Genomic DNA, 72,089 nt, shown 5'->3' on the forward strand with positions numbered 1-72,089 from the left:
TTATACGTTGTTATGTATGCCTGATATCTTGAATTCATTAGAATAAGTGAATTCGTTTTAAGCATGTAATATGTGAAAAAGCATGAGAAATTTCAAGTATGTGTTCTATTAAGAAGCATGAGATTATATGTACGATATACTGACATTGTATGTTATAATATCTGCTATATATATTGCTTCTGTTATTGCATAAGACAGATTGTACAGATAGAATGAGAACCTCATACAGAACAGAATCGCAGACAGAACAGAACAGAGTTGAGGTAAGTTTTTGAGCCGATCGATAGGATGATTGCCCTGAGGAGTATGTTAGTTGAACAACTCCAAAGCTAGTACTCGCCAACTCAGAAAGATACAGAATATGCTATGTCTAGAAAGGGGTTAAATTGAAAAGCTGAATCAGTTGTTCAAGTGAAGAATATTCAGATGAACATAGAATCAGCTTGATTTTATATCAACTCCAGGACTTAGCTAGAAGTTGGTGAAGCCAGAAAAAAAAAAAACAAAACAAAATCATGAACCGGTAGTATGAGGCAGAGTTGAATTCTTATTCACGCCTCACAATTATGATAATCACCAGATATTCCATAGCAGTATAGCTATGCAGCAAGAACAACAAGAAATAGTGGCAACATCAGCAAAGATTAATTCAATCTCAACGTCAGCAAATGAATAACTATAAGCATAAGTCCCCTAGCTGAAACAGATCAAGAGAACAGTTGAATGACAGATAATTGTTTAGGCAATAAGCAAGTACAGAAAATGCGGCTCAAGTTGTATCAGATAAGAATCTTACAGGTAAGTGAGTTAATTCTAGTTAACCACTTATATATTGCTTATATAGCATACATTCATAGATCAGTGATTTGTTATGCTATAATCTGTATCTGATGAGACTTTATTTATTGTATTTGCTGAGATTTTGTCTTTAAGTAGATGGAATGCATGTGAAAGATTAGTTATAGACGATGCAATATAGAATTGAGGAAATAAGATTGAATGTACTAATATCAGATATGAGATATTAAGTTAGAAATTTGTGCAATGATAAAGCAATAGAAATGTATAGAAATGTATGATATGAGTTTCAGACATAAGATTTTGTTATTTCGGTACTAATTAGATCATGTTAACTGTAGAAGAATGTCAGTAGAAGTCTAGTCAATATACTGAACTAGTACAGCATTAACCTAGAATTGACAGCTATGTCAGTGGTTAGACTGTACAGAAATAGTTCAATGACATATTGTGACCTTTCTACGACATGAATTCAGTTCTATATAGAGTGGTGTCTAGTACAAAATTATTATGGCAACTCGTATAGAAGAGCATTACGTGAACTGAAGAACTTCAGAAACAGCTAGCAGATTGCGTAGAAAAGAATTATGTAGTACCGAAATGATTCTATGACGATAAGTTATGTCAAAAATATTATATTCGACTATTGTCAGCTCAGAATTAATAAATGAACTCATATCATTAGAGAATCAGAAAAATTAGTTACAGTTGAGCTTTATCTTCAATTTTGCTGAAGCTATTACATCATAGAAATCATGATTCTTGAATTTCTTGATATCGATTCAGAGGTTGTGTTATTTGACCTCGATTGATATTGATCGACTCTTATTTTGCTAGAGTCTGCTTTGATTCACTCGCTGTCATTCAGAATATTTGATTTTGACTGACATTTCCTTGAGCGAGTTCCTTTGATTTGAAATTTGAGAATTATTGATTATTTGATGTGTTTATTCAGTGTATCTTGATGTGTTTGGCTCGTAACTGATAGAAATTTAGATTCAGACTAGAAGCAAGATTTATGGGTTTTAGATAATTGATGAATTTATTGGGTACGGATTTGTACTTGTTGAATATTTATGCTTGACAGATACTTAAATGATCAGAATTGTTGCGATCCAAGCTAAACTCGATTGGTTTGGAACGATAAAAGTAACATTGATCTAAAATCAAGCAATAGAATATTGATTGAGAACGCTAGATTAAGATAAGAGATAAGACAGCAGAGCATAACAGATGAATTTTTGCGGTAAATAATCATTTGATTATGCCAGATATTCTAGATACGGAATATCAGATTCGAAAAGAAACATATGACAACAGATTGAATATATATTCAGTTGTCTAAACATGTATGATTTACATGTAATCATGACTTAAAATTCGTATTGGTGAAAGAAATGAAAGCAGATACGACAGAATTGACGTTAACAATATGAGAATTCCAGTAAAAGAAGCAGAAAAGAAGAACGCAAGTGGTTTATGTAACAGATTAGTTACATAAGAGTTGAAAACAGATCAACTTTGTGAACGACTTTAGTTTGAATCTACTCGAATCGTCATGATTTTGCGGTTTAGAGTGTAGCATATTTTTACAGATTTATGAATATGTTGTATTAGATATGATACAAACATAAAAGATACTTGTCATGCATTTAGCAAGATGATCAGATTACAGGAATTATGGAAATATATTGTCAAGATAGAAACTTTATATCTGTTTTCTAGATTGTGGCATTGACTGTCAGATGTTTTGAGTGTTTGGTTGTATGAGATTTCATTATACCATCCTCTGATTAGTGGACTATCAGATGTGATTATCCAGATTTCCGAGGATATGCTCAGAACTATAGTACTAGATTCGGTACTAGTTGCTTGATTATTTGCCACGTGATTACTATGATTCATGTGACAGCTATTTGATTGATATAAAGACAATATTTTGATGATTGATTGATCAGAAACACAGAAATGTCTTTATATAGAAATGATCTTTCAGAACTATCAGCTATTTGACCAGCTATGAGTCAAGAAATGATAGAGAATGTGAAGATTGTTTTGAACAGAAATAGAACAGCAGTGACTAAGCTATAAAATGGGCAACAGATATAGAGATTTGAAGCCTGAGCAGAATGATCAATTCAGAAATTGTTTATCGAACATCAGTAGATTTATAAAGAAATTTCAGAATTGATTTCTATGAGTATTTGATCTAGCTTATTGATTAATACTCAAGCATGAAGTATCAGATAGATGAATTGTTATCCATATGCATTGGCTGAATAATATCAGCTAGAACATGTATGTGTATTCAATTCAGATGCAACAGAAGTTGATAAGATTGTAAGCAAGACAAAGTAATTGATGCAAAGTTAGATCACAAGAAAGAGCAACTTAGATATAAGTTGACTCAACGATTATATGTGAATGCGAATAGATATGATTGCAGAAACAATCAGAAAGAAGATTAAGCTATGATAGAAGAGAAGATATCAGAATAGATATCGATAGCTCAGAGAATTGAAGTCAGTATTACTTCAGTCAGCTATACAACTTATGAGAATCAGCAGTAAGATCGAATGCGATTTCGAGGACGAAATCATTCCTTAGAAGGGAGGAATTGTAAGGCCCGAAAATATTAAGTTCTTAATGACGGGATTTAAGATTTAAATTCCGGATATGAGAAAATATTTATTTGAAGAAGTTAAGAAATGTGGAATTGCAATTTCGGGTCAGAAATATTTAATTTGAGGATTTTCGGATTTTAAGAAGTTTATTATCCGGAATTCTTAAATTAAAAGATTAAAAATATTTGCAATTGATATTTATGGAAGTTAAGATGTGAATTCCAAGATGATAAATATCAAGAATGAATTTTGAGGATAAAATCCGAGAAAGGGCCAATTTGCAAATATTGAGCAATTCAGGGACTAAAGTGCAATAATGTCCGAAATGATTTAATTTTAATCCAAGAATATTGAATTTGAGAATATTTAGAGTTTAGACTTGAATTCTAATATTTTTAAATTATTTAGGATTGAAATTGAATTAAATCGCTTGTTCAGGGACTGAATTGCAATTAGGCCAAAGTGCAGGGACCAAACTGCAAATTCCTTGCAACTTGGCTGAATAAAAACGTGTAATCAGCAGGAATTCTTCAGAATGTTCAGCAAGTGACCGAGAGAAGGGAGAAGAAAGGGTTTCAAGCAAATTTTGATTTTCAACTCCGATATCTTTTGATCCGCCCGGTAGAATTTCTGATTGAGCATATATTTGCGATCACAGCTCCGAGTGCTACGTTTTGACGTAAGTTTTGTGAAGTTCTACCATGTTTGAATTTTAAGTTGTTGTTAGAATTAAGATTTGATTGTATAAACGTGTTCTAGCATATACGACGATAGCATATCTAAGACGGATCGAGAAAAGATCGTCGTTTGGACATGTTTTGGAATATTGAAAGAATTATCGAAATTCTGAATTTTGAGGGCTGCAATTCACGTGATTAGGCTGCTGAATTATGGATGTTATGATACTTATAAGATTGTCTAATTGATGTTTAAGCTTTTAGAATTTCCGGTTTTAATCCGTTACGCCGCCGGTTCAAGATTTTGAATTGCTATTCATTCTATATGTCTAGAGCTCATATTCAAGTGTTTAGTGGATGAATTGAATATGTGGTTATATTTAGAATGAAGGTATAATGATATTTGAATCGAAAGATTTATCGAATTCAAATAGTTATGACGTCGGTTTGAATTCCGATTGTTTTAGTCAGATTTGAAATGTATCAGCTTTAAAGAAACATCGATTCAGATTGGAAATTGATGTTTAGATATGTTATACATTATTTCAGATTTGACTTGAAAATTATCGAAGTTGAATTGACGAGTTCAAGTTCGAATGACTTGAAGTGTTTGAAGTTGAATCAAGAATACCTTCAAGTAGCACTGATTGAAATAAGCAGAATTTGATGTCAGATTTGGACAGCTTGTAGTTGATCAAGAATTGACAGAGGGTCAGCTATTTGAATCAGAAATGCAGGTATGAATAGACATTAATAAGATGGGCAGAATAACTCGAGATTGTTGTTGATTATCGAGTTGCCTAAAATCACATACATACATGTTTAATATATGTTATTGTTTACGTTTACATAAATGGGATAGATTATTCAAGACAGATATCTTCTTGAATTTCCAGAATATTTATGTCAATGTTTACTTGTCTTCTTTGATTTATATTATGTTCTGTATTGAACATGTCTTACATATTCCATGTGATGCTTACAGATTTGTCGGTATCTTTGAGTGATTATATGATCATATGATTATATGATTAATGTGTTCAAGATGTTGTTTTAGCTTATGTATGATTTGATGCATTCAGATTATGTTGCATTCATCTTGAACTCCAGCCTGAAAAGCACAGAGGGTTGAAAGGCCTAGAATGCAGATGACGTTTGTAGAACTGTAGTTGAGTGGCACGGAATATAGATTTACTTCCAGAGTCAGATGACTCATGGCACGGAATATAGATTTATTTCTAGAGCTAGATAACTCACTATAGTTGAACCAATGTCAGGGGATTAAGAGATTTGACGCCACCTCGATTGGGAGAGTCGGTGGTTAGTTAAAGATTGTATTTCCCCGGGATCCCAGAATTACGATTTATTGATATCAGATTCGATAGCCTATTCCTTGGCACATGCATTGCATTTATGCATTAACCTAGAGATTTCTAGGGATTAGAATATGTGTTTATAAATGCTAGCATGTTATGTTATGACATTCAAGATTTGAATGAGTTTATATACTTGGTATTAAAGATGAACATACTATCATGTTTTATCTCCTATTACATGATTGAAGATTTATGATTCATTTAGCATATAGATATCATATGTTTAACTGATGTATATGCATGTTGTTCATACTGAGATTTATTCTCACCGGAGTTATCCGGCTATTGCTTTGTTTGTATGTGTGCATTGCACCAGGTTTGGGGCATGAGCGAGTCAGATGTGGCTTGGATAGCTCAAGATTGAGAAAGATTAGCATGTGGAGACTTCGGGCTAAGAATAGATTGCTGTCAAATGCATGTTAGAAGGTGTTGATTTAGTTTGAGCTTAGAAAACTTAGAATTGAGTTTATTGTATTGCACCTTAGAAAAATGTATGCGATTATTGTTATGTCTAGATATGCATGTGTTTATGCTTCGGACATATTGAGATTATGTATGCAATTTTTCAGATTTGAAATAGCCCTAGCAACTTTGATCTTTGTTGTAGCTTTTGATAATTTTTGTAAATTTCTGCACCGACCCTTCTTGGTAGAATGAGCATAACTTTTTACTGAAAACCCGATTAGGGTGCGGTTTGTGGCATTGGAAAGCTAAGACAAAGATCTACGACTTTTATGTTTATCATTTTACCAGATTCTGTCCGAAACCTATGCGCGGGCGCGCCTGAATGGGGCGCGGGCGCTCATGGGGTTCTGAAAAAAAAAAAATTTTTGGTTTGAATATTCTTTTATTATATGATTAATTGTTGATTAATCGTTTATTGCCCTAAGATGAGATTAGCAACCCGAGGTCCCCACATCTCTTCTGGACAAATGGTCGTTATTTGCCCATGTTTCTTGGACTGCTTCCTGAATCCATTTGTGTAACTGTGATATCTCCGGGAAGCTTGGCGACGTTGTATAAACTGAGGCCAAGGCTCCAAATTCATACCAAAGCTTTACATCCTTAGGATTGACATTGTTTTTTAGCTATACCCTTGGATATATCCCTGCAACATCAACCCTGCTAGTGTTAGGGTTAATTTCACTTTTTGTACTTAATTTCTCCCACCTCTGTTGATAAACCTGAAATGGAGAAATAATAGCTGGATTAGTATCGATCTTAGATTTTCCCTTGTCAGTGTTGGGCCTAAGATTGATCTCTTCCTCTTTTACCCCAGAGACGGAGGGTTGACTTGATGAGGAATCCTCATCAATTGTTGCTTCATCTAGATCTTCAAAAGCTGATGATAGATTAGCACTTGTTTCTTGAGTTTTAGCTTCCTCAACATCTTGTTTTTCAACCGATGGTTGTATTTCTTGTTTTTGTAAAACCAATGGTTTTAGCATATCTTGTTTATGAAAAACCAATGGTTTCTCTATGGCCTTCACAATTGGCCCTTGAATAGCAGCCCATAGTTGTGTTTGAGCTTGCATACATCCTGTAATTCGATTAGATACTTTGATCTGATCAGCTTGTTGTAACCTGCCGGTCATTTCAGCATTAATGGCTAACTGGTTGAACTCGGTTTGAAGCAACCCAAGGTTTTCCCTGAGATGCCTCTGCATTTTCATGATGGAATCCATGTCATTGCCTTCCATCTCTTGTTAAGAAATATGCAAGAATATTTTCATGAGATTTAATAATAACAATATCAAAAATATAATTTTGACATAATGCTTGCCATCTTAATAACCTAGCTTTCTCAGGTTTAGATTCAATCTTATTTTTTAAGAAAGCTTTTACCTGGGTGTTATCAACCTTTAGCGTGAATTTTTTAGCAAGTAAAAATAATGGACATTTTTCGAAAGCCCTTTTAACTGCATAAAATTCCTTTTCGTTGATATGCCATCTGATGGCCTCTGATTCTGAAAAAATACCGCTACAGTATCTGCATGGTATTTCTCCATCCGTAGTGATCTTGGTAAGGACTGCTGCCCACCAATCATCACTAGCATCCGTAAATAAAACCAGATCATCTTCATCTTCGGGTATAGCCATTTTTGGGAGATTCTTACATATCTCCTTTAATTGGTTTACCCCTTGAGTATGGTTTTCGGTCCATATAAACCTAACATCCTTTTTTAACAAAGGATTGAACACCTTTCTGTACATTGCTAGGTTTTTAATGAACATCCCTGCGAAATTAACTACTCCAAGAAAACTCTGGAGTTGTTTTATGTCTTTGAGTTTATCTGGAAAATTCTTCACCTTTTCCACAATATGAGGTTGTAGAATTATTCCAGTTTCATCAATCTCAATACCAAGGAATTCAATTTTCCTTGTTGTTATGACTGCTTTCCTTTCAAATAAGATCAGTCCTTCTTGTTTACAAATTTTAGAGAAAATCTCTAAGTGTTTAATGTGTTCGTCTATATTTTTTGATGCTATAAGAATATCATCAATATAAACAAACGTAAAGTTGAAATAATCTTTAAAAAGGTTATCCATCTTTTTTTGAAATATCTGGGGTGCATTAGCCAATCCCATAGACATAACTTCCCAAATATAGTGTCCTTGTGGAGTAGAGAAGACTGTGAATTTCTTACCGCCTTCTTCCATTCGAATCTGGTAAAATCCAGACTTACAATCAAATTTTGAGAATACTCTAGCATTTCATACACAACTAATTAGGTGTTCTCTACTCGGTATAAATTACCCATCAAACTCCAGGATTTTATTAATACCTTGGTAGTTAATAACTAATCTGGGTTTCCCTCTTTTTATTTCACCATGATTTCTGACCAGAAATCCTAGGCTGCTATATGGTGAAACTCCTTCTTTGATTTGACCAAGGTCCAAATGTTCCTTGATAATTATTCTCATATCCCTTTGATCTGTTATGTTCATCGGGATAGACTTATATCTGACGAATTCATATTCTTTGCCTTCCTTTAGAGTAAGACTAGCTTTGAGTTGATTTTTATCCCACCATGCCAAAGGATGCTCGTTGTAACTTTCTTTGAGCCTCTTTTTGACATCTTCAAGGGATACCTTATTTTTTAACTCCATATCTCTGTGATTTAGAGTCACCTTGAGAAGCTCCATATCCTCTGTTTGGAGTTCTTGTTCTATTGTTATTTTCAACATGGTTTCTCCAAACCTTCTTGGATCTTTCATCTTTGGGTGAAAAAGTTGTCCTTTAACACCACGCTGGATGCAAAATATTATCGGCAATTGTCGATAAAAAACAACTTTGAGTCTTTGAACGATAATTTTATGATCACAAATTGTAGTGAACATAAGTCTTCTTGACTCATTGTCTTGTGTGTACTTCTTAAACATTTGTAAAAAGTTATTTCCTAATAGGATACCAGCTCCTGTATCATGGAAATAGATTGGTGGTGTCTTTACCTTGTACCAAGGTGTTTGACCTGCTCCTCCCATGAAGATTTCTGCTTGTTTTATTCCTTTGCAAAGAATTAAAATTCTTCTAGAGAAATCCCGTCCAGCAATTTTTGGCAATTCTTTTTCACATTCTTCAGGAAAGACTCCTCTTTTTGCTGTACAAATTCCTGCTCCCGAGTCAATATAAGCTGCTAAGTATTCAGCCTTATATTGTTCATACAACATTCCTATTGGAATGTATATGGAGAAATGACTTGTTGTCATTTTTTAAAGGGATTACTAAATGGCCCTGCCATTTTTAACAGACTGTATTGCAACTCAGTAATCCGATTAAGACTTTTCTTCTTTAGTTTTCCTAAGGCTTCAGAAGGTAGAGTATGGTTACTTCTTTCTATTTCTTCGATGCGTCCTAGTAAATCATGTTCATGACTTACTAATTTCAATAGTTGCTTCTTCCTCTGTTTGTAAACAGAGTTTTCGAATCTGTTTAAGGGATTGTCCTTTATCCAATTCTCTTGGTTTTCCATCTCGTAGAATTTTTATTGAATCCTCCAAGTCTTCTCTTTTGCCATAAACTCTATTCCTTTTTCAAGGCGTTTCCATGGTTTATGGTCCTCCAGAAATTCTAGGCCAAGAATGAGCTGATCCATTTCTTTTCCTGGAATTCCACAAATTTGAACTTCCAATTCTCCAATATTTATCACTCCTTGGTAAGTTCCTTTTTCTTATTGTTCCAAATAGTAAATCGAGTTACAAGGGAACTGATTCCGATGACTTGTAATTTCGAATACTATTTTCACTTCTTTCCGTCATTCTGAAGATCTAATTTTTTCTATTATAGAAAACTCTTTTTCTTCTGGTGGAATTTCTTGAATAGGAGATTTGTCCCATCTCTTACTTGTCATTCGGTCTTCTTGGAAAGATAACCTTTGGGGTTCTATTTTAAGGTCTCTGTATAAAACAGATCTGTCTTGAATTTGAATGTCTGTTTCCTGAATTAAAGAAAACTTGATTATTTTCGGATATATTGCATGAGAAACTTTCCCAAATATCTCTGGAATTTCAATGAACTCATTTATAATAAATAATTCAGAATGGTGAGTATTAGAAAGAGCATATGAAATTTGATATGTAATAGAATATGGCTTATTACCTTCCTTCATTAGTCTTTTTTCTTTGAAGTTTCGATGCAACGTCAAGGCTCGACTAAAATCTCTATCAACTAAATTGTAGGCTATTCTTGGATAAATAACTCCCACAATTTTTCCTACGCACAAATTTCCTGAGATAGTTCCTAGAACCGCATCTTGTATATTTCCCATTCTTTTATCGCATACTACGATATCTATGGGTGAATCTATTCCTTTTTTAAAAGTAGCTTTGATCATAATCTGGATTGCTCCAATATGAATCCAAGACATTGTCTTTGCTACTTCTGCTTTTAATTTCTGTAATTCCTCTCGAATTTCTTCAAAGAAAATCAACTGCATCTCAATTTGATTACTGGTTAATTCCATAGGAATCGCCATTTCCCTTCTGGATACCTTATAAATCAAATTATGTCTTCTTTGTCTTAGCCCTAGGTTTCCTAAAACTCTTTCAACTTGTCCTGCCGAAAATCCTTGATACTTCTATAGTGTTGGATTTTCTCTCATAATCCTTTGAACCATATTATGAGATATCGTGGTTTGACTAAAGAACCCAGCCAAACTTTCATGTGTTTCATGTCGAAACACCTCCTCTTTACTCTGATTCTGATTCGGATTCATCCTCAGAAACTTCTTGACTAAATAATATCTCTTCTTCGTATATTCTTTCATATGAGGGGATATCCTCAAATTGATATACTTGGACTAGATCTTGAAAAAAAACCGCATCATCCATATCTGGTGTTGCTTCAAAGAGTTTGACTCCTTTTTTCTCGTTTTTTGGACAATTTGTAGATATATGTCCGTTTGCTCCACATGTCCAGCAGTTGCAATCCTTGAAACTTTCACTTGCCCTGTATGAGTTCTTCTGAAAGTTCTTCTTGATGGTGTTCTTTCCCTGCTTTGTGATGAGCCTGTTGCTGGGGACGTTCTTGTAGGTCTACTTCTTCTACCTGATCTATAGGATCTGGCTTTTTGTTTGGACCAAAATGTTCTTGGTTTCCAAGAACTCTTCATTCTTTTATTATAGGGATTATTTTTGAATTTCTTTCTTTTAAATCCCTGTGTTCTGTTTCCAATGATTGTTGAAAGATCGTTTTCTCTACAACACAAAGGTGTATGCTTATCTATACCCCTTATTTTCTTATAGTTCTTTTGTAATGCTGTCATATGGCACCATTCTGCCAATTTTCCTTTCAAAAAGGACGCTCGTCTTGCCAATGTATCAAGATTACCTGGAACGTATTCTTTAATCAGCATTTCTCTCCAGGGACTTGGCATTTTTGCGAAAAATAGCTGAATAGCTACATTTTCCTCGACTCCCGAATTCCATCTGTGTTTAGTGAATAACATAATGTATTCATCAACTAAACAAATATCATGTAACTCGAGGCTATACAGAGCTTGAGTATATCTTCTCTTTTTCTCTGTATCTTGATTATTGAAATAGTCTACCCCTATGAATTGTGCTTTAAATAGGGTGGTCATTCTTTCTCCAATCTCGCTGAGGGATTCTCCTGCTAAGATTGATTTCTTCGTATCTAGCATAGTCATCTCCCATGCGATCTTGACAGATCCCATTAGAATCATTTCTAGAAGTTTAATGAATCCTTCTTTATTGAGATCTAATGTCACTGCTGCAATTCTCATAGCTGACGTCCAATCATATATAAGATCTTCTCTGTTTTTGAAGTCCAAAACATCAAGGTTTAACATAACCCCATAAGGATGTATCGGGTCTAAAACAGTTTTTCCATAAGAAGTTTGATGTAGTGGTATTTTACTCCTTCTTGATCTGGTTCCTGCTGGATGTGAATTTTCTCCCACATGGAACTCACTATGTGGTTCTTCTGTTTTTACCACATATCTTGGGGGATTTCCTATGGGTTGTTCACCCTCAGGGAAATTCATTTTTAGATATACAACTTTGAGATTCGCAAAAGAATCCGCAAGATTTTGTAGATCCTCGAGATTTAATCTTTCTAAAGTAGTCATCAGATAGTGTTTTTCTCTGATACTGCTTTTATAAGATTAATCATCATTTCATCATTAGTTAAAGGTTTTTGAACCATTTTGGTTTTACCTTTCTGATGTAACAAAGGTTCGGTACCAAAAGAGAGTGGTAACCTTCCTCCTGTATTTTCTTTTTCTAGAACCAAAAGTATGTTCTAGGTTTAGGATTTTATTTTGAAGATCCTTTAGAGTTCCAAGAATTTCTTCTTGTTTCTTAAGGATTTCTTCAATTTACCGAAGTATTTTATACAACTGATTGCTGTAATATTGTACCGTCTTTTGAATTTCTCTAAGATTTTCGGAGAGTTTAGAGGAATCTGGGGTAATCTCTAAAAATTTAGAGTTAGAAATCATTTTTCTTTATCTATTCAAATTTGAGAGCATTAGTCGCAACCTGTTGTAAGTAATCTATTGTGAATAAATTAACTTGTTTATAGGATTTCGTATGAATAAAATCCTCTTGATTCAAACCTTCGTTTGAAATCATCTTTTTGTAAAATCTTCTCCTCAACAAAGAAAAACATGAATTAACGAATACTATTATGTCTGAATAATTAACCTAAAGCTCTGATACCCTTTTTTCGCATAATTCTTTATACTGCAATTAAGCACAAAATCTCCAGATTCAAGCATAAAACCTTTACAAGTTAAGCATAGAACCTATAGATTTCAAGTATAGATTAGCATAAATCCAGCACAAGAATTAAATATTAAAATATTCAAGTTTGATGGTCCTAGAGAGTTATAGTAAAGAATATTTTTCCTAGAAAGTTATAATAAAGTTAGGAAGAGTATTAGGGATTTTAGGACAATTCACTCTTATATTAATATACAAAATAATAAATTATATATACATTTACACACACCTACACATACGTACATATATATTTATATATATATTGCATTATTTATATCTTGAACAATCTTAAAAAATATTTGGAAAAATTATATTTTGGTTATTTTAACTTGTACGTTTAGAGGCGGACTCATGTAGGGTCCGGGACTCCGGGGGCATTCCCCCCAAGCCCCTCAAATTTTTAAATTAATTATTAGTATATACTTATGTTATTTTTTTAAATAAAATAAAATATGATACATGCCAATTTTAATTAATATTGATGTATTATATTCTAAAAAAAATATGTTTAGCAACTTATCAAATAATTGTATAATGAATTATTAATGATAATATTTTAACTTTTTTGGTCGTCTTTTAGTTGATATAAAATGCACATTCATGATTGTTTTATGAATTGTATCCAATAACGGAGTAAGATTTTTATTTCTATCCAAACTAAATTTTTCTAAGCTCTCTATTTTTTATGTGTTGAACTTTTATCTTTTATTTTTAAAATTGTTCACGGGAATATTGATAAAATGGACTAAATTTAATGTATAAAAAAATAGAAAACAAAATTATAAGGTCACCCAAGCGACCACCCGGACGGAACAACACATATATAGCTATATCTTTAATTGCGCCACCCCTCCTCGAAAATAATTTCTGAGTCCACCCCTGTGTACGCCTATCACTTTAATTTGGTCATGTTATTTTAGGGTACTTTTAGCCTATAAATTTACATTTTATTATTCAATTTAATCCCTTTTAATTAGTTGGAGTGCTGATATGCATGACATCCTATATATGTCATCAATACTTGGTGGCACATCATCATTTTCGATGTCAGGTTTGGTAATTCAAAGAAAAATGATTAATTAAAATTGAAAAGGTGAAAATCTGTGGAGAAAAACTAAATAAGACAGTGCAAGTTATAATGTAGAAAAATTCAATGCAAATGTTTTCTAGTATATATAGATTTATAATCAACTTCTAGCATATGTATTTTTCAATTATATGCTTATGAGATTATATATGAACTGTATATTTATGGCGAAACTATATATATATTGGTTGATAATTTAATTTTTTTTTTTAAAAATGAAACTTCGTATTTTTTTTCACATGCGATATGCATGTACCTGTATGTGGGGAAGACAACAATTGTTTGAGGATTTCTCTTACAGCAACTTATAAAACGAGTATTTATGTTTTATTAATGCAATGATGTGGAATATTAGAAACAAAAATAATTAATGTTTTTTTCCAAAAATACTATGAATTAATATATATATATATATATATATATATATATATATATATATAAAATAGTTTTGCTATGCTGCCCACCTCCAATGCCCACCTATGAGGTGACAATCATCCTCTGGATGAGATGAATCATATACAAATGGTTCATGCAATGGATGAGTGTCACCTCATAGGTGGACATGGGAGGTGAGTAGCATAGCAAAACTTTATAAATATATTTACATATATATATATATACATATCATATTATTAATTTCTATGTCATTCAAAATAATCTTGAATCAAACTGCCATTAATTTTCATATGTACATTCACATAAATTTACTCATATTTAATATGGGTCCACATATTAATTTTTATTTTATTGCAATGATGTGTGGAATATTAGAAACAAAGTTAATTAATGTTTTTTTTTGAAAATTATTTTTTTGGTCATATATGTTTGTCACTTTGCGATTTCAGTCCTTTTATATTTTCAGATTTCAGTTTTAGTCCGCTATCTTTATTTTTTTGGCAATTTTAGTCCTTTTTCCGACGTGGCGCTGACGTGACATCAATTCAGTGCTGATGTGGAGCTGACGTGTACAGTGACACGTAAGCATTTTCGAATAAAAAAGACCGAATTTGCCAAAAATCAGAACATGCAGGACTAAAACTGAAAGGGAAAATAAGTTTTTTGGTCCAGTAACTTCACCCCATTTGGATTTTCGTCCATTAATTTTTCCGATATGGATTTTGATACACTAACTTTGTATTTTCAGTGTTTTTTGGTCCAACTGCATACGTGTCAATTTCTGATTGATCCACGTCATCATTTAGACCCAATTAGAAGTTGACACGTATGCATTTGGACCAAAAAACATTGAAAATGAAAAATTAGTGTACCAAAACCCACGTCAGAAAATTTAATGGACCAAAACCAAAACATGGACAAGTTAATGGACCAAAACAATTATTTTCCCAAACTGAAATATGAAAACATAAAGAACCAAAATCGCAAAGTGACAAACATACAGGACAAAATTTGCAGTTCCATGTTTTTTTCCCCCAAAAATCATGTGAATTAATATATATATATATATATCATATCAGTAGCTTCTTTGTCTTTCAAAATAATCTTGAATACTAAATAATTTCCTGAATGATATAATTAACGTATTTATATAATATATTTCAGTTTAAGAATTTAATCGTTAATCATATTCATAAATTTAATTTGCTATTTTCTCGGGGGTAATGGATCCAATTTCAATTTTGTATTTGTCTTAAAGTAATCCTAAGTACGAAGTTATTAGAAGATTGAAGACATTTTCTCATCCCTTCAAAAAAGTGCAATAAAAAGAATGACTAGCTACCTGAAATAATCAACTTGCTTTATTATTACATTTAAATTCACTAAACACATAAATACAATTAAACACAATAAAACATGCAACCAGTGACGATAGATATGCACATTCCATGACATTATTCAATATGTTGTTGCCTAAACACAAGATTTATACATGCAAGCACACATATTACACATTTAATTAGTCTTCACTGATCTTGAGGATTTATTTTGCCCTTGTTCTTGTGAGATTTGACAGCCTCAACAGCGGACTTGGCAGCGTTTCCTCCATACTCGGCTATTTTCTTCCCCATCTTTGTTGAAATATGCTCCTTTTCTTTAGGAATAACGCTTCCCTTCTTCCCAGATCGATGCTTGCTACTCTCTCCATTGTTAGGATCCATTTCGGCACCTCTCGATTTGATCCCACAAATTTTTTGATTCTAATTCTTTTGGTTTTGGTGGCAGTGCTTTGGGTTACTTTTTCTCAATGTGCATGGTGTGATTGTGAATGGGTATTTATAGAGAACCTAGCTAACTAGAGCTTTTGTTTAATGAACAAAAAATATTTTAAAAACGAAATTATAAATTTTATTTCCGTGAGATTTCTCGGAAGTAGAGAGCTCGTTTGTTCATAATTTACAAATATGGTTCATCAAATTTTTTTAATTCATATATATTATGTGGAAGTGATTAGTTCCTTCCTAGCTATATATATTTTGTGTTAATTTGCTCCTTATGCGAATCTAAATGAGAATGTATATGCCAACATTTCGCGTGTGTGGGCTTGTATTTGTTGATTTGTATACAATTCATGCATGAAAGACTGGTAAATTCAGCTATATATATCATACTTAAAATTATTTTAAGAGGACCGACCAAACATATATTAACAGCTGGCGTGTGGCCGTGTGGGGAAACCCTACATCACCCCACACTTTATTTCTTTTATATATATAATAAAATATAAAGAATAAAATAACGTTTGAAATATCCTATATACGTTTTTTAGGGAACTCTTCCACAAACTAGTAAACAAATTCCTTTACCGTTTAGTAAGTTATATTATTACATGCATGTATTGTAGAAGAGCTAACATAGTTTTCGAGTAAAACTACACAAGGGTTCGTAAGATCGAAAAATTAGGATTTTTTCCCCCTCGATTTGATTAATATTGGACAGTAGTTAGGGCCAGCTAATTGTAAATGGCTGAGGCTAAATGTTCTCCGAAGACCGATTTTTCCGTCTCTGAAACCTTGGTTAATTTCTTGTAACTCTTGTTTGTCAAAGTAAATTGACCACGAGTTTGTAACTAGCTAGGAGGAAATTTCTCTGAGAATTTCTTTAATATTGAATCGAAACAATAAACTTTCAAAGTTGTGAGATACAACAAATTACATATATATGTTGTCAAAACTTAATTAAGCTCGGGAGCGCATTTTCTTCTTAATATCATAATGAGAACAAAAGAATTTATAAAAATAAGTATTGAAAAGCTCCAACGAATTTTACGTTTTTGACTAGAAGATTTATTTATACAAGTGTTGTGATATTTTTGAACCTGAAAACATGTCCCCCCTCCATATCACTGAGTGACAAAAAATTTGAATATCGATCCCCTTATCACTTTCAAGAATATTATTACTCCGCCCAATTAATTATTACTATTGCTGTACGTTCTTGTTCAATTAACACTAATATTTAACAAATTATAAGTTAATATATTAATGCTTCCAGAACTTCATGCATGAAAATGATTAATTTCAAGCCTGAAGACATAGATGAAAAGCATAATTAATTGTGTTAGATATTATTTAATTAATTATTTTTATTAAACAATAACTAATGTATCCGTTACGGCGCCGGCCGTTATGGTCTTTAGTCCAAATCGATCCTATAAATTATTTTTACTTTACACTTACGCTGTGTGCACTGCATGCATGACACTAAAAATATTTGAGTATTTCCAGCCGTCGTGCATGTATTATAAAACTACAAATTCCTAGTAATTAGGGGAGCCCTTCCATAAACCTAGTAAACAAATTCCTATACAGTTTAGAAAGTTATATTACATATAAGAGAAAGCTGCAATTTTGGTCTTGTATGTTTGTCACTTTGCGATTTCGGTCATCTATGTTTTCGTAATTCAGTTTTAGTCATGTATGTTCCGATTTTTGGCAATTTCAGTCCTTTTTATTCGAAAATGCTTACGTGACACTATACACGTCCATATCAGCACTGCATTTGTGCCACATCAACGTCACATCAGAAAAAAAACTAAAATTGTCAAAAAAAATAAAGATAGCGGACTAAAACTGAAATCTGATAATATAGAAGATCGAAATCGCAAAATGAAAAACTTAAAGAACCAAAAAAACAAATTTTCTCTACATATAATATAATATCGAAGAGCTAACATAGTTTTCGAGGTAATCAAAACTACGTACATGTGACGTAAGTTCAAATTGTTGAATCGAAACAATATGTTATGACTACAACAATCACATGTGAGTCAAGACTTAATGAGCTAGGTATCATCGATACGATCTAACTCGAAATTAAGCCAATACATTTTCTTGTTGATATGATAATGAGAATAAAAGCTAAAAAAAAAATATTCGAAGCTGCAAGGAATTTAACCCTCGAATAATTAAGGACGAGATTTTGTTCTTCACAACATATATGTATAATTAATTATTATTGTTAAAAGTTTGAAAAGTAATTTCATTCTATTACTACAATACATTATTATCGTTGTTTAACAAATTACTATAATAAAAATATTAACTCTTTCAGAAACTTCGTGAAAATCAGCAACTATTTGACGACATAGATTGAGAGCCTTAAAAGTCAAAGAGTATTTTATTTTTATTTAAAAATTTTAGTCCTAACGTTTAATTTGGTTCTTTGGTCGCCCAACTCTCGGACATTGCAAATTTACTTGTACGCTGTTTGACGATCAAATATTTTGATTGTTTTCTTTTAAAATAATTTCGGTAGTTTGAAACGTAATTTCCGCCCTTCATGCATTAATATACAAAATAATAAATTATATATACATTTACACACACATACGAACAACTCCTCTTTAATTTGAAGATTTATCTTGCAGAAACCTACTATTTAGTATTTATATTTTAGTGTAATGATGTGGAATGTTAAAAACAATTTAATGGTTTTTCAAAATTATATGTACATTAATATATATCATATTAGTAGCTTCTCTGGCATTCAAACTAATCTTGAATTCAATTGCCATTGATTTCGTGAACATTCACATCAATTTCACTTATATGTATAATATAATACCCCACCCGGGCCCCGAATATGAAACTATTTGGTGATTTTTGAATATTCACAAAATTAACTTTTATTATATAGATATATTTCAATTCAAGAATATAATAATTAATCTCATTAACCTTGTTCACAAGTTTAAGGAAATTTTTATTTTTGATTATGTATGTTTGTTTTTGGTGATTTAGTTTGATCTTATATATATGCTATTATTTCAATATTAGTTTTGTATCTTTTGATTTTTGGCACATTTTTCTTCAGTAATGCTGATATGCAAAAAAACATGCTAGTTCTGCATTGATAATGTGAGAACGAAATTTTAGTTGGCTAAAATGGGATAAACTGAAATTTAGTAAGCTGAACCGAGGTAGACTGAATTGAGGTATACTAGATGAGGCAAGCAGATTTGAGGTAAACTGAACTGAGGAGGACTGAGTTGACCAGTTGACTAAGATCAATCCAGTAGTCAGACTGAAGTCCAGCTGCTCCAGATTTGTAATTGACACATTAACTCGGATTAATGACAATTATGTCAATTAAGGGCAATAAATAAGAAGCTTGACAGCTAGAATTCTGCTTATGAATAGCAGTCAGATTCTGATACAAGTTACACAAACTCTAAGAAAAAACACAACATAAATTGAGAAAGTAGGCAATCAAGAAATCATTTGAGAGAGTCCAGTTCAGCGATCAGTTGGGAAAGTGAAAAAAAACTCCAAGGCAACCGAAATAATTTAGCAATACTGTAAGTGGGCATTTTAAAGTATCAAATTTATGTTTATATGATTTAAAACTGATTCCAGCGTGTTATTGTATTCAAAATCCTGATTTTACGAAAACTGAACTACTGATATCTGATGTACTGAATCTTGTGAATTAGTGGTAGGAGTATATTTTGAACACTACCGAACATTGATTACTGATGACTGGCCTCAACCTTTAGAGATTAACATATAAGGAACCGATATCAGTTAGCCACTAATTCATATATAATATAGTTTAGTGCATCAACCTGATTTCTGTTATTAATGAATTACTGAACTATAGAATTACTGATATCTCTGTTTTGTTTTATTCTGTTGGATATATTTCAATATATAAGCCTACTATTAAAATGATTTTAAAAGCTGAGATGATTTTCCCCATTTACTGAGTGACATCCATATCACCCACCCACCCAAAACCATCTCAGATAAGAACGAGGAAAAATTAGAAGATAATGAGCAAATTCAGTTCCGAGGTTGTGAAGAAGAAGAAGAAGAAGAAAAAGAAGAAGAAGAAGAAGAAGAAGAAAAAGAGTACTGGTTATAAGTTTTATAATTATTATTATGTCCGCTTGCGTTAAGACTCTGTTATTGATCAGTTATGGATCGAATTATGTTATTCGTTTAATATGCATTGTAAAGAAATTATAAATTCGGTTTATGAATGACAATGTCTTTAAGTTTTTATGAATGAATAGACTGATATTTGAATTTCTGAAAATCGTATGCTTTTTGTTTAATGTGAAAACGTTAAATAACACCGATATCAACTAGTCTCAGTTTCGAGACGTGATAGATATTACATAAACACCACGTTGGAAAAATGATTAAAACTGCCAAAAAATAATAATAGCGAATTAATTAATTAATCAAGTATAAAATTTAACAACGAAGAAAACCAAAATGGCACCAAACCCCATAAACGTGAAAATACCAGTCCAAATAGCACTCAATATTTATGTTGTTGGAGAAAATCAGGGTACCTATCTTTACCAAGTTGGAGCAGCCGGTGCATTTATTCACACCACGTTGGAGCTCTGCGTATTGTTAGAAAATTTAATATCAAATATTATTATCTCATAAAGTGACTTATATTAAAATTATAAATATTTATTTATACACAACTCTAGGAAAGACAATGGGACGGGGCGAGGACTGGGATGACTTCCTTATCCCTGCCCTTTCTATATTATTTTTAATTGAGATTCCCCATCCCAGTCCCCGCAAGGACTCAATCTCCATGTAAAGAATCGATGTTGATATCTGAAATTAATTAATTAATTAATTTGAGAGTAGTTTTGCATAAGTAGGATTGAGTAGGAGATTCATGCCATAAAATTAAATCGTGTGAGAAAATCTAATAGAAGTTTTTGTGTTAATTTAATTTCTATCGATAATTAATTATTGATACAATAATAATATATACATATATAATTGAAGTTTTAAATTTTTAAAATCAGTAGAAAAATAAAAAAGATAAGACATAAATAGTTTAAAATTTTTATAAATCAAAAAATATTTTGAAAATAATTAAAGAAACTTCTAAATCACAATGAATGTGTATTTACCCGCAATAAATAAAGATAGAAATTTATTCCTTTTATGTTTTCCGTAAAGCGGACACAAGGATCGATAAACGTGAAAATACCGGTCCAAATGACACTCGATATTTATGTTGTCGGAGAAAACCAAGATACTTATCGTTACCAGGCATGGGAGGTCCTACAGAAAATGAGGCCCCGGGCGAAAATTAAAATATGGGGTCTCTTATAAAATTCAAATACAATTAATCTATAACGAATTATCTCTCGTATTTCGTAATAATTAATTATCCCGAAAAAATTACCAAAAAACTATCAAAATTCACAATTAAGGTACAAATTTCGTTTATAAGCACTTAATTTATCTATTCAAAGTTAAATTCAACAAAAGCCTCAATTTTCAAAATTAGGTTTCAAAATTCATGCCCCAATCCATGAATTTTCGACCCCAACATGAAATTAACAACAAATATTAGCATCTAAATGAATTTAAATTAAATTGAACTAATAAGTTAAATTTTAGTGTAACTCGAGGCAGAGAATGAATCACTCGATTCTCGAACAACTCAAGCTAAGAACTTGAGGCTTGAAACGTTGATGCTCACAGAGTACAATGAGGAGCGACTGTCGACGACAAACAACATCAGAATGAGAGGTAATAAACATAGACACATAGTGAAGATTGAATATATATGTTAAAGGAACAGTTTTGTTGTAGGCTATGCACGATATTTTGATATTTTTTTATAATAATAATTATAATATAATATTTTTTAAATAAATAATTGATATTATTAATACATAATAATTATATTATATATATAATAATTTTTTTAATAAATTGGTGGGGCCCTGGGGCAGGGCCGCCCCTGTATCAGGTTGGAGCCGTTGGTGCAGTTATTCACACCATCATCGTTGTCGATCCGAGCCATTGGACTCAATGTTCATCACGACCAATCTAAAATCCTTCCTTTAACGTTGGAGCTCTGCGTAATGTTAGAAAATTTTAAATCAAATATTATTATCTCATAAAATGACTCATATTATAATTATAAAGATTTATTTATACACAATTATTCTTGAGATGATATTAAAACTGGGCGGGATGCATGTGGATGACTTCACAATCCCCGCCCCATTTTTTGATTGTAAAATAAAATTTAAAAATTAATCATAATATCTTAAATAAAAAATATCACTACCAATCAAGATTATTTTTTAGATAGCTAGAAAAAATTATTATTTTAAAATCGAATATTATATATCAAAATTTAGTAAGAATTATATAATTTTTTCAAATAAATAATAAATATACGTGATTAATCATAATAATTAATTTATTTCTATGTGACATATGTATTCAATTCAGACTTTTAATGACTTTTAGTGACTTTTTAAAATGACAGACTTTTGTGGAGTTGATAGATTTTTATTGACTTTTATAGAATGTCACATAATTGTAAAAATAATTCTATGGATTTTTGCAGACTTTTTGGCAGACTTCTATAGACATTTTTAATAGAATTCTATAGATTTTATAACGTGAATAATGTCGAAAATGTCGATAATCAAATATCTACAAACAAATACAAAAATTTTAAAATTATAGTGCATTTAAGAAAATAATATATCTACCTATCATAACATGTTTATTTTAAATTAAAATAATCGAGATATGTTTACGAAAATTATTTGTTATGAATCCATCAAGCAAACATATCATAAATTTCGAGAAAATCCTTAACTCGTTAACTGAAAAGAAAAAAAAACTATTTAAAAAACAAACCAAGTATATTAATATTGTTAATACGTAACAACACGATGAAATGCTGATGAAGTAATAAATTTTTTTATTACAAATTATTATCATTTCACCAACTAAAAAAGACGTAATAATAGATTTTAAAATAAATTATAAAAAATAAAAAATAAATGCAGTACTGAAACTTTCCGTTTTTCATGTAATTAACATATATCAACTTTAAAAAAATAAAATGATTAAATATTAATTTACTTGTTAATACAATATTTTAATAAAAATAATTGAATGGTGTGTAAAAAATATAAATTTTAAGAAAAATAATAAAAAAATCATAATACAGAGATTTTTTTTTAAATTAGAAACGTATGTTTATTTTATATTTTTTTCATGATTTTATTTTTAAGTTTTGATATAAACGTAAGTTTAGATAAAATAATAGCAAATAAACGTAAGTTATGATATAATAGCAAATAAACGTAAATTAGATGAGACTTGTGATGTTTGGAGAAATATTATAGGTTTTTTTATAATTAAAAATTTCTACAAATCTTTGGTATGAGTGGTGAAGAATTTTTAACTTTTCATTGTTGTACCTAAGGTTTCAAATTTTGTACTTAAGGATTTAATAGAAGTCAATGGAGATTTATTGACATTTTGGATACCTATAAACTTTGATAGAGTTTTAAAAGTCAAGTTTGAATACCACATGACTTTTTAAAACTCTATGAAATTCCATGTTGAATACCATTAGACTTTTGTAGAGTTTATAAAAGTCTAGATTGAATACCTCTAGACTTTTAAACTCTACAAAAGCCATTAAAAATTTAGATTGAATACACCCTTCGAAAGTTTAGTACATACAAATAATGCATTATATATATAATAAAAAAATAATTCAAATAATTAAAGACTATTATTTTAAAATTTTGTATAATGTATATCTTATTTCGAGATTTAAAAAATTTAATAATGAAAATATCTACATTTCAATATTATTCTCATTCTTATTATCATAGGGGTGGGTTGGGGGATTGAGATTCCCATATTCGGCACAATATGCTTTGTAGAACCCGAACCAATACTAGAAAAAGCTATCCAAACCCGTCTCATTTTGAGTTTTCCCCACGGGGCCCCGAACTGTGGAAATTTTTTTCATACTTACACAAATCATTCTTATTTACTGACAATATATTTGTAGATATTTAAACGTGAAAATTAAATACACTACAAGAAAAACGCTAAAAGACAACGGATAAAAATCCGTTGTCGTAGGGGGTCTAAAACCGTTGTAACTGATGGTGTTGTCAAAACTGCGCACCTACGACAACGGATAAAATCCGTTGTCGTTTCCCTCAAAGACAACGGATTTGTGTCTAACGACAACGGATAAAATCCGTTGTCGTTGCCCTCAAAGACAACGGATTTTATCCGTTGTCTTTGAGAAGAACGACAACGGATAAATCCGTTGTCGTAGGGGCGCAGCTTTGACAACACCATCAGTTACAATGGTTTTAGACCCCCTACGATAACGGATTTTATCCGTTGTCGTTTTCTATATAAAAAACAAAAAAATAATAAAATTTTTTATATAAATTCTAATATTATAAATAATCCAAAATTTAAAATTTCATAAATAAAATTTAATATACAATTTTTTTAGTATTACAAATCACTCGAAATTAAAATTCTAATTCAATACACACTGCAAATCGAAGTATCTGACGTCTTGCCTCATTACAACCTTCAAACCTCTTGTTCTCAATCTCTGGAACAACACAAATCCAAGAAAAAGACAAAAAAAAAAAATTGTCAGCTTAGCCACATATGTATTAAAAATCTAGAAACAATGAAACTAATTAACATCACTGTAAAGAAGAATTTTTTTTGACATATATTTTGCATCTCGCAATATCCCAGAGTACAGTAGAGAATTAACTTGGATAAGTACTTAATCTGTACCAATTAACTAAATAACAAGGGGACACTAAAATCTTGGTCCACCTCTTGGTAAAAACTTCAGATCCTAAAGACAAGATCTAAATCCACTATGCAAAGCAAATAAAGGTTTTACCACCATGCAACTATGCAAGTTACCATCTTTCTCAACTCAACTTAATGTTTAAGAGTGATTAACCATTAAATAAGGGCAGAGGGGCCATGCATAACATAAACATATGTTTTTAATTCTTATTATCACTAGTCACTAGATAATAAAACTGTAAGTTTGAAAGAAAGAGAATGTGATTCATATTCTCTACATCACAAAAAGAGATATCATATTCGATGAGGTATGCTTACTTATTTTCTCGGTATTCCAGCGAAGGTACTGCTAAAAGGTTGCAGAATCACAAATACTCAGCAAACAGACAGCAAATATCCAACACATATCAACAAGTTCATGCAATGTGAGTGCAACCACAAATCAACAAGTTCATGCAATGTGAGTGGATAAATCCACGTACTTGAGTTTAGAAAATAAGTATGAGTTTTATATGAACCAACATTTACTCTCTCTTGAGCTTCTTATCAAGCTTATTTTAGGTGATTCAAGTTTTCCACACAAAAGTAGTCACATTCTGTTCTCTCACTCGATACAGAGATGTGACTACATGAAAAATATCCCACCAAATAAATTCTTTGACCAAAGAACAGAATCTGTGTCAAATGCAGATCACACAAAACCAGTTCTCCAGCTCTCCTATAAGCAAGAAAAGAGAATAAAACAAGCCAAAAAAGCAGTATACAACTTCCAGTATTCAACCACACATTGTAGAAGACACAAAGGTTTAAGAGATGAAATATTTAAAGTTAGCCTACCATTAAATCGGACAGCGGAACCTTGACTTTTGTCAGCATGATTTCACAATTGTATGCCCTTTGTATCTCAATCTGGAAGAAAACATATGCTTTAGAAATTAGAATGATAAAAAAAACTACAGCTTTTATCAAAAAAGAAAAGAAAAATTCTAGTAAATGCATCAACTATAGCTAGTGAAATAAATAATCAGATGAAATATAAACAAACCAGAAAAGAAGCCAAATGAATAAAAATCGAAATTAGCCACTTTACCAGATGGACTTTCTCAGATTTGAAACCTGAGGCACGTCCACTTGTGTTTCCATTGGCGCCTCCAAGATCTAAATTTGATACATCGGCTTAAAAAAGGCTCTCGAGTTCCAACATGTCTAATTCAGGAGCTCTAATATGGATGATACAAGAGAAGACCAAGTCATGACACATGCATATAATGCGTTCTCAAAACAATAAATCCTTAAATCACACATATCTCGTAATGCCACCCACAAAAAATCAGGTCCACTTTATTGTCCTTGTAACTTGAGTTTCCTCACTGTTGTTCTCATCCGCAACCAAAAGTAAAAGTAGCTAGCCATTCAATAAAATATATACATATTTCGTAAAATATTTGTTATAAAATGAAGGCAAAATTTGGATACAGACCGCCTCAGACATGAAAGCTTGCTCGGGGTCATTGACAATGGGGGAAAGGGTTCCATCGTAGTCCAAAAACATAACTATTTGCTTTCCCTTTGAGGCTTTTGTTATCTGCTCGAACATGTCCAAAGCCGATGGATGCTTCACCTGCAATTTTATTTATTAATTTATTATTATTATTATTATTATTATTATTATTATTATTAGTTTTGGACAGCCAAAATTAGTACATGTATTCCCAAATAAGCCAAGTACTCACACGTGTATGCATGACAACAAACAACCAAAAAATGTTCACATGTCATAGTTTCTGCCCATGCATATCCCATCCAAACTCACTGAGGCGGTGAATACTAACTTGGGTAGAATCAGGTCCACTTTATTGTCCTTGTAAGGCTCAAAAACTACAGATCCATAAATTACAGTCAACATAGTGTTTGATTAGTCAATAAATCACATAGCAGTAAAATAAGAATAAGAAGCAATTGATTTATTAAACCTTACTTATGTCTAAGAACATGGAACTTATAGTATATAGACAAAAGGATGACATGCTAAAACACTGAGCTAACAATAAAACCTACCGTGGTACACACAGATTGCAGCAGAAAAGATCACAATGACAATAAAACAGCAAAATTAAAGATGCAGAGTTAATCCCACATGCTTAAAACTTGCAGAATAAGCATGAGCATTAAAAGACACTTCTACTCATAGTTCATTCAGATAAGAGTACATCAAGTACTGATTAAGAACCAAAGCAACTTCTCAACAAAATATCTACACGGCTCAAAATCTGACAAACTCACAAATGACTTCATCAAATACACAAGCACAAACATCAAGGGGAAAAATGGGCATTAATGGGCTGGAAAATAGCTGAAAATGTAATACCGATGCTGAACAGATGAACCGTGCTTTGCTTCCAGCCATCCAACTCATGAAAGCCATCATGAACAAGTTCTTGAAAGGTTCTTGTGCAACCTCCCATGTTTTCTGTTCACATCAACCAGTAACACAGTGACTTGTTGAGATTAAACCCAAAAAAAACAAAACAGAGGTAAAGCCCGAAATTTAAAAGGATTAAAAAATACGCAACCCTCTTTTTGAATTAATATCAACCACGAAAGTATTCGAATAAGAAATATCTTGGTTATGAGGATTGGAGGAATGTGACCGGATTCTAACGAATAAATCCTCAAATTTCCCAAACGTAGATAACAAATCCCTCAATCAAATTATCACCATAAATCCGATCTTCGTACATAATCCTATCTATACAAAGCGAGTAAATCCATAAACTTAGATTTTCGAAAACTTTCCAAATTCAGCTCGTCGACACATGAATACAAAATCAATAAGAGATCGAATCAATCTTTGCAAACATAATCTCACCTGCAAGCTCCGAATCATTTTCCAAAGCAACGATATCGATCCATCTGTTACTAAAGTGTTGCCTCGGAGCTGAATGAGGCGAGGAGTCATCGAATCCAAAGATCCCGCAAATTAGATTCGGGAAAATAATGGAGAAAAACCATCTCTGTTGGTCGGGGCTGTGCCTCACAAGAGAGGACTCCACGGCAGAGCAAGCAGCGGAAATCTGAGGCGGAGACATCGCGGCGGCCACGTCACTCAAGGTTGAAGATGAAGATGAAAAGATCTGAAAGAGGGGGGCGACGGGTTTGGGTAGGGTTTTCTCTCCCCTTTTTTTTTATAAGTATATGTGTATAATTGTATGAATAAAATATATTATTTAAAAAATTAATAAATAAACAAAGACAACAATTTTATAAAATCTGTTGTCTTTTGTCATAAAAAAACGCATAAAGACAACGGTGAATAAAAACCGTTGTCGTAGATTAAAAAAACCTCGCTAATAGACAATAGTATTTAAAAACCATTGTCTTTTACCCTTAAACCGTTGTTTTTGATAAGAAGAAATGATCAAAGACAACGGTTTTCATTAAAACCGTTGTTAAAGAGTAAAATGCAATAGTTTTGGCAAAAATCCGTTGTCTTTATAGTGTTGTCTATGACATTTGTTGTAGTGATATTATTGTGATAAGTTTATCGGTTTTTGAACTCCAAAATATCAAATCATAATAAGACACATTCAATTCAAACTGACTTAGTGGCGGCAACGAGTTGTCTATAAATAGTGAATTTGGGTTCCTAAGAATACACACCAAAGTTTCACAATATCATCTGTAGTGATGTTTGTAATTCTTACTCTAAAGCATAGAAAGAACGTTAAATTTTTGCTCATTGCATTCTTCAAAATATTCAATGGCCATAGGTATTCCGATCTATTGTTTCCACATTCAGTCTTATGCAATTTTGTTATGCATGATTATTGATTATTAAATTTTTACACGTAAATGATAGATGCCTCATTTTTTTAGTTGGTTCATACATCGAGGATACCCAATCGACTCCTGCGATTCTTGGCAAGGAACTATTACACCTTCGTGGGTGTCAATATCCAGCACAATCGGTTGGTTCTGCGATGTGAACATGCCTATTTGGGTCGCTAACAACTCTTGGGTTAGAAGGAAGTTGAGTCAAGCACATATGAAGTTTGTGATTGGCGATGTATTTTGCTGTTATTCGATTCGGACGAGGTTTGGCATCACTGGATGAGGTGAGATGGAGTTTTCTTTCCTTTAGAGTTTCGGATCGGATTTCATGGTCTTGGTTATGGATTAACTGTTGAAATTTTGATGTGATACCACAATCCATAAACGTGAAAATACCGGTTCAAATGACACTGAATATTTATGTCGCTGGAGAAAAGCAGGGTACCTATCGTTACCAGGTTTGAGCCGACGGTGCAGTTATTCATACCATCGTCACCGTCGATCCTCAAGCTATCACCAATTGGATTTGGGATACCAGAGAACGCGCAATGTCATAACCTCGTCATTGGCCTCAATTTACATCACGATCAATCTAAAATCATTTATACCTCGTTGGAGCTCTGAGTAATGTTAGAAAATTTAATATCAAATATTATTATCTCATAAAATGACTCACATTAAAATTATAAAAATTTATTTATACACAACTCTATGGATGACAATGGGACGGGGCAGGGACCGGGATGACTTTCCCATCCCATCCCCGCCCCGCCCCATTCTCCATTATTTTTAATCGAACTCCCCCATCCGGCATCCCAGCCCTATAAGGACTCAATCCTCATAGACGTCCTCATACCCGAATATATATAAATATATATATATATATATATTATACACACACACACACAAAAATTATTCAATTTTATTGTAAAATAAATAAATAATTTGTTGTAAAAATTTTTTATTGTAAAATAAAATTTTAAAATTAATCACAATATCTTAAAGGGAAAATTGCTTTTTTGGTCTTGTATGTTTGTCACTTTTTGATTTCAGTCTTTTATATTTTTAGATTTCAGTTTTAGTCCGCTATCTTTATTATTTTGGAAATTTTAGTCCTTTTTTCCGACGTGGCGCTGATATGGCACCAATTCAGTGATGATATGGAGCTGACGTGTATAGTGCCACGTAAGCATTTTCGAATAAAAAGGACCAAAATTGCCAAAAATTAGAACATGCATGACTAAAATTATCAAAAAAATAAAGACATCGGACTAAAACTGAAACATGAAAATATAGAGGACCAAAATCGCAAAGTGGCAAACCTACAAGACTAAAAAAACAATTTTCCCTCATGATTAATCAATTCAAATTGACTCGGTGTGCCACGTTGGGGTCCTTAAGAATACAAACCAAAGTTTTACCACACCATCTGTACTAATGTTTGTAGTTCTTACTCTAAAGCATAGAAAGAATGTTGAATTGTTGCTCAAGGTATTCTTCAAAATATATATTCAATGACTAGAGGTATTCCGATCTATTTTCTCCACATTCAATCTTATACAATTTTGTTATGCATAATTATTTAAATTCTTACACGTAAATGATAGCTTCCTCAATTTTTTAGTTGGTTACATCGAGGATACCCAACCAAATCCTGTTACTCTTGGCAAGGAACTATTACACATTTGTGGGCGTCAATATGCAGCACAATCTGGAGATGCTACTGGAGCATTATATTTTGGTTCTTTTAACTTGCACGCTTTTTACCTATGGTCATGTTATAATTTAGATTTCCAGTCTATTAATTTGCATTTTATTTTTTTCAATTGAATTAATTTTAATTGGAGTGCTGACATACATGACATCCGATATGTCGGTAACACTTAGTGGCACATCATCATTTTTTCATGTCGTCGGATTAGAATTGTGATGAAAAATGACTAATTAAAATTGAAAAGGTGAAAATTTGTGAAAAACTGGGGATTGAGTAATAATATAAACTAGTGCAAGTTATATGTACAAAATCTAATTTTCACTATCAGAACCTTGCTAGCTCACTCGCTTTAGATAGAGAGCGAATTCGAGATCGCTAGTCTCCTACGAAATAGACGAATAAGAGATAGAATTGAAACACATATTAGAGAATCTTATTCAAGAAGGGATGGAGTTTGAATTACAATATGGATAACCCTTAATCTTTCTTACTTTCTCCTATTTATATTCAACTATTATAACTACTATTATCATCTAACTCACACTAACGACCTAACTTTAACTTCTTCGGTTTGCTCCGTAGTCGTATCCTTCCCCGTCCGAAATACCTTGTCATCAAGGTGGAATTTAGGACAAAATGACTTGAATGTGGAGAGGTCTTCCACTAATATTTCTTCTGACGATAATCCCTCCACTTGTACCAATACCAGAGTGATCAATGTGCTCTTCCTTCCATCTTTTCTCCAATATAAAATGGTTACTGGAGTAACCAATGACAACTTGTCAACAGATGCACTTAGAATATTGGAAGATCTTGCACTTCATTTATCTGAACTTGTACTATCCTTAAATCTAACTCAACCGTGATGCGGGCAGCTGTCATTTTTCTTCCTTGGTTCACATATTGGTCGATGGTTGTCTCACTTTTAATCTTCCGAGTATTGAGAATATTCAGTTGAATAGTTGGCTGCGACCTTTGGAAAGTCGTCCCGCCAATATTTCATTCCATTACCACCGCCTCAAGGAATGGAAACTGTCTTTTCTTCACCATTTTACGTCCACTGTAACGTTGAATATTCTGTTTCCTCTATATTCGGTTTCTTATGTTGGATTGACCATAATTAACCACCACAAATTTGAGTCCATTTCCTCTAAACCTTTTTTGTCATCCCCACTATATTCTGCACATTGTATGTTCCACAACCAAATTTATTTGTGGCCAATAATGCACTTTTTTCTGCATCAATGGGCCTTGGAAGCTCATCCAGTTGGATTAACAAAATTGTAGATTGTTTTACCAAACGTGTTTTCCCTTCCTTGATATGCACTTTCTCACTTGAGTACATTTCATTAGCTTCATACTCATGAATTACCACCACATTCTTGGCCAAGAAACCTTGTTTCGCATCACCATTAATATTTTCATATTTTTCAATAGGACTCCCAACAAAAGTTTCCTGACTATATTTACCTAAAAGTGCTGAAACAAATATCAAGCCAATATCTGGCAAATAATTCATTTTTTCTACCTTAGTGTCGTCACGAAATTCCACCTTGTAATGTGAAAAAAAAAAAAAACATAATAGCTCTACATTGATATTACATCAACACCACGTTGGAAAATGATTAAAACTGCCAACAAAATAAAGATGATGAATTAATAATTGATTAATTTTAAAATTTGACAACATGAAAAACCATAATATATCGTAATTAAATAGATAAAGATGCAAATGCAAAACTGCAATTTTCCAAAATTTAATCTGCTAACTGCTATAGGGCATGAATCCGAATTTCTGTAATGTATATCATTCTCTTAAATGTTATCCTTCCTATATAAGTTGTTATTACTTATTATAAGAATATACAAGAACATTTTCTAATCCTTTGAAAAATGTGAAATAAAAAAAAATTAGCTAGGTACCTGAAATAAAAAATTTGATATATTATTAATAATACAAATTCACTACACACATATTACATAATAACAACTACAACTTAAACACAATAAATCATGCAACCACTGACGAACGACAAATGCACACTAATACAAGATATTATTCAATATAATTATCTGTTGTTGCCTAGCTAGACACAAGATTTATACATGCATACATTATATTCAAATATGCATTACATATTGTTAGTCTTCACTGATCTTGAGGATTTATTTTGCCCTTGTTCTTGTGAGATTTGACAGCCTCAACAGCGGACTTGACAGTGTTTCCTCCATACTCAGCTATTTTCTTCCCCATCTTTGTTGAAATATGCTCCTTTTCTTTAGGAACAACGCTCCCCTTCTTCCCAGATCGATACTCGCTACTCTCTCCATTGTTAGGATCCATTTCGACACCTCTCGATTTGATCCCACAAATTTTTTGATTCTAATTCTTTTGGTTTTGGTGGCAGCTTTTATTTGCTTTGGGTTACTTTTTCTCAATGTGCATGGTGTGAAGGGGTATTTATAGAGAACCTAGCTTTTGTTTAATAGTAAACAAAAAATATTTTCAAATGAAATTGTAAATTTTATTTCCGTGAGATTTCTCAGAAGTAGAGAGCTCATTTGTTCATAATTTACAAATGTGGAGGGGCTTCATCAATTTTTTAATTAATATATATTATGTGGGAGTGATTAGTTCCTATGTATATATATTTTTGTGTTTGCTCCTTATGCGAATCTAAATGAGAATGTATATGCCAACATTTGACGTGTGTGGCGCTTGTAAATGAACGTTTTGGTTTGTGTAAAACTATTGATGCATCAAAGACTGGGAAATTCATGTATATATATAATTAATATCTAAAGTTAATAATTAATTAAGACCTAGGGCCGACCAAACAACAGCCGGCGTGTGGCCGTGTGGGGAACCCTCCATAAAAGTTAAAACCCTAAACTTCGATTCTTACCAAAAAAAAAAAAAAAAAACCCCCGTAAAATAACGTATTTTACCGTTGAGGAAGTTATATTACATATAACGTCGAAGGGTTAACATAATTTTCGAGGTAATTAAAACTATATATGGGTTCGTAAGAAATATTGGCTCTTTTTTTTTAATCGACTTGATCAATGGACATTAATTAGGGCTAGCTAATTGTGAATATATCTTGTTTGTCAAAGTAAATTCATGATCTCGTGACTTTGTAAGTAGGAAGAAATTTCTTTGAGAATTTCATTAATATTATTGAATCAAAATATTAAAATTTCAAAGTTGTGAGATATAAATAATATAATTAAGCTAGGGAGAGTCTCGGTAAGTTGAAATCTCTAATACATTTTCTCAACATTTTCTTCTTATTATAAATATCACAATGAGAACCAGTTGAAGAATTTATAAAATAAGAATTGAAAGCTTTAATGAATTTTTACTTACTTAACTAGATGAGAATTCGTTTCACTCACAATACATTAATTTGCTAAAAGTCTAAAAATTTGAATATGATCCCCTCATCGCATTAAAAAATATTACTTTCTCCGCCTTCTTAAGTCTCAATTTATAATTACCATTGTTGTACGCTCTTGTTTATTATCACTATAATATTTAACATGCTTCAGAAACTTCGTGCATGAAAATGAGTAAATACAAGCCTGACGACATAGATGAAGTGTTAAAACTTTTATTTAACATGGACCCAAAATCAAGATTGTTGATTTGTCAAAAAAATTATATAAAATCAAGATTGTTATTTAATTATTTTTTAGAAAAAGCAAAGCCATAAGATTGATGGATCACACAAAAATGGGCCAGGTTTACTAAGGACTATTACACAATTGGTTTTGTAGTTACTTATATTCTGAATTTAATACGCTTAATTATTTTCATAGCCCATTTTCATTTAGTCCATGAAATTCAAACTATCTTTTTTCATAACCATATAATTGTCATTTGATCCAATTAACAATGTTCTGTTAGACTGGAACAGAGTTGATCAATTAATAGATATTTTTTGTGACAGTAATGTTTCCAGATATTTTGGTGCGTCTCTCCCATTGGGATAATACACTCCAATTTAGGATGAACTGCAAGAAAAGGCTCGAAAGTTCATGATGTCTTAAGTAATTTGAGTTTCAAGTGAGATGGGTTTATAGTTCAATTGATCTCACATGTTCGTCAATTGGCGTAGACTCAAGTTCGAGTTCTCCTCCCTCCTGTATAAATATAAAAAAAAAAGTTTGAGTTTCAAGTACCATTAATTTTCTGTGAGGAAGTCAAGCAATTGGTCTTCCCGATCAATTTATCGTCTACCCAATTAACTAACCTCGGGTTTGGTTGGAGATCTGTTTGCCAAATTCTGTACCGAGACAACATTGCCAATTATAAGTCTAATGTCCAATACTTGTTCCTTTTTTTGGTCGGAAATTCTATATCGATCCCTGGAGTTTATAATTACATTTTGCGTTGGTTCATTGGCTGCAATGCTAATATGTATCATATATTTCACTCCCACTCTATGAATGAAAAGGGGTTTTTAATGTTGTAGGAGACTCATGTGAGCTTGCAAAGCCATTCAATTTCATCAAGAAAATGACATTTAATAGTATCATTCAACAGGGGGATGGTAATGGTAATTAATTAACCCCATTAAAGTTCTTCAATAATATTATCCATTTGTATTTAACATGGAATAGGAGAGGGGTCTCCAGACTCTCCACGATCCAAATTAAACTAATAGACTAATTGTTTTGAGCCACTATGGTTAAAATTAAGGCAGAATTAATAGATGATAGATAGAAGGCTCAAGAATTTTTCAAATTAATTAATGAGAAAATGATTTAACCAAATTAATATTAGGTGATGTTGCTTCTCAAATTAATGATTATAATGAGAAAATGAACCAAATTAAATGTTAGGTGATGTTGCCTTCTCCATCACATAATATCTATGGTATTTTATTTTCCATTTCGTCAAAAATTTTGCTCACTCAATTTTTATATCACTTTTGGGAAAATATTTTTCTTTGGCTAGCTATCTTGTTCAATTTTTCGTATTGGTCCACAAAATTTGATTGTATACACTAAGTGTGTTGCATTACAAGAGCCACCTTTTGATAATGTAGAAGTCACTTCTATATTTTTGGAGCTAGTGGATCGAGCAGTCAGGCGTGGCAGGGAAGGAGGAGAGGACAATGAGAGGTTATTGTGATGTCCTTGTAGACAATTAAATTTGTCCACCTTTAAATATGGCAAATACAAAATAATCAAATATTAATAAAACAATTAGCTATTTTTTTGGGAGATTAAATTTCTAAAAAAATAAATAGTTAATTAATTGATATTTTAATATATTTTGTGATCAAACCAAGATTTTAAAATCAAGATTGGATCTTGTATCAAATGGAAGAAAATATTAACATTTTTAGTATTTAAAATCAAATCTTAAATCAAATAGAAAGAAATACTAATATTTTTAGTATTTAAAATTAATCTTGTGATTAATGAAAGATAATCACCAAATAAATCAGGAGTAGCCAATCAAATTGCGATACCTCATCAAATAAAAAATGGTAGGAATCTGCATCTTTCAGCTATAAATAGGGGCAGATGACCAAAAAGAAGACACAACACAGAAGACAAAGAATCAGAGGAATAGAAGAATTCAAGACATTTCTCAAAAGTCAAATTCAAGAACTTCAAAGAAATCAAGAGAAGTTCAAGGCGTTCTTCTTTAAGTTCATCAAATTCGAGAAGATCAAGGCGTGATTTAAGGGATTAATTGCGTTCTTCTTCAAATATATATATTTAAATTCATTCAAATTCAAGAAGATCGTGTTCTTCATCAAATTCAAGAAGTTCGTATTCTTCATCAAACAAATCAAATTCAAGAAGATCGTGTTCTTTCTCAAATTCAAGAAGTTCGTGTTCTTCATCAAACAAATCAAATTCAAGAAGATCGTTTTCTTCATCAAATTCAAAAAGTTCGTGTTCTTCATCAAATAAATCAAATTCAAGGAGATTGTGTTCTTCATCAAATTCAAGAAGTTCGTGCTCTTCGTCAAATAAATAAAATTCAAGAAGATTGTGTTCTTCATCAAATTCAAGAAGTTCGTGTTCTTCATCAAATAAATCAAATTCAAGAAGATTGTGTTCTTCATCAAATTCAAGAAGTTCGTGCTCTTCGTCAAATAAATCAAATTCAAGAAGATCGTGTTCTTCATCAAATTCAAGATAACAAATTTCAAGGCGCGATTCAAGGAGTTCATCGTGTTCTTCCCAAAATTTGAAATTTTAATTCGATATCAATGTATTAACCCATCGAATTAACTTTATCAAGACATCAAATCAAATCTCAAGATATCAAATCGTCTTTCAAGAAGATCAAATACCCAAGAAATTTAAATGCATCAAGAAATTGTCATTGAAGAGGAAAATCAAGGGATTATCTAGATATCGCATCCACAAATATTTATTTAATTTCTCAAATTCACTTTGTATCCATTTTATATTTCTTAATTTTAAGAAATAAAGAATTTTGCGCTACAAATTTTGGAACGCCTAGTAGGACTATCTCTACCCTTCATCTTTTCTCTTCACCAAAATTTTTAAGCAATCATGTCTACCAATGAAAAGATTTCCAACATGAAGATTTCTGCTACGAAGTCAAATGGAAGTCTTGGAGTCATCACAAGAAGTATGTCCAAGAAATTAGAAGTATCTTCGGAGGCAACTCATTTTCTTGAGACCCATCAGAACTCTCACATAGAAAGAGTGATGGTGACAAATGCCACAACTTTAGAAGATCAAATAGCAAACTTGACGAAGGTCATTGAGGGACTTGCAAAACATGTGCAAGAACAAGACTCCCAAATTATGAAGTTGATGGACAAGATAAACCATACTGATGCAAGTTACGTGGAAAAACAAGATGAAACTAATGATGAAACTGAGTCATCATTGAAGAAAAAAAAGGAACATACTAAAGATTTACATTTTTCATCTAATGGTATAGTTTATGTTGACCAGTTAAAAGAGTTCATCGTGGGTATTATCAAAGAAAAGCTTGACGGATGCTCCCAATCCATCTCCCACCTATGCCAAGCCATATTCACAAAGGATTGATAACTTAAGAATGTCAAATGGCTATCAACCTCCAAAGTTTCAACAATTTGATGGCAAAGGAAACCCAAAACATGTGGCTCATTTCATTGAAACATGTAACAATGCTGGGACATACGAAGATTACCTAGTCAAGCAATTTGTTCGTTCACTAAAAGGGAATGCATTTGATTGGTATACTGATTTGGAGCCATGCTCAATTGATATTTGAAAACAACTAGAACAAGAACTTCTCAATCGCTTCTATAGTACTCGACGAGTAGTTAGCATGATTGAGCTAACAAACTCACGACAATGAAAAGAAAAAATCGTAATTGACTTTATCAATCGATGGAGAAATTTGAGCCTTAACTGCAAAGATCGATTGTCCGAATCTTCTGCAATTGAGATGTGCATCCAAGGTATGCATTGGGGACTTCGATATATACTTCAAGGAATCCAGTCAAAGACATTTGAAGAATTAGCTACTCGAGCCCATGACATGGAGTTGAGCATAACTACAAGTGGAGCGAAAGGGCCTCCAACTCAAGAATATCATAGAGCAAGAGAAACGGAAATTTTCAAGAAAGGGGATGATTATTTTACCAATACTCCTGACCCACAAGAGTATAAACTATGAACGGTATACACCAAATGTATTACATGTGGTTAAACTGTTATGTACTCCACCAAAGCTATTACACGTGGTTAAACTGTTATGTAACCCACCAATAGTGAATTGATGTGGTTAAACTATATTTCTCCCAATTATGGTATTTTATGTGGCTAAAATATTAAATCCCCACCTAGTCTAGGGTGGTTAAGAAATAGATTTTCCTGACCCGTATGAGTATAAACTGTGCACGGCACCCCCCATCTCAAACAATCAAATTTTTGAACTACATTATAATGACTTTATCCCTGTATTGGATACGTAGACAACTTAGATATATTCTGAGTACAATCATGAATTTGTTTTTTTTTTTTACCCATCTCAAATACATATGTAGACATATTGACCCTAAAATTATGAAAAATACAAAATAACATTAAATATCAATAAAAAATAATTGACTACTTATAAGAAAATTAAATTCCTACAAAAAAAAAATAGTTAATTAATTGATATTTTAATATATTTTGTGATCAAACCAAGATTTTAAAATCAAGATTGGATCTTGTATCAAATGGAAGAAATACTAACATTTTTAGTATTTAAAATCAAATCTTAAACTAAATGAAAAGAAATATTAATATTTTTAGTATTTAAAATCAAATCTTGTGATTAATGGAAAATAATCACCAAATAAATCAGGAGGAGCCAATCAAATTGCGACACCTCATCAAATAAAAAATGGTAGAAATCTGTATCCTTCAGTTATAAATAGGGGCAGGTGACCAAGAAGAAGACACAACACAGAAGACAAAGAAGCAGAGGAATAGAAGAATTCAAGACATTTCTCTCAAGTCAAATTCAAGAACTTCAAAGAAATCAAGAGAAGTTCAAGGCGTTCTTCTTCAAGTCCATCAAATTCGAGAAGATCAAGGTGTGATTCAAGGGATTAATTGCGTTCTTCTTTAAATATATTAAATTCATTCAAATTCAAGAAGATCGTGTTCTTCATTAAATTCAAGAAGTTCGTGTTCTTCATCAAACAAATCAAATTCAAGAAGATCGTGTTCTTCATCAAATTCAAGAAGTTCGTGTTCTTCATCAAACAAATCAAATTCAAGAAGATCGTGTTCTTCATCAAATTCAAAAAGGTTGTGTTCTTCATCAAACAAATCAAATTCAAGAAGATCGTGTTATTCATCAAATTCAATAAGTTCGTGTTCTTCATCAAATAAATCAAATTCAAGAATATTATGTTCTTCATCAAATTCAAGAAGTACGTGCTCTTCGTCAAATAAATCAAATTCAAGAAGATCGTGTTCTTCATCAAATTCAAGATAACAAATTTCAAGGCGCGATTCAAAGAGTTCATCGCGTTTTTCCCAAATTTTGAAGTTTAATTCGATATCAAGGTGTTAACCCATCGAATTAACTTTATCAAGACATCAAATCAAATCTCAAGACATCAAATCGTCTTCCAAAAAGATCAAAAACCCAAGAAATTTAAATGCATCAAGAAATTGTCATTGAAGAGGAAAATCAAGGGATTATCTAGAGATCGCATCCACAAATCTTTATTTAATTTCTCAAATTCACTTTGTATCCATTTTTTATTTCTTAATTTTAAAAAATAAAGAATTTTGCGCTACATCCCTATCCCTCATAGTTTAGAAAAAGAAGGAAAGGTGATTGCAAGTATCAATACGAAATAGTTACTATAGAGATTCATTTTACAGTCACACTTGAGCAAGTTTGAATAGGGTTGTTGATTCATGTGAGTTGGTTTGATGCAAGATATTAGTTAAAAAATCTCTCGACCCGACCCGACCTGACCTGACCTGACCTGAACTTGAACGAACCAATTCGAACCCCAATCCAACTAACCTAAACCAACATGATTTGATTTTTATTTTTTTATATTTTTTTAACAGAGTAATTAAATAAAAATTCAAAACACTCAATAACAATAGTGATATTTTAATTTAAACGCATAATAACAAAATTTTGTTTATTTATATAATTTTAATTTAAAAGTCTAATTGTAGAACATTAGAATATAATTACTAAAAAAATGTTTTGAAAAATCAAAATTTTACAAAACATAAATATTAAATGAATAAACCATATTATATCAATATACAATAATTTTTTTTAAAACAGACAATCTATTTCGTATTCAATATAAAAATAAAAAATTCAAGGTCAACTGAATTGACCTGAATTCAAATAGTTTTTTTAGGTTAACTTTCAGATCCAACCTGATTGGATCTGAATTAATCCATAAAATTCATTAGAGCATCTCCAATGCAACACCATTTTGGTGTAATACGCCAAAATGATGTTGCATTCTTTGCTCCAACCCAGCGCTATTTTCAGCGCCAGGTTGGAGTAAAGCTACAGTGTTGCACCAAATATGATGCAACACTGTAGCTTTACGTTATCTTTTTTTTTTTTTTTGTCTTGTTTTTTTTTCTAATTTATTAATTATTTAAATAAATAAAAATAAAATTCATAAATTAAATAATGATTTTAAATATTTAAATAAATAAAATAAAATTTTAAAAATGCTTAAAATTTTTCTGAAAATATATGTAATTAAAATTTTTAATTCATTAATATTTCTACATAGAAAATATTATTTTAGATATAATTGATATTTTAATTATTTTGTTTAAAAATATTTTGTGAAATAAATTATTTGTTGAGAATAAAATAATAGAAAATATTGCGAGAATATTCTTTTTAATGTAAAATTTAGAGTTGATGGGTTGGAGATGAGTTTTGAATTTGGTGCAGGAATTACACTATTTTGAAGTTAGTGTGACATCAAAATTGCGTAATGGGTTGAAGATGGCCTTACCATAACCCAATATCTTTCAAATCGAATCGAATCGAATCGAGTGGGCAAATCTTATCTATTCTTGACACCCCTTGGCCTGAACACGGGGTTTGATAATCGAATTACCAAACTTTTTTACAACATAATTGACCAAAACTCAAATTTAAATTCATTTTCTCTCTTCTTTTTTTTTTTTTTTTAATCTTTTTTGCCCAAAGTTTTTACTTTGACAGAATCTTGTCATGCTTGTGAGTCTGTGACACACAAGAAAAAAAATCTAAATCTTGGTTAGGTGCCAGGACTTGTATTTTCGGAATTCAGTTTACATTAATAATAATAATAATAAAAATAATAATAATAAGGACAATTTGCTCAAAAATCCCCAAATGCAAACATGTTTTGCTTTGGGGTCCCTAGTCATAAAATGTGGTACAAAACAATACAATATGTGGTACAAAACCATACAATATATGGTACAAATTAACAAAAAATGTGGTACAAAAAAGTGGCTAAGGAGTGCAGAACAAAACATGTTTGCATTGGGGATTTTTGAGCAATTTGCACTAATAATAACCTATGCATCCCAAATATTATTCAAACGTGAAATTTGCGTCACTTCTTCCAGGAAACTTCCTGCAACCTTCGTGATATGGAGCCATCGTTCTCATATAATAGGAAACACGTACGGGCAAGTACAACAACTTAGAAAATATTACGTGCTGAATTATGTATAAATTAATTTTAATTTCTTTGAAGTACAAACTCAAATGAAATTCTCAACTCCTCCTATATATATAGTATGCTCTACGTACCCCTTTTCCACGACAAAAAAATAAAATGGATGATCGATTGTGAGCACAACATTCAAAATCCAAGTCCATTTATTTAAATTCTTTTTTATGATTTGGTAATATATATATATATTACAAGTTTAATTTACATGTATATATATTCCAAAAAAAATTATGTCTCCTCTAAATATGGCTTACTTGCACCGAATCTTCAATGAGCTTGATAAAAATGGAGATGGGCTTGTGAGCTTGGATGAACTAATGTGGCTACTAGAGAAAATCAGTGTGCCTGCTAAACGAAACGAGCTCGAGCTTCCGGTGGGCGACAAGTGCTTGGACTACATCGATTTCTTGTTCTTTTACCAAACTTTGATCAAGGGAAACACGGTCGTCCAAGAAGAATATTGTTCGATCGAGCATGAAGACGACGACGACGACGTCTCGGAGATGGATCTTCGGAAGGCTTTCCGGGTGTTCGATCTGAACGGAGATGGATTCATTTCATGTGACGAACTTCGACTTGTTTTGTCAAGATTAGGATTGTGGGATGAACGTTGTGGGCAAGATTGCAAGCGTATGATCGATGTGTACGATACGAATTCGGATGGATTTCTTGATTTCGAGGAGTTTAAGGATATGATGCTGCTGAAGGATATATGATCATCGGTCCTAGATCAACTAAACATCTCATTAATTCATTCGAAATTTTAGTTAAATTTTGGGGGTTTTATCTCGTTTTATTTTCATTTTTGTAAAGATTATATATAAGTGGTTTGATATATAGTTTACATGTATGATGTTGGAAATCATTAATTTATAATATATATCGATGAGAATATTTATATATATGGTGAGAATATTTTGGATTGCTCTTTGAAAAGTAATGGATTCGGAACGTAAAACGTAAAGTGAAATGAGCTATAGGATATTAAAGACTTTCTGGGAACTTTCATGTGTACCACTCAAATAATTTAAGAGTAGAAAAATATTTCAATTAATTACATGAGAATACATCGAATCATATGTCCAATCGCAATTGCAAATTTTCATTCGTTCCTAATTTGTTTTAGTATGATTAATTGAATACTGAATTACGGAAGAAGTTAAACAAATTTAGGAGTAGAGATATATAGCTCAATAAATTATTTCATATAATAAATAATAATAATAAAATAAATAAAAATATCTCGATACCTCTATACTAAATTAGAATAAATTCAAATATGATCAACTTTGAGAAAAGCTACTTGATGATATATTATCCAACAAATTAAGGATGTACTATTTCAGGAACATAATTGGACACTGAGTACCAATTAACAAGTTATTAATTGCAAGTTCAAAATAGCTTATCATTTCATTTTATGCAACTCCTATTTGGTGACTCGAGATGTTATGTTCCAAATATATCATGCTTCACGTTTCTAAGTTCTAACGTTTTGTTTTACTATTTTATCTTACATTATATTTAATTGATATTCACTTCGGCTAATGTGATTTTTCATTTTTTTAAAATCGAACAATGAAATACGGTTTAATAACGAGCTGGGAATTTTATCTAGAGCGAAATTGAACAATGAAAACCAGATATTTAAAAAAATTTAAAAAAAAATCACTTATAGCATATTGTAGATATGCATTCATTTGTGGAGGAAAATAAATAAAACCAGATTTTTTATAAGAGTTTGGCCACACGCATTACTTTATTCATTGCATAAAATTTAATTGGCTCAAATTTCACGCTAAAATAAGTTTTTGAAACTCAATTTCTCATTTGATCCATGTTTTCTTACAATCATGTACATCATCCATCCTATATCTACCCTAAAACTAACCTATGTATCCTAGATTGAAGCAGTGAAAAAGATAGAATAAAGAGAAGGAAACAAAAAGGACGAAAAAAAAGGGAAAATATCAGCGGCAAGAGCATACATCACATGCAAAAAACTACCAAGGCAGGAGTCGCGACCCAAATCCAGCACCAGGAACGGAGGCGAAGGCTCAATGAGCTTGATATGTGCTACTACAAGTGCATCTAGCGAGTTATCATAATATAGTCATTTCGGGGTCATCATTGCTGATGTCCAAACTAATGTAGTCTGGGTATGTTCCCTCTTCGAAAACCATGTCATCCTCACCTTTTGCGGAAAGCTTCTCACCAGAAGCCATACTGCATTCAGCAGCATCAATGAGACCTCCATCAAAGTACCGACCTCTCACAATCCTTTGTTCGCTTACAGGATTCTTTTCTGTCTTCTTTTTAGGATGGTGGAGCTTGCAAATAGATGATCGAGTACAGATGCCCGTCGATTCAAAAGCAGGACAGACATAAGTGTGTTTCTTCCGGCACTGCAAGTTTGAAGAAATAATCCATTCACAAGATTTATGATCATTGCCTAGTGGTGTACTGCATGAAGTGTGTGATTTGGTGGAATCTTGAAAATTACAAATAAACCAGGCAACAGACTTTGCAGCTTCACCGAGTATGGGCAGTAAACCATATCTCTTGTCACGAATTTGGCCACCTTACAGGATCAAGATTCAAGAGGCTATCTTTTCTTTCAGGATCAACACACAACTCATCGTCAAGGATCAACACATCCAATTGTTGAACCAAAATTCACAATCAAAACCAAGAAGGATGTGTTCCGAAAAGAATATGCTAAGATATCACTGCTAACAAACAGTGCACATGAACCAAACAGATACAAATCGGAAACCAATGCAGAAAGAACCTCCCGCGCTCCACCAACAATTTTTTTCTCAATGATATGGAAAAGAAAATCATCTCACTTTAAAATATTCAATGAAGTTCACTCTAATAATTTGTCTGTTTTTGCATAGACCTTTTTTTTTTTTTTTTTGAGAAAATCAGAACAAAAACTGTAGCAAAAACCAGACAACCTGTGGTGTAAACATGATCAAGAACCATGAAGCAAGATTCATAACAGGAATGAGCCACATAACCCATTTCGGTGTTTTGCAACTGGTCACAAGCCTAATTAAAAGATTTAAAACCAGGACAAGCTATATACCTCATTACCATCTGCGCAGTAACCCCTGAGAAATCTTTTACAAATTGAGGATTCGGGATTCACATCGACATGTCTATAGGGACAATTTTCATTAGAGCATGACCCTGAAAAGGAAAAGAATGAGAGCTTTATCCCTGTGAAAATCGTTTTGACACCCATAAAATACATCAATACTCACCTTTCAGAAAGTAAGAACAATCTGGCATTCTCTCAGGAATAACCTGTACGATGGGTGCTATCATCATATGTATTCAAGAGGATAACTGAAGTTACACATGCTAAGCAGCTCAAGACAAATCATAACAGTACCTTGTGAGTTAATTTGCAGTCACTGTCGGTGCATGAACCATTCAGAAATTTAGTGCAGACAACTATTTTAGAGGAATCATGGATATAAGGGCATTTCCCATCACTCTTGTTGCATTTTCCAAATCTAGTAAAAAACTGACAATATTTTCTCTTTCTAGCCAATCGCAATCTTGCAGTTCGCAAACTCCATCGAACTTTCTCGCTAGCCAATACACGAATTCTTTTCTTTGGATCTCTAACCAGCTGGTTACCAGTACCGATTCGAACATATCTAAACAAAGGTAAACACAATTGTTACAGTATAAACCAATTTTGCTTACATATAGTCACCAACTGACCAAGATATCTTATTTTAGTTTTTAAAACTAAATGGTTGTGGTTCAGATTTTAAGTTTCAAGTGATTCTTCCGCAGATTCTAAGTTTCATACACATAAATATTGCCTTTGGGGAACTTACTCATCATTGCCAATAAGTAATCTCTTGGGAACATAAGATTTCTTTAGATTATTCTCAGATTGGAGAACATCCGAAGGTGATGGTTCCTCCTCTTCTGCATAAAACATGGAGAAGGGGTTACATGTTCAATTTCTGAAAATCAATTACATCAGATGTAGCCACATAGGAAAAATACTGCTAGGGATACACAAAGGGACTCTAATAAAGGGCTAACTTGTTTCAAGACTGAAAAAGAATACATCTACCCTCATCAACCTAACAGATGGATTTTATGACACAGTATGTTATAAATGGCGGCGAGGCGGCTATCAACCGCATTGCCTGTGCCCTGGGCGATTATGTAGGTGGCCGAAGGTGAGATGGTACAGGAGAGGCGGGCAGGTTAGTTGGTAAAAAAGTCAACACAAGTATATACACTTCTTCAAAACATAATAGCCAACCCAATCACCCACAAGTGCCACAAACCCTACCTCCTTCCACCTCCAACCGCCAACCAACCCGCCCACTAGGTTGAACTTTTAATTTCTAATAAATTCTTGTTCTGATTTTAAACTTAGAATTTTGGTAAAAAATAATGATATTATCATATTACATTTTTAGTATTAATATGGTTATGAATCTATATTAATTTATCTTCTTAGTAACATTATGTATTTATTTGCACATTATAAATTGTATTGTATTGTATGAAGCTTATTTGTGCATAAACAACATGTTACGCATATATTAACTGATTATATATAATTAGACATAAAAAATAGTATAAAAATAACCGCTAAGGCACCCGGCGTGCAGTCACTGACCGCCCTTTCACCGTCTACCATCACTTACAACACTGGATGCAGTATAGAAATTGGCAAAACTATGAAAAAAAGTTATGAGCATGCCAAATCTCAAAAAAAGGGTATAGCAACATCCAAGTAAGATGCCCTTATTGAGTGAATGTTGCTATGCTCTTCTTTTTAGATTTGGCATGACTCGTAACTTTTCCCGTCACCATCTACCGCCAGATGTCATGTTCCTAATTTCTACTATCAAAGTGCCAACAACAAACTAATATATTGAACTAGACAATTTTTTCCGATCAAACTGAAAAATTTGAAATTGAGAAACTCATCTCCATCAGTGTAAATGAAAAGGTAAGCAACATGTTACCAATTTAACAATGAATTACCAATAAAATGTAATTTGGAAACAAATGAAAATTGGGTTAACTTGTACAGTCTAAATAAGTATAAATTGAGGCCTCTACTCATTGCGAGCAAAAACAACAGAACATATTCATAGTCAGCAGAACACCTGTAATCCTTTGAAGACTCCTCCTAGATGGATCCATTTTGTATCGCTCAGAACCAATACGAAATATGCGTTCCCCTGTTCATGTAAGTTTATACCAACTGTTATCCAATCTGAGAAACCATCGATGCGAACCAACCCAATAAACACTTATATCTTAGATGTATTATATGAATAAGGATCAAAGGATGGACAGTCATGATTAACTAAATTTCTTCATTTCACTCAAATTAATTAAATTGTGTATACTGGATGTGCCACACCAGGAATGCAGAGTGGCGTACCTGGACACAGCTTTACAATAACAACCGACTTACGAGAAACATGATTTCTGCTCTTTGGAAGAACGGAAATAGTACCCTTTTCTTCTTTTTTCCTCTTCTCAGCAGCTGCAACTGCTCGTGTAGCTTCCTGTAGATAAGACATTAATGCTATCATCCACATGAATGAGGTCCTCAATCCAGGAGTACTTGTACTCAACAAACCTCATTAGCTTTCTTTGACTTCCTCTCAATTGATTTTGACCACTTTAAACTACGGCCACAAACACTCAACACCTTGGACATCCTGAGAGAATAACCATGAGTTGATCTCGTGTAAATGGCACCTCTTTTACTTGATAGAAGCAATTTTTGGCTGAAGAAACATTAGCATGTAGGCATTAGTTCTACCCACAGGGCCAAAATAGAAATATCGAAAAAGAAAATTGAATTGGCTATCAGTGCACCTGATTGTGGGCAAGGAACTTCTCCTGTACGTAGATCTCCTCCACGGAAACAAATACGGCCACACTTTGCGAGGTCCTAATGAACTGCTACTTTTGTTTGGCAATTGAGCACCGTTTAGATTCCACACCAATGGAAATTTAGACAATTTGTAAGTCTTGGCAAAACCTGCGACAAGTAACAAACATAGTAATCATGTACAATAATACAAAAACGTAGTAAACGGTGAAAACAAAAATATCACCACGTCATATACGATGAAAGAGTAAAACAAACCTTTACTTGATTGTCGCTTGCCAAAACTTATAGGTAAAATTGTTTGAGACCCAAGCCTGTGCGAGTTAAAGGTTGCTATTGAATCTCCTTTTCTCGAATGGCTTTCTGAAGATACTCTTATAAGCTGATTTTTACTATTCTTGTAGTAGCCATCAGATGATGATGCTTGAGACTTATCTACGCCAGGTGTAGATGGATCTTTAGGATCAGAAGTTGCAATCAATTGATTTGATCTCCGCTTGACATACGATATCTTCTTCCTCGGGTTCTCTTTGCCAAGGGTACTCAGGCTGTCTGAATTATTACCCGAACCAGTTTGGCATTCAGGAATTTCAGAAGACTTCACAGTCTCTTTTAAAGCATCCAAAGAATTTGAAGGACCACCACTTCCTAGGGAATTTGTCACAGGCAAAGACTCTACCGAGTGGCAAGATGCACTTCTCAGCGATCTTCCAGTATGATTTAGGGGCAGACTCAGTGACTGAGAACTTTCAGAAGTATTTACCTGCCCTATTCTCGGTATACATGGAATATCGACCTTCACTTGGTTTTTTTTAAGATAATCTATACAAGGACTTGTTAGATGAATTGAGGAACTTGAAGTATGAGCTGCAGTAGTGCCAGATGATGAAGGTTTTCTTACTAGGCTATTACCCTTACGGACATATGAACTCTGAGAAATCCTTGGCGTCTTTGGTGCACCACTGTGAGGAAGAGGACAAGGCCGTATTGTTGGTCCAGTAACATTTATGGAGGATTGATCGGTTCGATGCCATGTCCTTGATTTTGCAAAATGAGTAGTAGGGAATTTCCTTGAAGTGTGAAAATTAAAAGCAGGACGACCAGAAAAAATGTTAGGGACAGCAGAGGTCACTTTGTTTTTACTTGAGGGCACTGCATCTGTTTTCTGAGGTAATGATGGTGGGACCTTTGTAATAGTTTGTAAGTGGCCAGAAGTTGCATTCTCAATAGATTTCCCAAGAGAGGAGGTTTTGGAATGCTTGGGCATGTTAGATGTTTGAAATCCCTCAAAGATCATTTCACTTTCTGAATGGAAGTCTGTATGAGAAAGCAAATCTTCAGGAGAACTGACGCAGGATGGAGTATCCGAGATAGATGCCACCAGTTCATCACCGGATTGAGTAGCAAAATCCTCACTTCCATCAGCACACATTGACGAAATGTTTCGAATGAAAGCCAGGTCATCCTTCGGATGAAGATTGTTATCACCATAAGCCAGAGTGACATCCATCTCTGGAATAGAAAAGTTCTCACTACCATCTGTGCTTGCCGCATGCATGGCTGAAAGAGTTTCTTCACTTTGATCAGCATTCTGTTGTTCGGTTAGTCTGAGAGACATGTGATCAAGTTTCAAGTCATTGCTAGCAAGGCAATCTCCAATTGAATCATCAACAAAGCAAGATGGAAAATTTAATCTTGGGCTGACAACTTTCCTCTTCTTTACGTTGCCAGGAAATGAGCCATCTCCAGAAAAGTCAACAGCATCCAGGTGGGAGTCTTCAGCTACAGAGGGCCCTTCTTTTAATCCAAAATTCACCTCAGAGATGTCTGCAGCACCAGGATAATCAGCTTCTTTGACAGATGAAATATCTGTTGCCAAAAGATTAGCAAGTTCAACATCTACAGAGCTACCTTTATCAAAGGGCACCGTAGCATTTGAACCAGAAATACCCAATTGAGAACCTCTAGCTTTCTTTTTCTTGTTCCTCTTCTTCTTAATCTTGGACTCAGAATATCCTTCAATACAGCCACATTTATTGGACAAATTAGCCCCATTTTTGTATGATTGGTTAACTGTTTTTACTAAAGAAATATCAGCTTCAGCTACAGTACCTTTATGATCTGCTGAAAGAAAATTAGACCTGGTCGCAGTGCCCAAACTCACGCTTGAACAGTCTACAACAGCACCAGCCACTGAAATTTTTGCATCCCTTGAGTTTGATGAACAATAACCTTCAATTTCAGGTATAGTTGCCGTTTCCAGGAAGAATTTGTTTGATATTACATCGGCAGACCTCCACAATGAATTTTCACACTCTGAAGCACAAGATTTGTGATGTTCAGGAAGATGTTTGTCTTTCAGAAACTTGCGAGTATTACTTTCATGATGCCTTGGCAAGCCAGTAATATCTTCAACTTCAACTGAAGCCGGACATTTGAAAGGCAATTCGCCAAAAGCATTTTCAAGCAGCAGCAGTCCATCCTGAAGAGGCTGCTCATTAATATTATCCACCCTGAAAGCAACCAAATTAGTCGACAGATCCTTAGAATCAATCAAGTTCTTCTCCAGATCCAATATAGAACCCCATTTTCGCACATGTAACTCAACACTATCATCATGCAATTTGAAGCCAAATGCGTCGCCATGACCAATGTTTTCATTAGCTAAGCATGATCCACCTGCATGAACTGTGACCTCATCAGTTCCCAATTGGCTTGCACAATCAGCGCCCTTGGCAGGGCACTCAGTACTCACATCATCAGACAAGTGCAGAGAAGCAGACAAAATCTTTAAATTGGTGTCTTTCATCTTTTGATCGGAAAAGGAGGGTCTATTTGAATCACTGCCAATATCTACTTTCTCTGAAGCAGTATTCAGCTTTGATGCATCAGATGTACTAGTAGTGGAAGCTTCCAAATTCACAATTTCACCAGTGTCCTCAGACAACTGAAACCGGGTCCCACCCAAAATTTTATTTCTGCTTTTCTTTTTCTTAGATCTGGGTCGAAGTCTTCTTCTAGACCCAAAAGTATTGAAAACAAGTAAATGTATGTCTTTCAAAGCTTCATTCTCCACAAAATTATCACCTAAGCTATTAGCCTTAACCGCAGTCAGCTTCTCATTTCCAGAAACATTGAACTTTTCAAGAAGCTCTATATGAGGACAAAGCACACCAGATTGGAATCCTGGCATTTGTTCCGCTACAAGCTCACTGGAGTCAGGCTTATACGCAGTCACGTTTCCCTTTCCAGAAATATTGAAGTTTTCAGGCAGCTCTACTTGAGGACAAAGCATGCCAGATTGAAATCCTGGCACTGGTTCCGCTACTACCTCACTAGAGTCAGGGTTATAAGCGGTAACATTTCCCTTTCCACAAACATTGGAGTTTTCAGCCGGCTCTACTTGAGGACAAAGCACACCAGATTGAAATCCTGGCACTTGTTCCGCAACAACCTCGCTGGAGTCAGGGTTATACGCAGTCACATTTCCCTTTCCAGAAACACTGAAGTTTTCAGGCAGCTCTATTTGAGGACAAAGCCCGCCAGATTGGAATCCTGGCACTTGTTCCGCTACAACATCGCTTGAGTCAGGGTTATACGCAGTCACATTTCCCTTTCCAGAAACATTCAAGTTCTCAGGCAGCTCTATTTGAGGACAAAGCACGCCAGAGAGGAATCCTGGCACTTGTTCTGCTACAATCTCGCTGGAGTCAGGGTTATCCGCAATCACATTTCCCTTTCCAGAAACATTGAAGTTTTCAGGCAGCTCTATTTGAGGACAAAGCGCGCCAGAGAGGAGTCCTGGCACTTGTTCTGCTACAACCTCACTGGAGTCAGGGTTATCCGCAGTCACATTTCCCTTTACAGAAACTTTGAAGTTTTCAGGCAGCTCTATTTGAGGACAAAGCATGCCAGATTGGAATCCTGGCACTTGTTCCGCTACAACCTCGCAGGAGTCAGGGTAATTCGCAGTCACATTTCCCTTTGCAGAAATATTGAAGTTTTCAGGCAGCTTTATTTGAGGACAACGCACGCCAGATTGGAATCCAGGCACTTGTTCTGCTACAACCTCGCTGGAGTTAGGGAGAGTCACATTTCCATTTCCAGAAACATCGAAGTTTTCAGCAAGCTCTTTTTGAGGACAAAGCGGACCGGTGGAGTTGGCTGATCCTGCATCAGCCATATTGTTAATTTTTCTAATCTTTTGATTTCTTGTGGAAAAACACGTCTCCTCCTTTGACACCGGACTGGATGGGGCTAAAATAGCCTTTGCCACAAGAGAATTTGACTTGAAGGAAATCGAAAGGTCCACTGGACTCTGCTCTGTCTCTTGATTATCCTTTCTTATTGTTTCCAAGCACTCAAATTTCCTTTTAACTCTCCCTCTGAAACTACTGCTACTCAACTCATTCATGATTCTCTTACCTCTAATGTGCCTTCTGCGTTCTTTTCCTGATTGAATCCTATGCAAGGCACTCTTGTTTGGCACTCTATTCATCTTCCTGAGCCTATGAAACTCCCTCTTACTACCCTCCCTCCCCAACCTACCACTAAATCTATGCAAACCCAAATTACTCTTCACAAATTCTTGCTGTCTATTTTCTAATTGTAAAGAAGTTCCATCATTAATACCATAATCCAACCTAATCCTACCATTATCCCTGTCAAAGGACAAGTCGCGACCCCCACTGATAACACATTCCCGTCTCCTAGCATCAATGGTCTTGTCAAAACACCGCCCGTGGCCCCCATTGATACCAGAGTCACATCTCCTAACTTCTCTCTCACAATACAACTCACGACTCCGATTGTCCCACCTCCTAACATCAGCGTTCGCATCCTTCCACCACATGTCACGAGCTTCTACGCCAGAAACCCTAGAACTACTGTATCTATCACGGCGCTCCATCTCAGAAATCCTAAAACTACCTTCCGTCGTAGCACATGGAAATTCTCTGTCCCAAGTTCGGGGCAAATCATAGGCATAACTATTATTACAACCCCGACGAAAAATCTGATCTTCTATGATTGAGTCTCGCGACGGATAATCATGTATGACTCCAAAAGATAAGTTTTCTTGACGCGGAGGTGGTATCAGCGGAGCGTGGTAGCGATCCAGATAAGGTTTTCTCGGCGGATCCAATTCCTGGATATAGGAGCTATCCAGAATAGGGAGGTAGGGTGGAGAGGAGAAGTGTGAGGGAAACGGGAGCTGCCCATCGTGCCGCGGTGGAAGCAGCGGAGGTAACGGCGGGAGAAGAATACGCGGTGGCGATGGGGGCAGCGGCGAAAGATGATGATTATGAACAAAACGAGGCGTGTGGCGAGCCTCATCGTACCTGGGATGACGGCGGAAGCGCGGCGGTAGATCCATTCGCAGAGTAACGTGTCGTCGTCGAACTCTGTATTTGTGTTTTCGGATGTGTGGAATTTTCGATTTAGGCCGGATTGCGTCACGGAATGACTATTGAAGCTGAACAGGTATTTGGGCTTTCAATGGGCCCAATAAACTATGAAGTAGTATTACAGCCCATATTATAGAGGGCCTTTGTAAGATTTATAAGCTAGTCGGGCCTCTCCACATAAAACACAAGAAAGTGTTATTTTTAAACAAAAATTAGTAAAAATAAAATAAATTGATAGAGCAAAAATTAAAATTTCGTTTTTTTTAACCGTAAACGGTAAATCCGTAATCTTGTTTTTCAAAAAAAAAAAAAAAATTCAAACTTTAATTAAAGTTAACATTTGTTTGCCGTTGTTCTCTTTTCTTCTTTTTAGAGGAAAAAAATTAGCTTTTTTGGCATAAAAACAAGCATAGATACATATGCTTCAAACATAAAAATTATCATGAGTATAACAAATTGTGCGTTAATACCAAATCTTCTATCTTTTTTAAGAAAAGTGCTTTTATAAAATATATAAGTATTTTTATCATCCTAGTTTCTCTAACCAAGTGGTTAAATCACTCAAAAGCTTTAATTAATTTTACGGAAATACCCTCACATCCTTATTTTTTAAAATTAAAAAAAAAAAATCAATCTTGTCTTGTCTATATTTTAAAACAATCACATTTTTATTTATATTTTAAATTTTTAATTAGTCAATTATTACTCTTAATAAAGAATATGAAAAAATCATGAATCTCCCTTGTCTACTCTTTTCTTTTTATAGTTTCAAGGTTTTTACATGTATCAAAATAAATAGTATTTGGGATCACTTCAAAAAAATAGTTATGAATTTTTTCTTTACAAGTATTTTTTTTAGAAATAATCTGAAACATTACCCAATGATTGAACCGATTGGAGACTCTTCATCGCTTTTTCAATATTTTCTGAAACAAACATTAGTTTTTTCAAAAAACAGGATTGATGTTTTTTAAAAAAAGGAAAAACATGCTCCAAGTTCCAACCACGTTTTACAAAATATTGATATTGATATTATATTTTACGCACTTCGAAATATTATAAAAAATAATGAATTGCAAATTTGCAATTTGTGTAATGGATATATATCTATCTAGTAACTAAAATTAGGAGATAATAATTTAATTTGAAACACAAATGTAAAAAAAGTAATTATTTCTGGATTTTATTTAATTATAAAAATAGTAATAATTTTTGAAAAAAACAAAAAACCAAAACACAGGAGGCTCAGATCTGTGAAGATTAGTGGACAAATGGAATACGACGGCCGCCATGGCTGCAAATCCCGGTTGCTTATGAAGCCATCCGGGTCGCCCCGCCAAGATACGGGTCGGATCTTCCACGCCCAGTTCACCAGCTCAGCAAACGCAAACGAAAATAGAAAGTAAATCGTCATAGCCTCTTCCATATCCACGAATAAAAAAGACGAAGCAAAAAAGATAACCCTAATCCCCAAACCCTGTTCCAATGTGAACAGAAATCGAGAATCAGATAATCCGAAGCTCAAATTCCAAACACTACCTAATTTTGTTTCACGAACTTCGGCAGTTTACACCTCCATGATATATATATATATGTAGTATATGTGTGTGTATGAATGTATTCCTGATTCAGTACGTACTTTCTGCGAAAACTGAAGGGCTGTTGGTTTCAGAAAAACGATGAAAAAATCATCGGCGGCGGAGAGCGGCAACCACCCTCGAAGAAATCCCATCTCTCCGTCGCCTCATTTTCTTTGATTGCTGAGCTAGTGGAGATCTGTGGTGGGGGAAGAAAGTATTGATATAGTGCCAGAATTCTCGATTTACCCCTGGTTTTGATCTTGGGATTGAGAATTTTGAGGGGTGGTATGGACATTTAAATGTACTAGTCGGTCTACTGAAACTATGGGCCTTGATATGGGTGACGAGATTTAGTTATGGGCCGTTAGAAGGGTCTCGTTTAAGGTTGAGCCCAGCCTACCAATAGTAGTAGCATTACAAAGATCTCCCTTGATACATTTTGCAGAAAAATTATATCAAGTAAATGAACGATTTTTTTATCAATTATTGTATCTTTGTGTTTGGATTTATAGATTTGGATTTGTGGAAGGATTTCAAAACCATGACAAGAAGTGGATTCAAATCTTTCTTTCTAATTTAGAAACCAAATGAATACAATGAATATATATAAGAGTTTAGAATTGAAATCAATTAAATTCACTCAGGTTGTGCTTGGATAAAAGTATTTCAAATCCATGTATTTCGATTACTATTTTAGTGTAACAATTAAATATAGAAAAATCTTAAATCCATAACTTAGTTATTCACATGTTAGTTAAATGGATTAAAATGGATTTCAAAGGACCACTTTATTGGATGAACTTAAAATGCATCTTAATTATCATGAATTACTAAGTAGACATAAAATAAAGGAAAAATTGCTTTTTTGGTCCTGTATGTTTGTCACTTTGCGATTTCAGACCTTTTATATTTTCAGATTTCAGTTTTAGTCCGCTATCTTTATTTTTTTGGCAATTTTAGTCCTTTTTCCGATGTAGCGCTGATGTGGCACCAATTCAATGCTGATGTGGAGCTGACGTGTACAGTGTCATGTAAGCATTTTTGAATAAAAAGGACCAAAATTGCCAAAAAATCAGAACATACATGACTAAAACTGAAATGTGAAAACATATAGGACCAAAATCGCAAAGTGACAAACATATAGGTTTAAATTTGCAATTTTTCCTAAAATAAAAGAAGTAGATTTGATGTTTATGGTGTTACTTCTATAAACAACAAAAGTACATTTGAATCCATAGATTTAAAATACTTCCATGGATCTTCACCTTTAAGGTATATTGTTTTGTAATGTTTCTAGAAAGCACTACCTAACTCATTCAATCATACACGAACATGTCAATTCCAGAATCATTTTAAAGTTCTTGAATTTAAATGCTCATGTGGTTAATGATGCTTTTGATCGAAATTGAGCCATGATTGTTTGTGTAGTCTTGCTTCTGTCGTACTCAATTAATTACTAGCTAGTTAATTCCTCGAATATTTATATCTCATTTGTTACATATGTAGTCCGATAGAAGTTAATTTTGTTAGAAACCATCACAATTTAAAGACTCAAAATCATTGATTTCGATCGAAATCCAGTATAATATCGATATATATATATATGGAGACGACGAACACGCTAGTTAATTGATGCATTTGCATGACTCTAGCTAGCTATCTATTCTCTCTACAAGGCAATTTATACTTTGTACGTACCTGTTGCATTAAGTGTTTCAGTGCTTAATTGCAGCCTCCCAAACCAAATCAAAGATGAGAAAACTAAACTTGTAATGAAAGAGTTTCTGCTTGATAATAAAAAAAAATAGGTATTTAAAGAAAAGAGAATGGAGAAATTTTATGTTTCATATGAGAAGATGGGTTTTAGGAACATTATTAAGGATTTAAGGTACAAATTTTAACACACGTGTGTTCCAAATGTTTCCAGCTTAAACAAACACACACGACATGGAAACAAATTACTTTTAACTTCCAACACTTCCCACGACATAAAGAGATGAGACATACCAAAGACTGCTTATTTAAGTACGTACTATAACCCTAATTACACTGCTTTCACAGCTTGGAACCTTGGCTCCTTAGGCAAGAACTTTTGTTCAGCATAAACAGACATGTAGTCCCCAAACACAAACTTAGGATACTTGGCCGGCGAATTCTCGGCAACTTGTAGTAGTTTCTTCTCGGCCTGCAGTACCAATAATTCCTTGGCAGGTTCGATGGTGGCCTTATAAGACGGGTTGTAAAACGAGGCGATGGATCTCCTGTTCCCTTCCGGCAATGCCAGAACACGATGCCACACACTCTTGTACTTGCCATTGCTCAACACTTCGATCTGATCGCCCGTGTTGATCACTATGGCGTTTTTCATCGGCTGAACGTCCATCCAAACCCCGTCTTTCAGGATTTGGAGGCCGTTCACTACGTCGTCTTGGAAGAGCAAGATCACGCCTCCTGCATCCGTGTGTGCTCGGAGGCCGTTTACCTTATCTGGCCTCGGGCACGGAGGGTAGTGGCTCACCTTTGTCCCGAAAAAGGCCGAGTTCTCTTCTTCTTCTTCTTCGACTTCTCCTCCGTTGAACGCCTTGTTGATGTACCCTTTTGGGAGGCCTAAGTTCTCGTCCATCACTTCCATCACTTTGATCGCCAGTTTCTTCAGTTCAGCTCGGTATTCCTTCATGGTTTCCCTGTTCATTGTAAATAATATTCAAAATCATTAATTCTCAGAAAATTATTTAATATATATTAATTCCAAGAACAGCTTAATTATAGGGAAAATTATTTTTTTAGCCCTATATGTTTGTCACTTTGCGATGTTGGTCTTCTATATTTTCAGATTTTAGTTTTAGTCCGCTATTTTTATTTTTTTGGTAATTTTAGTTCTTTTTCTGATGTACCGCTGATGTGGCACCAATACAGTGCTGATGTGGAGCTGACGTGTATAGTGCCACGTAATCATTTTCGAATAAAAAAGACTGAAATTGCCAAAAATCAAAACATGTAGAACTAGAACTGAAATACGAAAACATAAAAGACCGAAATCGCAAAGTGACAAACATAAATGATCAAAATTGCAGTTTCTCCTTAATTATATATCAACATACTTGAAACCAGGTGTTTTTGAAGGCCATTCATGATGATTGTCATCAGAGAGCAAGAACACATCCTCCCAATCAACGCTTTCTACTAAACTTTCATCGCTTTTCTTCTCGATCAATTCCTTGAGCAGATTAACGGGTTTCGAATTCTCGAACCCGCCCTCTCTTTCAAACTTGTAGCATTCAGAAGCAACCTTTTTCACCTTTTCCAGGAGATCCTCAGAGATTCCATGGTTGATCAACTGTTTCACAACACCATATTTCAAATAATTTAATTAGCACTTTTCTTCATGTAAATAATATTGCATGAACTTAATTATAATAGGATTCAAATATTAAAGCTGGCTAGTACTAGTACTGTACCTGAAAGAATCCCCAGTCTTCACAGCAATTGGCAATCTGAGTTAGGGTTTTGGATCTCTCATCTCCATTGAGTTTTGAGAAATCAATCACAGGGATCGCCATCAAGATTATATGTATAACAAATCAATAAAAAACGCAGATTATATATATATAGCTAGGTTTTTAAACTTTTCAGAAATTATGCTCTAAAATTAACGTTCCTATAGGTCTATATATACAGAGAAAGTAGAGCTATTAATTGTTTTTTTTCCCTTCATTTGTCATGGCATCTTTGATTAATAATAAAAATGTCAACGCTATTTATTTGTTTAACCCATATATATTTAGAGCACATCTGTGGTATGTATCTACTGGTACTTAATCATTTATGTTTAATTAAATGTTTCAATTAATATTAACGAATAAAAAGAATGTTAAAAGTTATTTTGGTATTAATTTTACAATATAGTTTGTGCGATCTTCTCCCCATTAACATATATAAAATTATGTCGATCATGTTCTATCCCGATGTCCGATATTTGACCAATAAATATCTGGGTGACACCGCATATTATTCTTTGTTGTATAATAATAAGAGATAATTTGATAAATAAATTCGAAGAGTCAACGACATTAAAATATTAACGTATCAACCTCCTTTAATTTTTCTTTTTTCTTTTTAAGATGTATCAACTATACAATCAACCTCCTTGAACGAACCTTTACGTGCTAAACAATACTCTTTGTCCTAAATCACGCAACATGACACCAAATACGTACGTGGTTGAATATATACAAATACAACGTATATACATGATATCTTTTTCCATCAATTAAAATTGAATTTCATTCATGACTAATTTTTTTTATATTTGAAGAAAAAACAAAAAAAATAAACAAGCACTTTAATTAAAATTAACAAATTATTCAATATAAAATACATTATATTTGTATATAATATTTTACACATGCAACTCATGTGCTCCGTCGCTAATATATATATATGAATATGGTCAATCCTTTTTTTTTTACAAGGTAGCTTGCAACTTTTATTGATGCATAATAATATTTTTTGTTACAAGATTAACCAACCAACTCAAAAAACTCTCAGGCACCCATAACAAAAATGTAGGGAGAAAACATCAAATTTTGCTAAGGAGTGAGCCACTTTATTGTTCGTCCTCATAAGATGAAAAAAAAAGAAATAATATCTAATGTAGAACTCAAAAATTTTATATATGAGGCACACAATCCAACATAGCTAAGATTAGCTCCGTGACTGTTTGCACTACCAAAATTGAATAAAGCGCAATATGGATTCCTAGGTAATCTTTATCCTGGATAATACAGATTTCCCGGATTGCTAATAATTCACCAACAACTATAGAGTCTAGTTTTGATATAACTCGACCGAAAGCAACTAGCATCTGTCCTTCGTGGTTGTGAATCACACCGCCTAAATTAAACCTGTTTACCTTCTCCCCGGAGCTGGCATCTACAGTTCAATCGCAAATTAAAGCGTTTGGACCTCGCGCGCCGCCGTACAGTCATCTTTACTTTAGTAAAAGGAAATTAATGTTGATATGCAATCATGAATTAAAATGCTAAATTGGAAATACTTTGGTGGTTGCTGCTTAAAGCTAGCAACTACATGTAATAACTACAACATACCAAATATTTCTGACAATTAACCTAACATATATATTGTGACGATGGATTGTTTTTTCGTGTGCATTGGATAAATCTTTAAGTTAACATCATAGTTTGCAAATCATGTTAATCAGGTACGAAATCTTCAAAATAATCTTTGATTAGCATAATTTAAACTCAATTAGTGCTAATGTTATATTTGTCTCCTCTATGATTATATTATATTGTATATTAGTCCATAAAATCAAGTTCTGATCAAATTTTATCAAAATCCGTTCAAACCAACCAAATGAAACCACACCGTCATGTTTAATTTTAAAATTTTTGCTGCTAGAAACCCCCAAAACTGCAAATATATACTTTTACATTAAAAACCATAATTAAAAAATATATTTTTAAGAAATTCGATTTTTAGGAAACACATAGCTCATTTAATGCACAAATGAATCACCAACTTAAATTTTTTTTTTCTCTAGACAAGGAATATTTTGACAGTTAAATGATTTCCAAACTGAAATTTGAGTTCATGACTAATCATGAGGCATCCGATTTGGGAATAAATAAATAAATTAACTATTGGACTGTACATATATACATTAATGTTATTATATGAAAATCTTGTAATTCTTATCCCTCCTCAACCAGTGCCTACAAATCAGTACACTTGTTTATTCATCTGATATGTCTCTCATCGGTCAACGGTTAAAAGTCAAAGTAGAGAATGATAGTAATGATATAATAATAATGACCATAATAACATAAGCAAGAAAAAAAAAAACACTAGGAAGAGAGTCAACGCAATTAACGGTGTTGATCTATTTGTCGGCTCAGATTGCTTGAACTTGAATGTATATCAACCTTATTACTTATAAAAATAAAAATTTAAATTTGAAACTATGCATTCCACATGCATTTTATGTTCACATTTCTATTATATTTATGTCACATTTCTTTAGGCTAGTATTTTTTTCTCATTTCGTGTCAATAAAATGATAATACATAGCAAATTTATATATAATTCAATATATATTAAATATAGGGAAACAATATTTTTTTATCCATTAACTTTTTTTTTTGGGATTTGATCAATTGATTTTTCAAAGTTTGGTTTTGGTACGCTAACTTTAATTTTTGGATATTTTGGTCTAATTGATGACGTGACAAATGCTGACGGAACAACTGAAAATGTTGACATTGCACCAGAAAATAATGACATGTCAAGTTATCATGTCAACAATCGAACCAAAATAGCTGAAGATTATAATATAGTGTATCAAAACAAAATTTTGAAAATTTAATCGACTAAAACAAAAAATTGACAATTTAATGGACCAAAAAAATCATTTTTCCATAATTGAGTTGACACCTGACATATATATGTGATATATTTGTCACTTCTTCACAATCATGTGAGCATATATAAATCGGTTATTAGTTATTATTTTTGAAGTTCAAAAATGAGATAAAAAACTGGGGATATTGTGCAATTAGTTATTACTCAAAACAAAATACTAGTTGGTATTAAAAATATCTGATTCAAGTAGACAAAGAGATGGTTGAATCAAAATAATTTTGTTTAAAGTTCGATTCTTTTTCAGAGGGCTATATGAATGTGCTATCATGTTCCATCAACACACTAAAAGGGTTATACGATATCTCCGGTGTGGAAGTAGGCCAACATTTGTATTGGCAAATAGGGGGTTTTCAAGTCCATGGCCAAGTACTTATTACTTTTTGGGTTGTAATTGCTATCTTATTAGGTTCAGCTACTATATATAGTTGTTCGAAACCCACAAATCATTCCGACTGGAGGTCAGAATTTCTTCGAATATGTTCTTGAATGGAAAAATATAATTTTCGGCTATTTTTGTTAATTCTGACGTGAAATCGAACAAGTCAGCAACTTTCGTTGTTACGTCAGTATTTTTCGATCTCATCTCAATATTCTTTTGGTTACATGTCAACACGCATACGAAAGAGGACTGAAATACAAATTCAAACAAAATAAATAAGCTTAATGCACCAAAACAAAAAAAATTGAAAACTCAATTGACGAAACCTGAAAATAAGAAAAGTCAATGGACAAAAATATTTTTCACGGACTAAGATTAGATTCTCATAAATTACGTGAGAACTCGCAGTCGCTACTTTTTTCGGTGCGCATTGGATAAACTCCTAAACTTATAATACAATAGTCTGCAAACTAGGCTGGCTGGATAAATCGCAATAGGCAAGCATTGTGCGACATGCTAATCCAAAAAGATGTTGGTAGGGAAAATCTAACCGTTGACCTCTTGCCAACTGTTCACCTACTCTACCAACTAGGACACCCCCTTGAGAGCAAGATTTGATTCCCATAAATAAAGATATTACAACTATATTTTAATTAGGTCAACTCTAACTAAAAATATTGATCAAGACCCTCAACATATCTTAGCATCATATCAAAATGCATGCCAAACATGCATATATGATTGTATGCTCAGATAATAATAACATTTTAAATTAAAGAAACAGATTGGAGAAGGATATATATATAGCAACAGTTTCCTTGGGATCGATAGATTTGATTCTGACAAATTCATATGAGATTTATAAGATTGATTTTGCACTGATACAAATCCATATTCGGTTGCTTAAACTTTAATAATATAATCTATAGCTAAATTCAAAGATTTTGCTGAAAACTAAATATAATTTTAAGCTTATTAATATGGTTGTGACAGGGATCAAATATTCCTGTAAAGTATTTGACATTTCAGTAGCAACAATAAATTTTTATGGAAAGTCGTAACAATTATATCTGTTCATGCATGATGCATGTGACAATGTATTATATGAAAAATATTAGAAACTTTAGACAGTAATATACAATTATATATACATTGCATTTTTATTTGATCACGAAACTTGATATTTCCTCGTCGTGTGAATATCTATTCTCTCTCTTTATACAATTATATTATTTGATATTAATAACGTGATTTTAAATTGCTCAAAAACCCTGAATTCTGGAAAATTCAATGAAGTTAAAAATCCGAAGTACGCAAGAATTGAATATGTTTTGGGCAGCTTGAGAGAGCTCTTACACTTGGGGTTATATAAAATTTATTAAAAGAAATATTAGTTACAAAATTAAAAATATATCAACACATGCACGGCCTAGTTATAAATAATGAAGTAATATATATATATATATATCGTGGTCGGTGGGTATTGATCTTGTGTTAGATTTTGTTGGGCTTCTGTCTGACAAAACTAGAATCCTTCATGTTACTTGCACATTAATCATCAGTCCTTAATTACCATGATTCAAAATTTATTTATTTATATATATATATATATATGGAGATTGATATTTACACTCCAATTCTTATTAAATACACTTCATTTTTAATTTTTATAGTATATATTGACAATGATACCCTTTTATTGATTTTTATATTTTTAGTAAATTTATTAATTATGATATTAATTCCTAAAATAAATTACTTCAAACATTAAATACGTAAAATTTAGAAAACAATATTACAAACATAATTCATTACCTTAATTATCGTTACTTTTGTTTTTGGTTTCTTTTTACCGATTTTTTATTTTTTAATTTTAATTTTTTTGTTTAATTTTTTTTCAACCAAGTGATATTTCATTCCCATATATTAATATCTTATTCCATGATGATATTTTTATTATAAATATAAAAAATATATTTATGTTATAAAACTAACAAAAAATTATAAAAATAGTTAATATATTTGTTCGTATTTTTTATAATAAAAAATGGCTATGGTAATGTTCGAAATACTTTATTAAAATTATACAATTTACCTTTAGACATTTTGTAAAAACAAATAAAATAATATAAACTAAAAGTACGTTTTATTTAAATTATTATTTTATTTCAAAAATTTTACACCCCAATAGTTTAAAATATTTCGAAAAATAATTATTTATAATTTATAAAACCTATTAAATATTTGGGACAAAATATGAAAAATATTATGTAATATTAAAATTATTTTAATATTATGTAATAAATAAAATTATTTAAATTCGTATTTTATTCCAAATTTTTTACACATCAATATTATGTATACATGATAGAAAATTATAGTTAATGAATGAAAATATTTAATTGTTAAACGTGACATATATATTGTACTTATCTTTCAGAAATTAATCACTTCTATCATTAATATATATACTTGAAATAGACTAATGAAGAAAATGATATTACTGTCAATTTATGTTATAAAACTTAAACTTGAAGTGCATTTAACAAAACATGGAGTGTAAATATCAATGCCCTATATATATATATATATATTTGTATGTATGTATGTATATACTTGTATGTATGTATGTATGTATGTATTTCACTCATTAACAAGTCCCGGATTTATTTTTATAAAAATGAAAAAGATGGTTGTTTTAGGCACATAAAAGGGAGCTAGCAGGTTAAATAATGCTACTGATAATATTTTTAACTAGTTGACTCATTTTCATTTGCTGCTTATTATTATATGAAGGAATATTATCGGTATAATCTCTCCCTAATTAAAGATCTAATTGTCTATCTCTTGAGTCATCACAAATATTTTTAATTCTGCAAGGGTTATGGCTTAGTCTAAACAGCAGGTGAAAGGGAGGGCAGTTGCCCATGATTTATATATAAAAAAAAATATTTATAAAAGAATTTTTTTTTCATCTTTATTTTTGCTTGTAATTTTAGTCGTCATTTATGTTATTGAAATTGATTCTTAGTCATATATCTTTCATTTTTTGGTAGCCTTGATCTTTCATTTTTTGGTAGCCTTGAAAATAGTGGAAAATTTTTAACATGATTTTAAGCATCTTAATTATATTTGTTTAAATTCTTGATTATCTCTACCCACATGTTGCTGACGAATGACGCGATTTTCTCAGCATAATTTAGATTAGAATCTTAGGAAAGGCGTAGACAGATATTGTCTGGGGTGTCTGCATGTATACGTATTTCAATTTACGGTCCTTTTCTTACATTCCTATCTATTAAATTTAATTAATTAATATATTATATTAATTATATTGATTATAGTGTCCCAATGATGAGATTGATGTTCAAGTTATATATATATATATATATAGACACTGTAGCTAGTAATTCACCGTTTCGTTTGAGTGATAAGATAAATAATAGTAAGATAAGTAATATAATATAATAAAAAAATAAATAAAAAATAATAGTTAAAGTATTATTTGTTTGATGGATATATTATAGTTTGTTTGATTTGATTGATTAAATTTTAGATAAAATGATAAATTATTATTTTATCTTTTTAATAATTAATAAAATATAAATAATATTACAAAAAGAACGTGAGGTAGAATAAGATAATTAAGTTAAACAAAATTAATGATTAATTGTTTTAATTACTATCGTTAAAATTAATATTTAGTAAAACCCATTAGTTATTGAATCGTCGAGAATAAAATATATTATATTTATTTGGCTAAATTCAATCAAGATGATTTCATCTTTTTTGAATTTAGTAATTGCGAATGATTTCAAGTGCATATGTATATCTGTCACTTGGAATCATTCTTCGTAACGTTATAGTGATCATGAATTTGAAATATATTCACCTCAACTTATTTTTTAAACAATTCAAAGGCCGGAATTTGAAATCGTAACCTTAAAATCAATTTTTATATCCCCCAATATTCCATACTTTTAATTATTGAAAAAAAATATTTTTCCGAAACAAAAATATTCAAGTACTTTAAGAACTATATATATCTCCATAAAACGTATATATCCATTAATTTCATCCAAATTCTTGAGTCAACACTCGGAATAATGGATGCATCAATCAAATATTTTTGAATTAATGTGTTGTAATTTTATTGGCGTGTTTATATATATATATATATATATATATATATATCTATCTCTGTGTGTGTGTGTGGATATAATATTTTGGATGTTTGTAATCGGACACTTCATCCACAAGATGTTATTGTGAATATCTCATCATGCTTTATTTATGAGTAACCTAGAATGATGTATCTATATATATATATATATATATATATATAGATAGAGAGAGAGGGGGGGGGGGGGGGGGGGGGTGGTCGGCTTATTATGATCTTGGTAGATATAGTTGGCTTCAAGTCGCGAGGAAATCTCTAGTGTGTGCAATTCACTCGATCGATGCAAGTAATTCAAGTAACCAATAATTTTATAACTAAAAGAAAAAAAAAAATGTAACCAATAACTTGCACAATATATACCCCATGCAATTAATTAATTCAAGACCTTTTCCAAATTTTTATTTATTTTGTCAGTAATTTCTTTATAATTATGATATTGTTTATAATATTATATACGACTTCTGAAATTATGTTTTAAAATGCAATTTTCGTTTATTTAAAATATATTAGCTATAGAAAACAAAACAAAAAACCAAAACCAAAAAAAAAAAAGAATATATAATAGCTATTGAGTCATACATAAGTTCTTGAAACGAGATAGATTTTGGAAAAGAATTACAATATTTTTTTTGTTGAATAAGGAAATTATAATATTTTTTATGATGTGAGAACGTACAATCGTTATTTTTAACTCGAGAAGGTATTGACAGGAGGAATCAAACTCCTGACCGTCGATCAATCGTTCACTTACTTCTCCAACTCGGACATCCTATTGAGGGAAAAAAAAATTATAATAGTAGTCCTACTCCTACATATGTTTGTCAATTTTCTGATTTTTGTGTATATGTTATCAAATTTCGATTTGAATAATTTATCTTTTTTGTTGTTATTATTATTTTTTAAAAAAACTAAAGTTTAGGAACTCGTTTCGTGTTGGCACGAATGTGCCAACGATGACATGATGTTGAAAGTATAGTGTCGCATCGACACTCTTATAAAAAATGTTTAAAGTTTTCAAAACTTGAAAACACATGACTAAAAGTACTGTATTTTGACAATCTACTATCGACTATCAAATTTTTCTCAAAAACTTGTACAAGCTAAAACTTGAGCAAATCTGAAAGGGGTGGAATGAGTTTTTGTTTAGCACCCGTTAAAAACCAATTAATTCATTGGCCTTATAAATTATATTTGCATCAAAGATTTGTAATTTATCTGACATCGAATTTCAAATTTCTGATGATATCTCAGGTTTGAAACTCCACCGCGACGAATCTCTGCTCCTAATTAAAAATATATATATATATTTTTCAATTTTGGCAAGAGCCTCCCACAGACCCCCTCAGGCTCGATGTGGACGCCAGCTTCGAAGGTGGTGCATGAGTTCGGTTTCCAAAGACATCTTCAATGGCATCATCTACTGCAACACTGCTTCAAAATTCTGGGCAGATTTGAAGGAAAGATTTGACAAAATATCGAGATCTCGAATTTTTGCATTACAACGAGATATCGTTCATTTATCTCAGGGATCTTCTTCTATATTTCTGTATATTTTTCAACACTGAAACGATTATGGGATAAATATCAATCCATAATCACTCTTCCATCATGTCAATGTGCAAGTGCAAAAGCATATCTGGAACATGAGGATCAACAACGACTTATTCAATTTCTTATGGGATTGAATGACACTTATAGTCACATAAGGAGTCAAGTTCTGATGATGGATCCATTACCATCAGTAAATCAAGCATACTCCATTTTTATTCATGAGGAATCTACTCGGCATGTCTTATCTTCTTCACCAATTGCTGATATTCTCACAGCGGCATTCTACTCATCATCCACAAAACGGATTGGTTCAGTGATATGTGACAATTGTCACAAACCAGGACACACAAAAGATCAATGTTATCGGCTAGTTGGATATGACTCAGTGACATGTGATCATTGTCACAAGCCAGGACACCTTAAAGAACACTACAATCGGCTAGTTGGATACCCTCCGAATCACAAGATGTATAAGAAATTTTCTCAAACCCAACCCTCAAAGAACTCCAAGATCTCTGCCCGTCATAGCTACAATAGTTTTGCTGAGCATTCCTCACATGATGACTCAAGATCACACTCAATGGCTCACACATTCACTGATGCTCAATATCAACAAATTATCAAGCTTCTTGGTGATTCTTCTCAACAAACTGAAGTGACTGCAAATCTTTCTGGTAATTTTACAAGTCTACTGTCAATTTCTGATGCTAATGAATGGATATTGGATACTGGTGCAAATTCTCATATTACAGGAACTTCAAGCTGCTTGCAAGATTCACATCCTAGCACCGAAGCCACTGGATCAGTTCGGCTTCCAAATGGTAACACCACTTCCATTCTTTCTACTGGCTCAGTTCGTATATCCCCATCTTGTGTCCTCAACCGTGTGCTCCATGTCCCTGATTTTAATTTCAATCTCTTGTCCATATCCCAATTTACAAAAGATCATCACTTCCTTGTTGCCTTCTATCCTCAATTCTGTTTATTTCAGGACCTTTCGACTGGGAAGATCATGGCGATTGGTAGACAAAAGCATGGTCTTTACTATCTTACAAAAGTTTCATCATATCAAGATTCTGATGTATCTAGAAAAAATAATAATAGCCATGCGTCTAGTGGTTTATCTCATCCTATGAACTCCTGTACTTTTTCTGTTTGTAAAGACATTAATATTGATATATGGCATCAACGATTTGGTCATTTGTCCATGTCTCGGTTACAACTCTTACCATTTATCACACACAAATCACTAACACATCATTGTCCAGTTTTCCCCATCTCGAAACAAACCAGAACTTCATTTCCCTCTGCTACAAACTCTTCATCACCCTATGCTTTTCATCTATTACATATTGACATATGGGGTCCTTATCGACATCCAACACATAATGGAGCTAAATACTTTCTCACTGTGGTTGATGACTTCTCGAGATGCACATGGGTATTTCTCATGCACTTCAAATCTGATATATTACAGATTTTGAAGCAATTCTTTGCATATATTTCAAATCACTTCCACACAAATGTTGAGACCATTCGCACTGACAATGCCACTGATTTTTTTAATAATGAATGTGGCTCTTATTTTGCATCCATGGGCATTATCCATCAAAGCTCCTGCACTTATACACCACAACAAAACGGAATAGTTGAACGAAAGCATCGACATATCCTTAACATTGCTCGAGCTCTAAAGTTTCAAGCATCTATTCCTGATCCATATTGGGGAGAATGTGTTCTTCATGCTGCATATTTGATCAATAGGACTCCCACTCCTCTACTGTCCAACAAAACTCCATTCGAAGTGCTTTTTCACAAATCCCCATCATATACCCATTTAAAAGTTTTTGGATGTTTGTGCTATGCTACTAACCTTAAACCACTGCACAAATTCGATGTTAGAGCTAAGCCTTATGTGTTTTTTGGATATCCAAACAATCAAAAGGGATTCAAGTTACTTGACTTATCCACCAAATCATTCCATGTATCTCGAGATGTCATATTCCATGAGGATATCTTTCCATTTTCCTCACCCATAAAGGATCCCACCATATTTACACCACCAGCTCTTCCAGTTCTTGAAGAATATTCATCTCAATCACTAGTAGAATTTCTGCATATTACTTTGCTATTTTTTACTTCGTCGATCATTATTGCCGAAGTAATACATAGTTTTTTACTACGATTTTAAAACCAACGAAGTAAAATGTACATTAGACTTCATCAAATAAAAAAACGGGCTTCACTTAAATTTTTAAGTGGCTTTTTACTTCACAAAATTAAATTTGATGAAGTAAAAGGATAAAAATAAAATTTTTAATCTCTATTTGGTGAAGTGAAAGGTTATCCGTTTACAATTCTCTATTTTTATTTTGTACCTTGCTTCGTCTCGTTCTTTCTCTCATTTAGGGCTTCCCCATTCTCTCCCCTGCAGATCGATGTCCGTCGGCTGCCATCACTTCCGCCTGCTTCCATCACTTTATGCTCCTCTAGGGCTTCCCCATTCTCACCATTAATCTATGTAAGATTCTCTATTTTCCCATTCTTGTCATTACCGATTTGGAGATGGCCAAGTTCAACCAAGTGCAAAAGCGCCGCCGCTCTGCCGCCGCTTTGTGGAAGAGGAAGCCTCAACTTTTTTTCCCTGTTTTTTGTTTTTTTTCCCTCTTATGCAATTTAAATACATGTTTTTTGATGCATTCTAAAGAACCCAAGGAAATGGAAAAGCCAGCTAAAGATTTCGAGATGTCTGATGAAGAATTGGCCCTTATGCTACAGGTTCTTGAAATTAATATTGAGTCAGTTAGTTATGCTCTCATCATTGAGTTATTACTTGTAGTGACCCTTACCCGGATCACCTACTAAACAGAACTTATGCATGCAATTAACTTAATTAAACAGATATCAGAATAAAACTGCGGAAACCATAAACATTATACAATCCCAAGTAAAGGAATCTGTAATTTATCCAATAATATACAACCAAATCGAATAGCTGTATAAACTCAAACAACAGTAATAAAACCTAAGCGAAGCTCCAGCTGGCCAACCACTGACTAGCCCCTCCTAGATCCACCCTCCTCGTCCAATCGCAAACCTGCCCCATAGAATAGGGTGTCCAAAAAATACAGAGTACGAGACGTGAGCATAAAATGCTCAGTGCGAGAGTATGAGTATACATGCATGCAAAGTGAACTCCCTATAGACTCGAGGTCAAGGATCAGATAACAGAGACAGACCGGGCTCTGGTATGTAGCACGCTGTGCCATCGCTTCAGGAGGTGGCTCCCATACCGAGATAACCGTGGATACGCCGGACCCATATCGATGGAAGTCCATCCACTAACAGGATAGGGTACAACCCTACTAACAGACATCTCGAAAGAGATACAGCAAGATGCAAATGAATGCAGCATAATATCATGGTATATAAATCATGCAGTCACATAATACATGCATACTCAGTCAGGATATCTCGAACAGTACTTTCGTACCTCAAAACAGTGCAAGCTCTACCAACTCTAGGTCCACGCCTATAGTCTGCTCTACACTGCCAAATGATACTACTATCATTAAAGTGCTCTAAAAGCCTTAACTAAGCTATTGCATACTCCTAAATATTTATAGGAAGCAAAAGCTATACCTTCGTCCGTCGTTAGCCCTTTGATGTCGATGCCTCCAGAACCTGGGCACAACTCCGCTACGGCTACCGAACGCCTCGCCGACCTCCGGACCAAGCCTAAGAATACTAGAACAGCTCCAAAAGGACTAGAAGGGAAAGGAGAACTCGGAATTGGAAAATGAAAGTGAAGGCTCGGCCTTCTATTTATAGACAATGATCGAAACTTCCGATCCTTGATCGGAACGTCCGAACCTCGATCGAAACGTCCGATCCTGCCATCGGAGCTTTCGATCCGTCCGATACCCAATTCAATTAATTAACATTAATCCTTTAATTACTCAATTAGGGTACGGACTACTACATTACTTTTCATCCTATCATCCATTATGTGGTTAAAGTGGTATCTCCTTCTCGACTCAGTGAAATATCATGTTAACAACATTTAGCGAAGTAATACTACAGACGTAAGTGAAATTTAGCCAACCTTGTTTTGAGATTAAAATATGATATAATTAGAAAAGAATATTGGAGAGGAATTTTTGTATCATGTTATCCTTTTGCATTCCCGTTACGGCGTTACCTATATGCTACGACTATTTCTTTTTTCTATTTAGGGGATAATTTATTTTTAATTTAATGCTGATGTTCAATTAAAGTCTTAATCTTAAAATAATTGATTCATGAATCATCTGGTAATGTTGAAAATTGCGTTGCTACAACCGAAGCATAGGAAGGAAAGCACGACATCAACTACAAGTGTTGGAGAAATATAAACTGCACATATTCTATCTTATTTTTCTCTTAATTGTTCTGTGAGCCACATAAAAGTTTTAGTAAGTTGTTTATCTGTTCAAGAACTATAAATAATAATATGGATTTTGCAGGCAGAAGAAGACGCATCAATGATGAAACGCTTTATTTCAATTGAAAATACCGCACAAGTGGAGCAGGAGATTCGTCCCTATGTTGACCAAGTTTTAATGGTAAGGATGCTTGTTTGTTTCATTTATCTAATTGATCTTTATCCTCTAACAATTTAAATCTCCTTCCTTTCGTATTTTAATTGTCATGATGAGTAATAGGACTGATAAAAAAAACACAGAGTTGTAAATTTAGTGGTTCTTCTTTGCTAATATGTAAGTTGATGTCGTTTATTTTCATAGTATCTAATGAGTTTAACGGCACATCCATTAAACAAAATTTAGAGTGTAACTACTTATGTGATTTGTTTGCCATTGTGAGGAAAAATTTTCAATGGTTTGGTACTTTGTTGGCACAGTACGAAGAGCTGCATCGGCATTCGGCAGGAGGCAGCTAGAAAGACGGTACCTGTGGACAAACTTGAAGAGAAAGCAGAGGTTGCATTGGCCAGGGTAAGTTCTCCTTTCTTCAATCTCTACTTTGGAATCTT

General features: G+C 33.0%; 3 protein-coding genes across 12 annotated transcripts; 1 reads left to right on the top strand and 2 right to left on the bottom strand.

The window, feature by feature from the left end:
• The first annotated feature begins 41,722 nt into the window (after positions 1–41,722).
• On the top strand, positions 41,723–42,444 carry LOC140875993 (probable calcium-binding protein CML44). Its single transcript, XM_073279834.1, has one exon. It carries the CDS (start codon positions 41,856–41,858, stop codon positions 42,339–42,341), a length of 486 nt encoding a protein of 161 aa, XP_073135935.1. The 5' UTR covers positions 41,723–41,855; the 3' UTR covers positions 42,342–42,444.
• Positions 42,445–43,431: 987 nt separating this feature from the next.
• LOC140881722 (uncharacterized) lies at positions 43,432–53,021 on the bottom strand. 10 transcript variants are annotated; one of them, XM_073287304.1, is made up of 12 exons: positions 49,634–53,016; positions 49,433–49,537; positions 47,780–49,348; positions 47,506–47,671; positions 47,264–47,414; positions 47,063–47,189; positions 46,782–46,856; positions 45,483–45,576; positions 45,026–45,296; positions 44,895–44,937; positions 44,717–44,820; positions 43,432–44,030 (listed from the first exon to the last, which is right to left on the bottom strand). In XM_073287304.1, exons 1-12 carry the CDS (start codon positions 52,893–52,895, stop codon positions 43,728–43,730), a joined length of 6,270 nt encoding a protein of 2,089 aa, XP_073143405.1. In that variant the 5' UTR covers positions 52,896–53,016; the 3' UTR covers positions 43,432–43,727. The 10 variants fall into 10 exon arrangements, 8 of the variants coding, with proteins under 8 accessions (XP_073143405.1, XP_073143414.1, XP_073143391.1 ...); XM_073287313.1 differs by having other exon boundaries at positions 47,780–51,460; positions 51,665–53,016; XM_073287290.1 differs by having other exon boundaries at positions 49,433–53,016.
• A 3,529-nt stretch (positions 53,022–56,550) lies between these two features.
• Positions 56,551–58,102, bottom strand: LOC140875396 (1-aminocyclopropane-1-carboxylate oxidase 5-like). The gene is made up of 3 exons (XM_073279061.1): positions 57,965–58,102; positions 57,608–57,843; positions 56,551–57,190 (listed from the first exon to the last, which is right to left on the bottom strand). Exons 1-3 carry the CDS (start codon positions 58,064–58,066, stop codon positions 56,551–56,553), a joined length of 978 nt encoding a protein of 325 aa, XP_073135162.1. The 5' UTR covers positions 58,067–58,102.
• Positions 58,103–72,089: the final 13,987 nt, after the last annotated feature.

This window comes from Henckelia pumila, chromosome 1, assembly GCF_033568475.1.
Source record: "Henckelia pumila isolate YLH828 chromosome 1, ASM3356847v2, whole genome shotgun sequence".
NCBI lineage: Eukaryota > Viridiplantae > Streptophyta > Magnoliopsida > Lamiales > Gesneriaceae > Henckelia > Henckelia pumila.

Coding starts and splice junctions, on each gene's coding strand:
- LOC140875993 (XM_073279834.1), top strand. CDS start 41,856: ATGTCTCCTCTAAATATGGCTTACTTGCACCGAATCTTCAATGAGCTT.
- LOC140881722 (XM_073287257.1), bottom strand. CDS start 52,895: ATGGATCTACCGCCGCGCTTCCGCCGTCATCCCAGGTACGATGAGGCT. Junction 47,672..47,779: donor CAAGCGACAATCAAGTAAAG/GTTTGTTTTACT, acceptor TACTTGTCGCAG/GTTTTGCCAAGACTTACAAA. Junction 44,031..44,716: donor ACTGCGCAGATGGTAATGAG/GTATATAGCTTG, acceptor TCAAACTTGCAG/TGCCGGAAGAAACACACTTA.
- LOC140875396 (XM_073279061.1), bottom strand. CDS start 58,066: ATGGCGATCCCTGTGATTGATTTCTCAAAACTCAATGGAGATGAGAGA. Junction 57,844..57,964: donor AAGACTGGGGATTCTTTCAG/GTACAGTACTAG, acceptor GTTGTGAAACAG/TTGATCAACCATGGAATCTC. Junction 57,191..57,607: donor TCAAAAACACCTGGTTTCAA/GTATGTTGATAT, acceptor TACAATGAACAG/GGAAACCATGAAGGAATACC.